The 72089-nt window shown below is 37.3% G+C and overlaps 5 protein-coding genes across 5 annotated transcripts; 4 read left to right on the top strand and 1 right to left on the bottom strand.

Annotated features, from left to right (window-relative positions):
- Window positions 1–8785: 8785 nt before the first annotated feature.
- Window positions 8786–9742, top strand: LOC132662518 (olfactory receptor 10AG1-like). Its single transcript, XM_060607974.2, has one exon. It carries the CDS (start codon window positions 8786–8788, stop codon window positions 9740–9742), a length of 957 nt encoding a protein of 318 aa, XP_060463957.2.
- Window positions 9743–16022: 6280 nt separating this feature from the next.
- Window positions 16023–17030, bottom strand: LOC132660687 (olfactory receptor 5T1-like). The gene has a single exon (XM_060604470.1). The coding sequence runs from the start codon at window positions 17013–17015 to the stop codon at window positions 16023–16025; it is 993 nt and encodes a 330-aa protein (XP_060460453.1). The 5' UTR covers window positions 17016–17030.
- Window positions 17031–32056: 15026 nt separating this feature from the next.
- Window positions 32057–32980, top strand: LOC132662516 (olfactory receptor 10AG1-like). The gene has a single exon (XM_060607973.3). It carries the CDS (start codon window positions 32087–32089, stop codon window positions 32978–32980), a length of 894 nt encoding a protein of 297 aa, XP_060463956.3. The 5' UTR covers window positions 32057–32086.
- An 8363-nt stretch (window positions 32981–41343) lies between these two features.
- On the top strand, window positions 41344–42312 carry LOC132662515 (olfactory receptor 10AG1-like). Its single transcript, XM_060607972.2, has one exon. It carries the CDS (start codon window positions 41362–41364, stop codon window positions 42310–42312), a length of 951 nt encoding a protein of 316 aa, XP_060463955.1. The 5' UTR covers window positions 41344–41361.
- A 13713-nt stretch (window positions 42313–56025) lies between these two features.
- On the top strand, window positions 56026–56994 carry LOC132662514 (olfactory receptor 10AG1-like). The gene has a single exon (XM_060607971.3). The coding sequence runs from the start codon at window positions 56044–56046 to the stop codon at window positions 56992–56994; it is 951 nt and encodes a 316-aa protein (XP_060463954.3). The 5' UTR covers window positions 56026–56043.
- The last annotated feature ends 15095 nt before the right edge of the window (window positions 56995–72089 follow it).

The raw sequence follows: 72089 nt of genomic DNA on the forward strand, positions 1-72089 counted from the left end.
GGAGCACATGCTAAAGATATTACCTATGGCTGATTGCAGGGACATAGTTTTATTCTCCAATGGCCGGGGTCAATACAGATGACAAACAGAGTTAAGACTGTGGCAACAGAGATCAGAAGCAGAGTGACAAGAAACAAGTTTTATCTTTAAATGGCTACTGCCAGTAACTTTTTTTTCTAAAATGTAAACAAAATTGCAAAATATACTGTTTTATTATTTCTTAATTTTTTAAAAAATTTTTCCCCTTTAAAAATTGCATGTGTTTTAAATTATCCCATGAGGATTGGCTGATAACCTCATACGAGACCCATATGAAGTCGGTATCTACTATTGATCTGTTTAGGTGAACAGATCGTGACAGATTTGAAGTGAAAAAAATCCCTAATTCCTACCATGATTCTTCAATGGAAAAAAAAATTAATATTTCACCATTTAAAAACCAATGTTTTAAACTGTCACCAAATAAACGAATAGAAAATCTTACATCCCAATAATACAAATATTGAGACATTTTTAGGGATGATTACTGAGTTGTCCATGCTTCAAAGCTATAAGGATCTATGTGATAATGAATGATATTAGTAAGGAATGTAGGGGTGTCTGGGTGGCCCAGTCAGTTAAGCATCCAGCTCTTGATTGCAGCTCAGGTCATGATCTAATGGTTTGTGAGTGTGATCCCTGTGTTGGGCTTTGTGGTGAGTGTGGAGCCTGTTTGGGATTTTCTCTCTCCATCTCTGTCTGTAATAAATAAACATTTAAAACTGTTTATTAAACACAAAAAAATGTCCTTCCCTCCCCCACTTGAGCTCTCTCTCTCTCTCTCTGTCTCAAAATAAACAAACACTTTAAAAAAATAAGTGATCAGGATTTGTTTTAATGAAAAAAATGAGAAATAGAAGAAATGTGAAGGACTTCTGTAATGGGAGGACCTCTATGAATCTGTCTTCAATAAATCAAGGTAAATACTTTGAAATGATTAAATCAACTTTTTTCAGAGCTCAGGATATCAACCAAAGGTTTGATACAATGTGAAGAGCATTTACTCAATAAGAATTGATGAATTTTGGTAAGAAAAACAGAATTTACGGTGTTGTAACTTGATCTAATCCAATCACAGTTCCCACAGCTATGCAGTAGCCATGAAAACCAGCAGCTTGACAACAATGTGAACCGTTGTGTAGACACTGGATTGTGTAGACTGAATTTGGACTCCTAAGGATGTCCCAACCTCAGATCAATCAATACATCCTATGAAGCATAAGGAAATACAGGCTTTTATATTGCATTATAATTAGATGAAAAGACATTACTAACAATGAAAAATCCCATCTATGTGGATATTAGAAAGTTATCAAAATAATGAACCCCCAATGACAAATTAAACTGTAAATACTGGATCATGCAACCTAAAAAACAAATAGATAAGAGAAACAAATACACAAATATATAAATAAATATTAAAAGTGATCTAATGGATGCAAAAGTCTTCATTCCTCTCCTGAAACCATTATTCCACTGTATAACTAACTTGGATTTAAATTTTAGTCCCTGCAAACAATTGGAGAGAACACTATCTATGGTTAGTGACTTGGGAAAGTTAAATGGTACAGGTGTGAAATCCTGAGTCCCTAAAAAGCCCCAGAGGGTTATATGCAGCTGGCTCCATACTTGGAGCTGGAGGTGTACCAGTGAGCAACACTAATTTCCTGAGTCAAGGAGCTACCGATAAGAAGAGAAGGTCAAATTATGGAATAAAAATTAAAGCATAACATCATAAGGGGCGAGCTAGAAGTTTATGGAGGAGGGATGTGAGAGCCTTACAGTAGAAATAGTTAACTTCACCTGCAGGAATAATGGGTCACTTGTCAAGGGATGTGAAACACCAGCTCGGTTCAACAGAGAAACCAATATATGCAGAACAATCTATAGAGTACAAAGTTTTCTGTGCCTCCTGTAGTATATAGCACAACACCTTATATAGTTAGATGCTTGTTGAATGCTTTAATAGAGAAAAGATGAATGCATTAATTAATTAATTATTTTGCAGAATTTACCAAAGATTTACAGCCGCAATAAAAATTCACTCTACCTTCCTCTCCTAATAGTGTTAAAGCCCTCATAATGCAATTTTCCCATCTTCAACTTCACAATGCAGAAAACTTGAAATTCAGTGTGCTCTATCTTCTTGTCCAAATTCTTTTTTGTTCCTTATGTAAGTGTGTGTAACTACAAAAACCCCAGTTGATGATGCATGAGCTCTAGATAGCTTCAAAATTGCATTGTTTGAGGCTAAGAAATGGTGTTTTAATACTTTCAAATTTGGTATCCTCTGCTTTCAGACATACATACAGAGCAAATTTAACACGGTGAATGTCCTAGCAGGGGAATTGTTCTATTCTCCAAAGATGGACAGAATGGGGAGAAAGGTAAAGAGGAGTAGCCAGGAGGCTCCCGTTCCTTGGACCATATTCCACAGGGAGAGAATCTTCAAGGCAGTGCTGATCCAACCAGAGACAGCCTTAGCTATTTTCTTAGTTACCACCTGGTAAACAGATGATTGAGTTTAAAAATGCCACATCACAGAGAGAAGATGCCCCTGCAAAGAATAAGGGGCTTTTTTTCAACCAAAGGCGCACTGATCAATATAAGAAAAGTACAAGTTTCACAGAAAAATAAGAATGGCTGGAATCTGCCTTGAGTAATTCAAAACCAAAATTTATATTACATAAGACCACAGTCTTTATAAAAGAGTGACCCACAGCGCTTTCTCCATAATATAAAAAGGTAAGCAGTAATTATTTTACCCTGCTTATTTTATGGCACTGTATATGTGTAATTTAAGATTCAAAAGTCATTGGGGCGCCTGGGTGGCTCGGTTGGTTAAGTGTCCGACTTTGGCTCAGGTCATGATCTAACGGTTGGTGGGTTCAAGCTTTGCATCGGGCTCTGTGCAGACAGCTCAGAGCCAGGAGCCTGATTCAGATTTTGTGTCTCTTTCCCTCTTTGTCTTACCCCACTCATGTTTTGTCTCTTTCTCTTTCTCAAAAATAAATAAACATTAAAAAATTTTTAAATAAAAAGAAAAGTCATAAAGCAAAACACTTTCTTCTAATCAGATCCCTTTATGAGATGAATCTTCTGAATTTGAAATATAATGACAAGAAGAAGAGTTCTAATTATGGAATAAAAATTAAAGCATAGTATCATAAGCGTCAAATTAGTTTATGTAGGAACTATACAATCTATAACTACAAGTAATCAATCCTTCATTTTCATAACAGAAAGTGAGATATAAAATGGACACAAAATCCTCTTGCCACTGTAAAAAGTTTTCTATTTCTTAGTTGTATTTATATTATTAGAATATTAAATTCAAAACTGTGTTTCCTAGAGAATGTTCTATGAAGCCCATTGAGGGCTTTTTTTCTTTTTTTGGGTATAGTTGCCATACAAATGCACAATGTTGCATTCGTTTCAAGTGTACAACATAGTGATTCAACAACTCTATACCTTATGCTCTGCTCACCACAAGTATAGCCACCATCTGTCACAAGACAATGCTGCAAAGCCCATTCGTTTTGATTAAGAGAATGGACTCTGGCATTATATGGGTGAATTTGAAGTCTGGTTGCATCCTGCCTTCCTGATATTGGGCAAGTTACTTAACCCCTCTATGCCTCTGCCTCTTTAAGCAACATGTGAACAGTAACAGTGCCTATTTCATTTAGAATGCAATAAAATGAGAGGCACCTGGGTGGCTCAGTCAGTTAAGCATCCCACTTTGACTTAGATCTCACCATTGGTAAGTTCGAGCCCTGCATCAGGATCTCTGCTGTCAGCTCAGAGTCTGCTTTGGATCCTCTGTCTCCCTCCCTCTCTCTCTGCTCCCCCCCAGCATTCTCATGCACTCACTTGCTCTCTCTCTCTCTCTCACAAAAATAATCATTAAAAAATTTATAGAATGCAATAAAATGAAATTACGTGGGGAAAGCCATTAACGGGGTGGTTCGCACATAATAAATGTTCCAAACTTGTTAACAGTAAAAAATAGTTTCAAATAATCAGGACTCTCCACTCTGCATAGCTATGCTCATCCCTGCTAAAATAGAAACATTGGTAAAGGAAGAACTGAACTTCCCATAATAAGACTGCAAAATACCATTACTTTTTTTTTTTTAATTTTTTGCTTTATTTATTTTTCAGAAGAGAGAGAGAGAGAGAGCATGAGCTGAAGTGGGTGGGGCAGTGCAGAGAAAGAGGGAGGCACATAATCGGAAGCAGACTCCAGGCTCTGAGCCATCAGCACAGAGTCCGACCAGGGCTGGAACTCACGAACTATAAGATCATGACCTGAGCTGAAGTGGGATACTTAACCGACTGAGCTACCCAGGCGCTCCTACCATTAATTGTTAATAAAGAGAATATATCAGTTTCAGAAAGGGAAATAATCAAAGGAAGTTATCTCTGAGGATGCTTTCATATATTAAATAGGATTTGAGTTAGACTTTCACATTTAATTTTTCTCCTGTATTTACATACACAAGTCTACTTCTCTTATTAGCTTAAAGTACAGAACCCTGGCACAGATGGGGGAAAAAAACTAAAAATGAAAGCCCATTAAATTAGAATGTTTTTTAAAAATTTTTCCGTAGGTTTTGCTTCTGGTTTAGATCTATACAGCAGGAAGAGTTCACTAATTTCAAACTCAGTTTTTCTGCCAGAACACTACCCTGTACATTCATTCTCTCCCCCATTAGATTAAGAAAAGATTATTTCAGGGCAGGACAGAAGATGAGCGAAGTTCAAAAGAAAAAAAAAAGATGTATGTTAAAATCATAATAATGAATACAATAAGTATGATCATTATCATAAAAATGCTTAATCAAACTATCACTTATTTTAAGTACAGTGATTAAACTATGTTACTTACTCCACAAACAACCCTTCAAGCTACATGATATCATTACAGCCTATATTTCCAACCAAGGAAAGTTGAGCTCTGATCCTTTAAATAAAAACATATCACCAGACTATATCAAATTTGAATTGTAGGTCACTCAATATCAAGTTCTTTTTTCAGTGAACTTGAATCTAGTTGATTACAGCTTGCTGAAATCAATGGGAAATCATTTTTGCCATTACCTGTGAGGAAGTATTTAAAAACCATTCACCCATGTAAGCCCTTGACTAGCTACTGGAATATGAAACTAAATAAGCACACGAGGGCATTTTGTTCCTAGAGTGTTTTATTTATTTTTTTCTTAAAAGTAAAAATAATGCAATGATTCTATGATACCTCAAAATCTGATGAGCTCTCACATTGGATGTCGCTTCCTTAAGAAATTGTTGGGGCACCTGGGTGGCTCAGTCGGTTAAGCATCCGACTTCAGCTCAGGTCATGATCTCACGGTTCGTGAGATCGAGCCCCGCATCAGGCTCTGTGCTGACAGCTCAGAGCCTGGAGCCTGCTTTGGATTCTGTGTCTCCCTCTCTCTCTGCCCCTCCCCTGCTCATGCTCTGTCTCTCTCTGTCTCAAAAATAAAAACATGGGCACCTGGGTGTCTTCAGTTGGCTGAGCGTCCAACTTCGGCTCAGGTCATGATCTCGCAGTTCGTGAAATCAAGCCCTGCATCAGTCTCTGGTGCTGACAGCTTGGGGCCTGGAGCCTGCTTCAGATTCTGTGTCCCTCTTTCTTTCTGCCCCACCCCTGCTTGTGCTCTGTCTCTCTCTGTCTTTCAAAAATGAATAAACATAATTTTTTTTATTTAAAAAATATAAATAAACAAAAACATTAAAAACATTTTTAAGAAATTGTCTTACACTCTCCTAACACCTCGTACTTCTCTCTACATAGATTGCACATTCCCAGGAACACCTGACTGCTGACTTCTGTAGGCTCTGTACAGACGGAAACTGAGCTCATGTTATTTACCATTAGTATCCTCAGTATACTTGTATACTTTGTATTGAATACACTCAGGATTTATTCATAATAAACCACACATACACACACACACACACACACACACTATATATATATATATATATATATATATATATATATATATATTTGTTCCTGTACATATTTGTTCCTGTATATATTTGTTCCTATATAATATATGTTCATCAAACATATCTGGGTCACTGAAAATTCAATTCTTTTTCCATTGCAATTTTTTCTGAGGAACTTCTGGAGAAAGAAATATATAGGAAAGATGATATAAAATCATGAAACTTTTGAGAAGATATAAAACGGGGGAGATAACTGCCAAAGTGTGAAAAGAGGAGAAAACAAAGAAAGATCAGCAAAACAAAGGTAGAGATGATGGCAAGAGAGGATGTGGGGAGCATGCGCTCAGTCCCAGTTTATAGAACATATTATTTGAACCTGAAACGTCCAGGACCTTGCCCCTCCTCTTGACCGCTCTGAGCCATAAACAGAGAGGAACCAAGAGAGGGCTTTTATCTTCAGGGTATGCAGTGAAAAATTAAAGTCAGAATAGAGGATTCACTGAACTAAGGAGGGAGGCACTGAGGACGTGTGAAAAGTCAGATAGGCCAAGTATAAATTGTAAATTGCTTCAGTCTTAATGGGATCTGTCCGAGGTGGAAGGAGCCGGCTCTTAAAAGAAGAAAGGGAGGTTGTATTGGAGGAAAAGGAAGGCAAATTTGGAGTCTGAGAAACTGAGGAAGAGACTCAAAACTCATGGCGATACGGGTTTCGGAGTCTGTGACCATCTACGTAAAAGGTCACAGTTTGGCATTAATGAAGGCTAGCTGAAAATCACAAAAAGTGATGCGGTGTCTTTGGATGCAGCGTGGTGGCAGAGAGAGCAAACTTAGGTGGTCTAAAAATGCTTACTTATTGAAGAAGCGGGGTAGAATCCATCCACAGTGCATTTAGTGCTGTGCCTCCCAGTGGTTAGTCAGCTGTAGATATTTAGAAGACAGCTGACCCTTGAATAACAGTTTGAACCGCACGGGTCCACTCGCTCACTGTATGTGGGGTTTTTTTTTTTTTGCAGTAGATGCTATAAATGTGTTTTCTTTTTCTTCTGATTTTATTTCTCTAGCTTACTTTATATTTTTTAAAATATTTATTTATTTTTGAGAGACAGACAGAGACGAGTATGCGCGAGGGGGAGAGGCAGAGAGACAGGGAGACAGACTATGATGCAGGCTCCAGGATCTGAGATGTCAGCACAGAGCCCGACGCAGGGCTTGAACTCACAAACCATGAAACCATGGCCTGAGCCAAAGTCAGACGCTCAACCAACTGAGCCACCCAGGCGTCCCTCTCTAGCTTACTTTATTGTATGACTACAGTATATAATACCTATAACATACAAAACATGAGCTAATTGACTGTTTATGTTAGTAACTAAGTTTTGAGGGAGTCAAAAGTTATACCCAGATTTTTGACCGCCTGGGATGGGCTTGGTGCATTTTTCAAGGGTCAACTGTATATATTCATAATACACAGTATTGATTCAAAGTAAGCTATAATATATATTAAAAATATGTATCGATGGATATGTTTATAATTTATATGAAAAGTATATTGTATATTAATTATATATTCAGAAATGGATACTTAGAGGTAAAAGTAAGGTATACAAAAACAGATTTCATATTTTGTCTGGCATTAGATGTGTCAACCCTAAGATCAAATTCCCTCACACCTTTTATTTTCCATTTTCCTTGTTTAATTACTCCATAAAAGCCCTAAACTTATCTGATTATTCCTAAAGTCCTAACATTTGGAATATAAACAGAATTATTAAGATTTTGGAGAGGGGCATGGTAGGGTTAAGGACGTATTACATCAAAATCTTATATAATTTATTTTACATTCCGAACATATGACTTACTATGTGTGGTACATGATTTCTAACACAACTGTATATGATATGTTAAATGAAGTCTTTTTCTCTGATGGAATCTGGGCAATATTCCCTATTTTCCTGATCAGATTCTAAGTCTCTTTCCCAGTTAGTGAGCAGCCAAGACTGACCTGAGGCAGGGCCTGGCTATGCAGTCCTACTGACCACCTTGCCCTGTGGTTATCTGAGATGGAGTTCACAGAGGAAACATCAAACCAAACATGAAAGAATCATACAAATTGATTGGAAATTAGAAGGTGCTAGGCATGAACACCTGGGTGGCTCAGTCGGTTAAGCATCCGACTACAGCTCAGGTCATGATTTCGTGGTTTACAGGTTCTAGCCCCACATTGGGCCCTCTGCTTTTAACATGGAGACCACTTCAGATTTTCTGTCCCCCTTGCTCTCTGTCCCTCCCCTGTTTATGTGTGTTCTCTCTCTCTCACTCTCTCTCTCTCAATGATAAACATTAAAAAAAGAAGGTGTTAGGCAGAAAAAAAAAGACAAATAATGTACTGTAGATACCAGATCAATCAGGAAAGAGACACATTCCTCATTAGAGAACGTCCTGTATTAATTAGTGCAGTTCTTATCCTAAGAATAGGCTACCTGATGCGTTTTGTTTTTATTTTATTGTTGTTTGTTTTGCTGTGTTATCCATTTATATATGTTATTAATAGCAGCAGGAAGATTAGTGTTTAAGATTACTTTCTGTTTTTGTGTACTGGAATTTGGAGATGTTGGATTTGAAATATATCACCAACAATAGAAAACAAAAAACAGAAAAACTGGATATCTATCCTGTGTCAGTGGATTTGAAATCATCTATTTAATATGTCCCATTCTGCAATGGGCCCAGCAGTTGAAGAGAATTCTAAGCCTTGAAATCATTTTCTTTGTAGATGGAATCTAAAGGACAATATCTTCCACGAGGGAATCACACTACATTAATGGATTTCATCCTGCTTGGCTTTTCTGATGTTCCTGACCTCCAAGAGTTTCTTTTTGGGGTGTTTTTGATAATTTATGTGATTATTCTGATGGGAAATAGCCTCATTATCATAATAACGCAGATTGATCCCTCCCTCCGGACTCCCATGTATTTTTTCCTTGGGAACTTTTCTTCCTTGGAAATATGTTATGTGTCAGTCACTGTCCCCAGATTATTAACAGATCTTTGTAGACAAAGTAGAAGTATTTCCTTTCTGGCCTGTGCTACACAAATGTATTTCTTTCTGGTCTTTGGAGCCACCGAGTGCTTTATTTTGACTGCAATGGCTTATGACAGGTATGTCGCCATTTGCAACCCCTTACTCTACCCTCTCATCATGAACAATAGGCTGTGTATCCAATTAGCAGCTGGCTGTTGGATCACTGGAATTCCAGTACACATAGGGTTCACCTACCTAATCTTCTCTCTACCCTTCTGTGGGTCCAATCAGTTGAATCACTTTTTCTGTGACATACCTCCAATACTTAAGCTTGCCTGTGGGGATACTTTTACGATTGAGATATTGGTTTATACAATTGCTGTTCTAGTTGTCACTATTCCTTTTATGTTGATTTTCGGATCTTATGTGAAAATAATCTCAACCATCCTGAAGCTGCCATCAGCTGCTGGGCGAGCCAAGGCATTCTCTACGTGTTCTTCCCACCTTGTGGTTGTGGCTTTATTCTTTGGATCAGGCATCATTTCGTATTTGAGACCAAAGTCCAGCCATTCAACAGGAATGGACAAATTGCTTTCTCTCTTTTACAGCATTGTGACACCAATGTTTAATCCCATAATATATTGTCTGAGAAACAAAGATGTTTTGGTGGCACTCAAAAAATTCTTACCAAAATGGATTGTAATATGACTCAAAAACATAGCTTTGTAAAATCTATTTTCTTATTTATCACAGTCTCCATCGATTCATGTTGGTTCGTCTCCAACTTTTCCAGGACTCTTAATTATTCTATTGAAGTGTTGCCATATTCTTATCTCATATTAAATAAACTCAGCAGTTATTTTTTAATGTTTATTTATTTATTTTGAGAGATAGAGATAGAGAGAGAGAGACAGCATGAGTGGTGGACAGGCAGAGAGAGAGAGAGAAAGAGAGAATCCCAAACAGGCTCTGTGCTGTCAGCCCCAGAGCCTGATGCTGGGTTCAAACTCATGAACCATGAGATCATGACTTGACCCAAAATCAAGAGTCTGACACTTAACCTACTGAGCCAGCTAGGTGCCCCACAGTTGTTATTTTTAAACAGTATATTAATACCACATTTAATCCAAAGTATTGAAATATTTAAAACAACACATAGGAGTTATTAAAGGTGCTGTTGCTGTTGCTTTTTGGTAAGATTCCAGAATATGGCCAACATTTTCTATTTCACAGAAAGATTATTCATTTTTCTGTCTCCAGTCTCAACATATTATATGAAAAATATTAGACATCTAGTTAACTTTGTTACATGGAAAGGATGACAAATAATAAAAGTTGAACTACTGATATTTTATCTGCTCATGATTAGTAATCACCTTCTAATCAGGTGAGGTCATGTAAAGAAAGGAAGGATTTGAATCCAATGGTACTAAGTACAGTTGACATGTTACAGATAATTCACATTCAATCTGTTTTTTATTGGTGAATCATCAGCTATTCCCTAAAGCTGAATTCACATATGGAAAAGGGGGCCACATTATTTCCTTTCCAGGATCCAGTCTTCCTCCAGAATGTTAACTAATTTACTTTACTTTTGTCATGTTAATTAGAAGACTTGATGGTAATTTGGACATATAGATTGTAAATGTATAGAAATGATGCAAATGTGGGGAGAAAGAGATAACAGTTTTGGGTAATTGAAATGAGTTTTATATAAAACTATCAAAATGTTAGCTCTGGTGGAGCACCTGGTGGCTCAGTTGGATAAGCGTTCAACTTCAGCTCTTGTCATGATCTCATGGCTCCAGAGTTCGACCCCCACGTTGGGCTCTGTGCTGACAGCTCAGAGCCTGGACCCTGCTTTGGATTCTGTGTCTCCCTCTCTCTCTGCCCCTCCCTCACTCGTGCTCTGTCTCTGTCTCTCAAAAATAAATAAAAGTTAAAAAAAATGTTAGTTCTGGGCTGTGTGAGTTACATTTCTTATCTCTTCCTCCCTTCTTAAAGTAGAAATCAGCAATTTCCCTTATTTCTTTTTTTAAAAGAAACTTTCCAGTGTCTTAATGACAAAGAAATAGCTGTGTGGGAAGACAGGAAAGAGTAAATCTGAACATTAAAGAAGCAAAATTTGATAAAACTCCTATTAGTCAATACTGTTCTTCCCATATCTCTTTCCTCCACACCATCCCGAATTCTGTAAACCTCTGGGCACCAACCATTCCAGGCCCTTGGGTATTCCCAGCAAGCCTTCCATAATATTCCTTTGAAAATACAGAGTACCTTCACTCCCCCCTTCACCTTCTCCATCACCATACTGCATTTATCACCAGAGTTCTTTAGAAGGAATAAGAGAGTGTATATAACACAACTTCCCTATGATTCTTCCCTGGCATAAAACTTCAACTTAAAGGAAAAAAAGAAAGAAAGAAAAGAAAAGAAAAACAAATGCTAAGAAACAATTATCAAGGTCATCATTGTATAATTTTAGCAAAGCTGGGTCACATTTTTGTAACTCTCACAATATTTCAACCTTTTTCATTATTATTACACTTGTTATGGTGATCTGTGGTCAGCAATCTTTGATGTCTTGGAGTTCCATGACTGCACTCATGTAAGAAGGCAAGTTTAACCAATGAATGTAGTGTGTGTTCTGAAAGCTCCACCGGCTGGTCGTTCACCTGTCTCTCTTCCTCTCCTCAGGCCTCCCTATTCCTTAAGACACAAGAATAGTGAAATTATGCCTGTTGATAATCCTACAATGGCCTCTAAGTGTTCAAGTGAAAAAAAAATCACACTTTAAATAGAAAGCTTAGAAATGATTCAGCTTAGTGAGGAAGGTGTGCTTAATGCCAAAAATAGGCTGACAGGCCTCTTGTACCAAACAGCCAAGTTTGTAAATGCAAAAGAGAAGTTCTTAAAGGAAATTAAAAGTGTTTCTCCATTGAACCCAGAAATGATAAGAAAGTGAAACAGCCTTATTGTTGACGTGGAGAAAGTTTTAGTTGTCTGGATAGAAGATCAAACCAGCCACGACATTCCCTTATCCCAAAGCTTATCCGAGAGCAAGGCTCTGACTCTCTCCAGTTCTATGAAGGCTGAGAGAGGTAAAACTAGAAAAAAAGTCCGAAGCTAGCAGAGGTTGGTTCATGAGGTTAAAGGAAAGAAAACGTGTCCATAACATCAAAGGGCAAGGTAAAGCAACAGAAGCTGATACAGAAGCTTCAGCAAGTTACCAACAAGATCTAGCTAAGATACTAATGAAGGTGGCCTCACTCAACAACAGATTTTTCACCAGAGATGAAACAGCTTTCTACTGGAAGAAGATGCCATCTAGGACTTTCACAGCGGGAGAGGAGAAGTCAATACCTGACTTCAAAACTTCAAAGGACAGGCTGACTCTATCTCATTAGGGGCTAATGCAGCTGCTCGCTTTAAGTTGAAACCAGTCCTCATTTACCATTCTGAAGGTCCTAAGGTCCTTAGGAATTATGCTAATTATGCTAAATCTACTCTGCCTGTGCCCTAGAAATGGGACAACACAGTCTGGATGACAGCACATCTGTTTCCAACGTGGTTTACTGACTATTTTACGCCTACAGTTGAGACCTACCACTCAAAAAAAAAAAAAAAAAAAAAAAAAGACTTCGTTCAAGCTACTACTGCCCATTGACCATGCATCTGATCATCTGAGAGTTTTGATGGAGATGGACAAGATTAGTGTGGTTTCCATGCCTGCTAAGACAATTTAGCAGCTCATGGATCAAGTAATAATTATAACTTCCAAGTTTTATTATCTAAGAAATGCATTTTGTGAAGTGATAGCTGCCATAGATAGGGATCCCTTTGATGGACCTGGGAAAAGTAAACTGAAAAACCTTCTGGAAAGGACTCACCATTCTGCCTTTAGTGGAGGAAGTAGTGGGATTCAAGACTTTAGTGTAGGGGGCCACCCAGATGGCTCAGTCGGTTGAGCGTCCAATTTCAGCTCAGGTCATGATCTCATGGTTCATGGGTTCGAGTCTTGATTCAAGCCCTCTGCTGTGAGTGCAGAACCCACTTTGGATCCTCTGTTCCCTCTCTCTCTGCCCCTACTCCATTCATACATGTTGCGTGCTCTCTCTTCTTCTGTCTCTCTCTCTCTTTCTCTCTCGCTCTCTCTCTCTCTAAAATAAATAAACACTTAAAAAAGAAAAATTTAGGGGCACCTGGGTGGCTCAGTCTGTTAAGCATCTGACTTCAGCTCAGGTCATGATCTCGTGGTTTGTGAGTTCTGGCCCCGTATGGGACTCTGTGCTGACAGCTCAGAGCCTGGAGCCTACTTCGCATTCTGTGTCTCCCTCTCTTTCTGCTCCTCCCCCGCTCATGTTCTGTCTCTCAAAAATAAATAAACTTTAAAAAAATTTTAAAAGAAGACTTTGATGAAGGAAGTAACTGCAGATGTGGAGGGAATAGCAAGAGAGCCAGAATGAGAGGAGGGGCCTGAACGGGTGACTAAATTGCTGCCATCTCATGATCAAACTAACGAATGAGGAGGTGTTCTTCATGGATGAATAAAGAATGTGTTTTGTTTTGTTTGAAATGGAAGCTACTCCTGGTGAAGCTTTAAAGATTGTTGGATTGACAACAAAAGATTTAGAACAGTACATAAACGTAGGTGATAAAGCTACAGCAGGTTTTGTGAGGATTGACTCCAATTTGGAAAGTGGGAAAGTGGGAAAGTGGGTAAATGCTAATGAACAGCATCACGTGTGACAGGGAGATCATTACTGAAAGAAAGAGTCTATCGATGCAGCAAATGTCATTGTTGTCTTAACTTAAGAAATTGCCACAGCCACCCCAGCCTTCAGCACAGCACCCTGATCAGTCAGAAGCCATGAACACTGAGACAAGAATCCACCAGCAAAAAGATTATGACTCATTGAAAGTTGAGATGATGGTTAGCATTTTTTAGCAATAAAGTATTTTTATTATTATTTTTTAATATTTAGTTTATTTTGCCTTATTGCAATATTCAATTCATTACTGTGGTCTGGAACTGCACCCACAATGTCTCTGAGGTGTCCCTATAACTAACTTTGAAGGAGATCTATCCTTGCAATGCAAATAAAGCCTGCTGAAAGCAGGGCTAAACAGGTGCATGGTAGAGACTCTCTTCTGTACCTTGGATCTTGGGCCCGGGCACTGAGAGGTGGCGGCATCTTCAAGGCCATCACAAGGTGGTAGGAAAACAGAGACAAAGCTGAGTCTGAACCAAGCCTCTAGGGAAACCTATTAGGATGGGTTGGGGCTTAGTGGTGTAAACAGCCAAATCTGCCAGCTGGCTGTATCTTATCCTGAATGGTGCCTGTCTTTTGTCATTCTTGAGTTTAGGTATAATTTTGATTAATGCTAGTGTCTGCTCTCCATGTTCTATAAGGAAGCAAAAGTAGATTTATGTCCATGCTCTGCATGACGTACTAAAAGGGGGAGAAATGCATCCTCACACACAGCATGGTAGTGCCACCAGGGATTTGAACACATTAGCTGTGGTCCTGGAATCATAGGCTGGGATTAGATTGCCACCAATGGACAGATTTAAGGTTAGATCAGTGTGCTTGATCTGGACTCAGATGCAAATGAATCCTTGAAAAGCAGATTGGGATTATGCGAGCCGTGGTTTTGCTATGAATAAGGCGGCATTTGCTCAAGCTTGTCAGACAGAAGTATAATGTTTGCTTATAACTAAAACTATGACAGATTATCCAATTTGCATTATAGGGAGAAGGAAGATAATATTATACAATTTAGTGTAAAGATACACATACATGGGATTCCATGAGTGTGCACGTGTATGTATGTGTGTAAATAAACCCAATATTTGTATGTTGAAATCTTTTCTCCTAATACTTCAGAAGGTAACTGTACATGGAGACAGGATCTTTGAGGAGGTAATTAACTTAAAATGACGTTGTATTGCCTATGACTGTTAATCTTACAGGAAGAGATTAAGACACTGACATGACAAAAAAAAATCACCGAGACAATGAATGAATGAAAACTGTCCACCTACAAATGTAGGAGGGAGGCTTCAGGAGAAGTCAACCCTGGCATCACCTTGACCTTAGGCTTCTCATGTCTGGAGCTGTGAGAAAATAATATATATATATATATTTTTTGTTTAAGCAACCTGTCTGTGGTACTTTGCTATGGCATCCCTAGCAAAACAATACAACCAATATGGCATATATACATGTGTTCACATGCACATATGTGTTTTCCTGTGGATATATCTGTTTAAACATAGTGTAATATATATATATATATATATATATATATATATATATATATATATATATGTACAATTTTATTAAGAAGTGCTAAACTTAAAAATAAAACAGTCAATTATTTTAGTTGCAAAATGGGTTTATTCAATGTAGCAGAGAATTGTACTTTGGGCCATGCAAGCTATGGTAAAAAAACATTGGCAAGTCCAGAGAAAAAGGAGAAGGACAACTCTTTTATAAAAGACAGAGAGAGTTGGGAAGGGCTCTTGTAAACAAAAGTCTTTAGGAGTACGTTGAGAGTTCAAGTATAGTGGTTTTGCACTGCGTGGGTTGTGACAGTCTTGGCTGGCTGGGCTGTAGTTAGGGGAGGAGGAAACCTTTCTTCCTCTTGCTGGGGTAGTAAAGTCTGGAATTCATCCTTTTGGGAATACAAGATATATCTCTTCCTTTTGGTTCTGTTGACCACAAGTGGAAGGACATAAGTGCTCTCCCTGCTGGCCTCTTGATTCCCATCTTAAATGAGTTCCCCTTTATTCAATTTCACAGAAGCAAATGGAAGACAGTTTCTGCTTGTGTAAAAACTGCTTTGGTGGTGAGTTGACTATGATCTTTATTTACAAATGTCCCAAAATAACAGAAATACACTAATTAATGAAAACAAATCACTTGAATCATAGCTTTTTGTCTGAAGACAGTTCCATTAATTTTCATTTCTTTCAATTTAACGTTTAGTGTGAAAAGTATACTTTATTGGCAAACCAGTTTTTACCAAACACTCTTTTCATTGCATCTTTCACATCTTTGTTCCTCAAACTATAGATGATGGGATTCAGCATAGGAATCACAATCGTGTAAAATACTGACACTATCATATCATGATCCAAAGCATAGCTGGAATTAGGTCTCACATACATGAAGAGAACCGTACCGTGAAAAATTGATACTCCAGTTAGGTGAGAGCCACACGTGGAAAAGACCTTCCGCCTCCCTTCAGCGGAATGCATCCTCAGAATGGCCAACAGAATAAAACCATAGGAGACCAGGACTATGAGGATAGTGGATATCTCAATAGATCCCGCAAAGTAAAAGACTAGCAGTTGGTTTATGTGAGTGTCAGAACAAGAAATAGCGAGGAGAGGAGGGATGTCGCAAAAGACATGTTTAATTTCATTGGATGCACAGAAGGATAGACTAAAAGTAGCCACGGTGTGTAAAGTAGCATGCAGAAAGCCACCAACATAGCAGGAAATTATGAGTGGCACGTAGACTCTGGGTGACATTCTAACTGAATACAGGAGAGGGTTGTAGATTGCTACATAGCGATCATAAGCCATTGCAGCTAAGATAAAACATTCCGTGGTTCCGAAAGTAACAAAGAGAAACATCTGTGCTGCACATCCAAGGAATGAGATGGCTTTATTCTCTGACAAGAAATTGACTAACATTTTTGGGGTGACAGCTGAAGAGTAGCAGGCATCCAGGAATGATAAGACACTCAGAAAATAGTACATAGGGTTGTGGAGCCGAGAATCCCCAATGACCAATACAACCATTCCCAAGTTTCCCATCATCGTAAAAAGATAGATTGCTAGAAATAGGAAAAACAGGAAAACTTGCAGCTTAAAATCATTTGTGAAGCCCATCAATATAAATGTCGTGACTTCAGTCACATTTTCCATCTGAATCCTGTATAAATCTAAATCTGATGGCACTGCTGACATTTCAGATTTTATTTATAGGTTTTAAAGACAATACATCTTTTTTTTTTCTTGGAAAATGCAATCTACTCAATCATAGCCTCATGTCTATTTCTTAGAAGGACATATTGATACCTTTGGCAGTCAAGGAATAGGCAGCAATGAAGCAGTTGGGTCCAAGTGGATGCATCACCCTGTTCAAACAAATTAAATAAATTATTTCATTTCATTGTTGGCTACACTTGCCATGTGAAAAATAGTGGCACTTCTTGTGGTTTGATTCCTAGTTTATTTTCTGCTAAATTTAATGCCCCTTAGTTTCATATTACATCATCTTAAAATTCAGAAAGATAAATAAATATAGGAATTTTGAATACAAAAAATATTATAAGACGAAGCACAGAGCTGAGTACTCTGAGTACTGATCCCAGATATTCTATGACATGCATGGAATGCCTTTCCTTAATGTGCACAGTTGGTAAAATGGGAGCAAATACACTTACATCACAAGATTGGATTGGGTTTGAATGACAAAACCAATGACAAAATGTTTCCAGATTACCAGAAAATGGGATAAGTTGGACTTATCCAATTTGTTAGATGAGGCAGCCTTTTCCAAATAACTATTTGATATTCTGTTTTCTAACTGTTATCTCATTTCATTAGTATTTCTAGAACAGTAGTGAACAGAATGGAAGATCTAATGGAGCTACATGCACTTTGTTTGCAAACAAAACCAGAGTCATGTTGTTGTTGTTGTTTCCTTGTTTGTTTACAGTTTTGTTTCTTGAAACACCTGACGGGAAGTTGCCCAGGTTTGGCTTCCATAGTTTATTTTACTGTTATTGTTTTTCAAATTTTAACTTAATATCAATTCAAGACTTTTCTCGACACGTATAGTTATTATCCCTGCAAAGTCCTGGAGTTGTGTTTTGAGACACATTCCTATGAAAACTAATTCATGGCCATTCCTTTACCATGTTATAGTTGCTTACCTGGAGTCTCTATATTTACTCTAAAATAAATATCAACTGATAATAGATAATAAAATTGTTTATTGAAGCTATTGCTAAGAGAATACAATCACCATGTAAGCCAAAATCTTGTGTTTTATTCCTGCTCTATTTTTCTATGCTGTCAAACTGTTTCTCATTCAGTGAAGTATGAAGAAAGGAAAGTGTAGAACAAACAAAATGTTGAAGAGTCATCAGTATCTGGACTGAAAACCTCCATCACTGAAGCAAAATGAAATAGTGCATCTACCATATTTAGGAGCAAGATTTCAGGATGGTGACTGTTGTTTTTCCTCAGCAAAATTGATAAAGGAGTGAAAAATCTGTGGTGCAAAGGACTAGGTTGAATTCAGTGACCTACAAATGATCTATATTCCTAACATAAAACACACTATATTTTTGTTATGTTGAGACTATATTATATATGATTATATATTATATCAAGAATATATACTGTATAGTATATACAATATACTATATTATATCAAGTAGAGAATGATAAAATTAAAAGTATCATCAGAAGGAAAAGAAATCTAGATTTCTTTATTTTCCCTAAAGAAATTCCTCCCAGATTCATGTGGAAAAATTGCTTAGTACATAGAATGAACAGCTTTTTAAGTGTGGAATTACCAGGGCTGCCTGGGTGGTTCAGTTGATTAAGCATCCGACTTCGGCTCAGGTCATGATCTCATGGTTCATGGGTTCAAGCCCCACATCAGGTTCTGTGCTGACAGCTCAGAGTCTGGAGCCTGCTTCAGATTCTGTGTCTACTCTCTCTGCCCCTCCCCTGTTCATGCTCTGTCTCTCTCTCAAAACTAAATATTAAAAAAAATTAATAAATGTGGGTTTACCAGACCAAATATATATACACACACATATATATACACATATATATGCATATATATACATATATATATGTATGTATATATATGCATATATATATATATATGTACTTGATCCTTAGAGAAATAAAGAGCAAAACAATGTAATTAAGTTAAATATTGACTTCTGTGTTAATTCATACAACTCATATATTACTCATGAAAAAACACATATGTAGGAATTAAGCAGATAGAAGCATGGTGAAAAGAAATTAAAATACGCAACCAAATTTAGAAAAATGTACGAATAGGTGGTCTAGTAAAAGAATCTATTAAAAAATACATGTTGACCTGACGTACATATGGGAAATTCCAACTTTACTACAATTCTAACCTTTACCTATGTGTCTGAAATACCACACTTATGGAAGGTAGAGAACATTATATTTGCTTGGACTCTAAAACCCTGAATTAAAATCTCAGATTTAACACCTAGTAAGACCTTAGACAAGTAACTTTATCCTCCTGACCGAAGAATAACTAAGATTGACCAAAATTTCTGTGGCTGTCTTGTTCAACTACATGAACATGATGTGATTGCAGAGTACTTATGTATAAGATGCACTAAGATATATTTTATTAAATGCAAGTGTTTGTTATATGTGAGAGATGCATACATATGAAATATGACTTCTAAATTTTATTTAACTACAGAAAAATAGAGTTATAAAACCATTTTTTTTTACATTTATTTAGTTTTGAGAAACAAAGTGAGACAAAGCGTGAGTGGGGGAGGGAGAGAGAGAGAGAGAGAGTAGAGACACAGAATCTGAAGCAGGCTCCAGGCTCCGAGCTGTCAGCATAGAGCCCGAAGTGGGGCTCGAACTCACAGACCGTGAGATCATGACCTGAGCCAAAGTTGGACGCTCAACCGACTGAGCCACCCAAGTGCCCCTATAAAATCATTTTTTATCAAAGCATTGAGCAATGAAAGGATCCTGAGTATTTCTTCTTTTCTTAGGCATATATGTGTTATATGACACTTACATATTAAAATACCATCTCAGGGACGCCTGGGTGGCTCAGTCGGTTGAGTGTCTGACTTCGGCTCAGGTCATGATCTCACAGTTTGCGGGTTCGAGCACCGTGTCAGGCTCTGTGCTGACAGCTCAGAGACTGGAGCCTGCTTCAGATTCTGTGTCTTCTCCTCTCTCTGTCCCTCCCATGCTCATGCTCTATCTCTCTCTGTCTCTCAATAATAAATAAACGTTCAGAAAAAAAAATTAAATACCATTCTCATAAGTCTAACCCCAATGAATGCCAATATTCTATGGTATCAGACATCTTAAAATGCATCTCTGCCACTACATTGTTTTTGTTTGTTTGTTTCTTTTAAAGTTTATTTATTTTTGAGAGACAGAGAGCACAAGCAGGGGAAGGGCAGAGAGAGAGAGGGAGACACAGAATCTGAAGCAGGCTCCCCACTCAGAGCTGTCAGCACAGAGCTCCACATGGGGCTCAAATCCATGAAGCATAAGATCATGACCTGAGCCTAAGTCAGACACTTAACCAACTGAGCCACCCGGGTGCCACTCTGCCACTGCATTCTGACTTTGAGCATATCAGCAAGATAATTGTATGCTGACAATAAATCCCCCTCCTAATTTTGTCCATAATAATTTTCCATAACTCTTGATATCTGATCACATGTGTAGGACAAGTAGGTAGTTTATGAATGAAGTTATATTTTACTCCAAATAATGCTCCATTAGAGCAATTATGTACTTCACCGAAGGGAGCTGGAAGAATGATGGGCAAAAAAATACGAGGTGCATTTACTTCATCCAAGATGGCTCTTCATCAAACAGGCCTTCTGTCAACTATTATTTAAGGAAATAAGAACTGATTGTTTTTACATTTAGCCGATTTCACTTTGAGAGATAGAAGCTTAAAAGACGAAAATATTGGTCCCAAATTAAAAAAAAAAAAAAGTCAATCTGGGAAACTAAAATCATGCCATGATCTCACTGTTCATGAGATAGAGCCTCAGGTCCAGCTCTGCACGAACAGCACAGAGCTTGCTTGGGATTCTCTCTCTCCCTCTCCCTCCACCACTCCCCTGCTCATGCTCTCCCTCAATCTTGCTCTCTCAAAGTGAATAAATAAACTTAAAAATTGTAGAATCTGGTTTGAGATTTGAGTTCATACCTTCTAAAATATTTTGCAAGTGACGAAAAACTTTTCCTCTTACCTGAGCCGCTCACACAGTTAAGGTATACTATAAATATTAAGCCTTTGGATTTGTATACCTGGTTCTTGAACCTTTCTTGAAGTCCACGGTGATGCCCTAAGGACAAAACACACTAATTCTCTTCTGGGACAGAAAAGTAACAAGATGACTTAATTTTTTTCCATAATGAACAAGTGAATACTTTTGGAGTAATTAACTACATGAGAAAGATGATTATATGAATGCACTTTGGCCTCTGGTAAACATCATCCTCAGTGGGAAAAAAAAAAATATGCCTAGAACTGGAAAGGAAATCAAATACTACAGGATGTAATCCTGGCTCTGATACTAAATAGCTATGTGCCATTGCGTGGATGACTTACATTCTCTGAATTCCAGTTTCCTTTTTCGGGGAATAACACCTATTTATTTCTCTCAAAATTCTGTAATATGTGCACCATGAACTGATAGGAAGGCACAACCTATAAGAGACTTCGAAATCATTTAATAAAGCTTACTATACTTATTTAATTTTAAATGGTACACTTTTAAGTGGTACGAGAGATATACATGAATAGAAAGTAATTACAAAACATATGGTGGAGTGTGCAGACAGACATCATCTTTTACACAGTATAACATTAGAATATTAGAGATCTGACAGAGATACATGTCGAATTTCTTGCGTTGTTTAATATAATGGTCTTGCATTGTATTGGGGATCCCATATACTAATCTATATATTAGGACCTAGTTCTTTACTTAAAATTTTCTAATTGTAAACAATATATGGATGCCTGAACTGCACACTCAGAGGTTCTAAATTAGTAGTTAATGAATGTTGGCCATGGAATCTGGGTGAGAGAAGGAAAGAAAGAAAGAAGAAAAGAGAAAGAAAGAAAGAAAGAAAGAAAGAAAGAAAGAAAGGGAAAGATGAAGAAAGAAAAGAAGGGAGGGAGTGAGGAAGGAAGGGGGGGAGGAAGGAGGAAGAATTTGTAGGCATTCCAATTGAAAAGATGGTATTTGTAGCCAACCCAGTTATGAACAAAGGATCTATTAAGTAAATGCAATTCCAAAATATCCACACATTCAATGTAACTCTAATTAAAATGAAAAAGGCATTTTTGCAGAAATGTACAGGGTAATTCTACAATTTACACAAAAAGCCCAAGGAAATCAGGTAGTCAAAACAATTTTGAAAAAGAACAATAGTGTTGGATAGATCAAGATTTATCAAGAAGCCAAACTAATAGACTGTGGCGCTGGTGAAAAGAGAGACATACCCTTGTCTCAAAATAGATCTTAGACCTTAATCTAAAATCTAATACAACATTTGTAGAGAGAGCATAAGACATTTGTGTGACCTGTGTTAGTCACCAATCTGTATATAAAACACGAAATTCATGAACTGTAAGAATGAAAAATGATAAACCGTTCATTACAATTAAATTTTCTGCTTAGTGGAAGACACTGTTGAGGGAATGAACCAGCCACAGACGTGTACAAAATATTCGTTAGACAGCTACCCAAGAAAGGATGTATATCCAGAATATGTAAAGAAGCCTAAAAAACCAATAATTTGAAAACAAAAGAAAAATAAACAATAAAAAAGGATATAAACTTAAACACATCATCATAGAAGATATATAGATGTCAACTGAGTGTATGAAAAACTGTTCAACAGCATTTGAGATTAGGGAAATATAATTTAAAACCACAATGTCATCTCATACACCTACTAAAATGACTCTAAATTTTTAGAATGATTAGAATTTTTAAAGTGTCAAAAGAAATGACAAGGGCAAGTACTTACAAGGATACAGAGAAAGTGGAGCTCTTATCCATTGTTAGTAAGAAACAAAATGCAAACAATCTTACAATTTCCAATGAAGTGAAATATACACTTATCATATACCCTGGAAGTCTCACTCTGTTATTCACCCAAGACCAAAGAAAACATATGGACACACAAAGCCTTATTGCAATATTTATAACAGCTTTATTCACTCTATTCCAATAGTAGAAATAATCCAAATGGCCATCAGCTAGTGAATGGATAAACTGTGTACATCCATTATCCTTACTCATTTCTGAGTTTCTTGTTTTATGCTGGACTTTCTGATATATCCACAGTGGTTCTGTTGTCAATAACAAATGATTTTTTTATCAAATCTCATATTTAGTGAACTAGTCTACTTCCCCCAACAAATTCACTGGTGCGTAGGGACTGTTGTACTGAACAATAAAGTCTCTCTTGTTTGATAGTTAAGCTCCCCATACTATTTCCCTAAAAAATTCTTGTGAATATCCATGTTCCTTTCCTCCTTTACTTAGCTATCATGTACTTTTTATTCGTTTCAAAAAGACATCAGCTATTAAAGAATATTGTATGGTAAGCCTTTGGAGAATAACCTCTGAATGATTCTAGCTTATATTTTTACAAGTTCTACCATTCCGTAAATGGATGTTGCCTCTTTCTGCAGTCAAATGCTGTCTCCCTGAACTATACCCCCAGGAAGATGTTACCTCTTTTTGATTTAAAATTTAACTTGTAATTAATCTAAGAATAGATTAACAATAGAATCTTCACAAAAAGATATTGTAGAGGTTTTTCAGTGTGGTGATGTATCTTTTAAGTTTTCCACCCCCTAAGACTTTAAAGTAGCTGAGATGGATGGCCCATTGGAAAAATTGGAACTAGTTACCTGAGCAAGTTCAGGATTTTTTTTTTTTTTTGCATCTCTTTCTTCTGTTTCTGCTTCTCTTTAGCCTTGTTTTCTGTTTATAGAAATGGTTTGACTATACGGCTGAGTCATATTAGTGACATCCCCAGAGATTTATACCTTATTCTGTACTAATGCAAAAAAATATGGGTGCATCCTTGCTTTTGCAGATAAATAATATGAAGAGAATTTAGTTATATTGCTCAAATATGGAATCACCTGTTCTCTAAGATTTCTTGACTTAACTATTAATTCTTTTGGTGCAGGATATTAATAGAAATTAAAATGAATGTGCTAGAAACTTTCATTGCCTTCATTTTGCCAGCTCTTCCGGGTTAAGAAAGATGATACTTGAAAAAAGAATCGTTATGGTGTCTAAGCAAATAGCAAGACGTTACGGTTAAGAAAACCAAGTTTAGTTTATTTCTTTGACTGATTGTATTCCTTCAAATGTTTCCCAGTAAATACCGGCTACTCATTTTGATCCATTTTCAATAGTACTGGATTAAGTGATGAGTACTTATTTGAACTAGTTATTTTTGACACACCTTAATTTATCCATCTGGGTCTTTTAAAATCTAAATAGGTATGATTCTAGAAATACCATCTTACAAAAACAACATAAATGAGTGAAGACAATAATTTAAGAGCTCAGAATGTTAAAAGATAGTAACTGATTGTCAAATGTCTATACATGGTGCCAACCTAGAGAAATAATGGAAGAAAAGCTACCAAGAAAGTGGGTTGGGCGTCCAGCTCTTTATTTCTGCTCAGGTCGATTTCAGAGTCCTCAGATCGAGCCCCACACCTGGCTCCATGCTGAGCATGGGAGTACTTGGGATTCTCTCTCTCTCTTTCTCTCTCTCTCTCTCTCTCTCTCTCTGCCCCTCTCTTGCTCATGCACTCTCATGCATGTACATTATCTCTTCTCTTAAAATAAATAAACTTAAAAAAAAGAAAGTGTTCCAGTATTCCAGTGCTACATAAAAAATTACTCCAGACCTTTTAACTTGGAATAACATAACTTTATGGTTTCTCGTAAATGTATTGAGTCAAGAATTCAGGTAGGTCCTATCTAGGTGATTATTTTGTCTCATGACGTATTGACTGTGGCCACTCAGGGGTATTCAGAGGGTGATAAGCCTAACCTAGAATGCATAAAATGACTTGACAAAAATCCAGCTTTGTGTAGCTTTTATTCTATTGTGGAAAAAAAGTTAAAATTAGAAAAACACATTTGTTAAGATCATTTAAGATAAAGTCATGAAATAAATCAAATGCAATCATGTGTGCAAGATTGTACTTGCAATATTGGGCTGGTCTTTAATTGGATAATCAGAGGTTAAAAAAATATTTTTCATCAGAACTGGCACTTTGCATGTCATTTATCTCACCAATGAAACTTTTACCTAGAGAACAGAATTTTACATGTAACTACATTTTTAAAAAGGAAAAGAAATAAAAAAGATAATTAAAAGAGGGGAAGCAACATTCTATTTTTGACATGAGAAATTGATCCCAAACCAGGATTTTTTTTTTTTGAGAGAGAGAGAGAGAGTGAGTGAGTGGTAGAAAGAGAGGGAGAGAAAGAAAATCCCAAAGTGGGGCTCAAGTTCATCTGATGTGGGGCTTGAAGTCACCAACCGTGAGACCACGACCAGAGCCAAAGTCAGATGCTTAACCAATTGAGTCACCCACGCACACCTCAAGCCAGGATTCTTAAACGACCTCAGTTTTGGAAACCATTGTCTTTTCCAGAATGAAAGCCTAAAAGACACCAACTCTCTTCCTGGCATCTTTCCCACTCCCTCAGTTAGAAAATTTAAATAATTTATTATCCTACCACATGTTTGGTAGTGTTCCCACTTAAAAGTGGGTTCAGGGGCACCTGGGTGGTGCAGTCGGTTAAGGGTCCGACTTCAGCCTGGTCACGATCTCGCGGTCCGTGAGTTCGAGCCCCGCGTCAGGCTCTGGGCTGATGGCTCGGAGCCTGGAGCCTGTTTCCGATTCTGTGTCTCCCTCTCTATCTGCCCCTCCCCCATTCATGCTCTGTCTCTCTCTGTCCCAAAAATAAATAAAAAACATTGAAAAAAAAATTAAAAAAAAAAAAAAAGTGGGTTCACACTTGAAAAGGAATTAGGGAAAGATGTCAAAATGTTGTACTAAAAAGATATTCCCCCTATCAATACTCATATTGGTTCCAAAATTAATTTTTTAAACCAGGTGTAATACAGCCAACATCTAGCTCTCAGCCTGCCTTGGTGCTCATGAAAAAAAGTCAATAAATTATCAGTGTTATATGTTAAAATATTATTTGTCATCAGGACATTTATGATTATTACATAGGCAGAACACTGAATATAGATGAAAGGATCTACTACAGCCAAGAGTCTTAAAAAATGGTTCAAAAAAAAGTGATGGGAGCTAGTTTAATAGAAACAGAAGCTCAGTATGGAGTGTTCCTAGTAGAGTAGGAGTTGGCTGTGTGTCAATTTTGGATGATCCCAAATGATATTGCTCAGCACCGTGTTCATAGGTAAGAAATAAGATTTGTTACACACTCTATTCCATAGAGAGGCTGAAGAGAAAGTGTTTTGGGTAGAGTGAGAGTTTTTGGAAAAAATAAATGTAGTAAATCACAGAATGCCAAAGTGATGCTTTTAACTAAAACTTTAAGCATGTCTGCTTGGAGAGATCCAACAGGGTAAACACAACTTTTATTTAAGGAGCATTTTATTTCAGAAAGAACAGAACAATTGAAAGGTAGTTGAATGTTTTTGATGGAATAAGTGATTTCACCTAAAGTAATATAAATATTGAAAACCCTCTTCAGTGAGAAAAAAAATCAGCATCATCCTAAATGAGAAAGGTAAATATGTGCTATTTCTTTTTTTTTTTAAATATGCGCTATTTCATATTTTTATAAGTTTTAGCTCATAATATGCTCAAATTTAAAACCTAATATTTAATATATGATAGCAAATGTGTCATATTAAAACAACTATTATATAGATTATATAGTTCTGATATTAAATATAATTTACAGTTGAATAATAATATTAAATAGTAATATTAAAACTTTTTGAAATACTGAAAACTTCAATAACTAATATATAAGTATGGTAAATAAATAATAGAGAAAACTTCATTTTGAACCAAGAGCTAGTAAGGAGTACACATTTATTCTTTAAGTTTGGTCTTGGGAATATTTTAATAAGACTTAAAATAAAACAATCCAAGGGCATCTGGGTAGCTAAGTCAATTTCCATACTGACAGCATGGAGCCTGCTTGGGATTCTCTCTCTCCTTCTCTCTCTCTCTGCCCTTCCCCTACTTATGCACACATTCTCTCAACCCCACAAAATAAAATAACCATTTAAAATAAATAAATAAATTGGGGAATCCAGGTCACTCAGTCGGTTAAGCGTCTGACTTCGGTTCAAGTCATGATCTCGCGGTTCATGAGTTCGAGCCCCGCATCGGGCTCTGTGTTGACAGCCCGGAGCCTGGAGCCTGCTTCGGATTCTGTGTCTCCCTCTCCCTCTGCCACACTGAGCTTGAGCTCTGTCTCCGTCTCTCAAAAATGAATAAATGTTAAAAAAAAATTAAATAAATAAATAAGTAAAACAATGCAGTTAATAAAATTACAACTTTAGAGGAATCCAATGAATATTTTACTCTTTAAAATAAAGAAACATAAATGTTTTTAAAATTAATTACAAGGTTTAAGCTGCTAATTAATATTAAATATATAAACATAACTTAAGAAGGTATGCAAATTTTGATATGACCAATATCAAACTGATTTAGAATAATATCACCCAGTCTCTCAATCATTTGGATTTTTGCAGGGAACAGAGGCTTGAGTTTTTAAAAAAATAGCTGTATTAGAACATTAAGTTTTATTTTTCTTGTGTAAATACTTAAATATTTACAAGAAAGAAGAATAATATAGATAATTTTGTGAGAGCACACAGAGTGAAAATTTGCTCTTTCTACTTTGTTCCTTTATGAGAATAACATGAGCAAATCCTACATGTTTCATCTTTTACCTTGATGACTGTCAAAAAGTTGGGTTTGTTCAACTAGAAATTATGTTTGATTCAGCACTGGAGGGTGTGACCTTAAAGTCATTAGAGTGAAATTATTTAAACTAAATACTGTCATTCTTCAAAGTGATGCATAAACCTTAGACTCTTTTGGTCTTTCTTGTACTAATTCTCCCTACCGCCCCCCCCCCCCACCTTTAAAACTGATTGTTCTATTTAGTATCAGTTCATTGTCGAATCAAATGATGAGACCTATGTTAGGTATATTGTATTTTTGTTAGATCGATATGGATCCCAAGTAAGAAAATAATTACAGCCCTTACTGCTCACATAATTTAGTGTCAGTGAAGGAAAGAAAACGAAAGGAATTTAGCAAATTACATAAGAGAGACATTAAGTCTTGAACAGCGATGTGTCCTGTAGGTAAAAATAACAGCACAAAAAAATATATATTGGCAGAGAATTCACGGAGCATTTACAACTTGAGTGTTGAATGGTTTGGGATTTTTATAATATTTGATGACTGCTTTAAAATCTCATCGTGTTTGTATAATAATTGTGTGATAACAGAGAAGGTATTCACAAGGTATTTCTTCAAGTTGTGCAGAACTCGGAGTAAAATTCAGTAGAATAAAACTTCGTTTTTAATTATAAAAATCATCACTAGCACTTGTGTAAACTTGTATAAATGCCAAAAACTTGTATAAATGTATAAATGTGTAAACTTGTATAAAACTGCTTAAAGTTTTTACATATATGAAATGATTTAATTCGCATAACCTGAAGCATTGGGACAGCAACCGCTTCACTTTTAGCTGAGAGAACTGAGAAACTGGCCTGAGGTCACACAAGTAACTTCAATCCCTTCCATCTGCGGAGGGCTGTACTCCTTACCTACATCACTGCCCTGATGCTAAATTTGGTAGGTAATGTCCAGTCCCATTAGGATGGAGACATGAGAACGGGCTGGGTGGGACTTGTGGTGAGCCAACGGACATGGGGGTACGATATCCAAGGAGACATTCACATGAGATATATCTATACAAGCTCAGGGTCATACCTGAGTATGATGGATCCCCTCTTAAATTCACTCTCTAGAGCCTCCTTCTCTTCACTAGTCCTGGCTCCAATGAAAGAGAAGAATGGACAAAAGTGATCACCAACAAAGGGACACAATAACGCTATTACACATCATTTTGCTAGGCAATGCACTATAAGCCCTGGAGAGTACAAAGAACAAAATATAATCATAATTGTAATCATTTAATCCTAGCTAATAAGTGATCAGTGTGAGTTGATAGGTAATAACGTTATCAATATTGTCCCATTCATTTCTTTAAAAATGAAGCAGCAAATATTAGAAAGTTTAAATAATTGTTTAACATCACGCAGATAATAAGTCATGGAGGGCACCTGGGTGGCTCAGTTGGTTAAGCATCTGACTCTTGATTTGTGCTCCAGTCAAGATCTCAGTCCCTGAGATGAAGCCCCATGTCAGGCTCTGGACTGAAAGCATGCATCCTGCTTGGGATTCTCTCTCTCTCTCTCTCTCTCTCTCTCTCTCTCTCCTGCTCTCAAATAAATAAACTTTAAAAATTTTCATGAAAATAGCATTCAGACATAAAAAAAATTGCTAGCTTGCAATCACAAACATTTGTGCAATTGGTCAACTATCTACCTTTTCTGAGATTTGATAGCCTTATCGTTAAAGAATGGTGAGTTTAAAAACAGTGATTGAAGAGTATGTTTTGGAGGAACAACAAAGAGAGTGGAGGGTAAAACTAGACAGCCAACATCTTTTCTCTCTGCGCCCACACACCTTGCATACTACAAGTAACGAACACACTCTTGGTTGTCCCAATTTCCCAGAGTCAACCTGCTTTAAAGTTTTGTTTTGTTTTGTTTTGTTAATCTGAGTCAATGTTTTCAAGTTAATTTTTCTGAATAAAATCCTCTCACGTTTTCCACATAGTAGCCTTCTAAAGGTTATTCTTATGGGCACGATAACAATTCTAACATATCTTTAAAAACCATTTAGTGATTTTGGACTGAATAATAAGGACATTTATGCTCAAAATCAGCAAATAAGGACAGAGGAGTGAAAACCTGAAATAGGTAGCTGAAAATATATGTGAAAAGACGCTTTAAGATAAAGTGCTACTGCATGGAGAATTCATGGAATATACAATAGGGTTGTGAAGAAGTGCAGTTAAGTAGAAAACCAAATGTCAAAGTAATAGGTCTGTCCTCAGTGTAGTCAATGTTCCAGAGCCTGTGCTGAGTGGGGTATAATTTTTTTATCCCGGGCTGTGTTCATGGAATGGCCCTGAAGCAAATTTCAAGGGAGTTTGACAGTGATACCACAGGATCTAAACTGGAAGAATGGGACACATATAAATGGTAGCATCCTTAAATTGATAACAACGGCAATGATCATGAAAGCCTATCTGGACATTTTGAGTCAGTCTAAAGAACAAGCAATGTCAAGGCAGGTACAGTAAAAAGCACAGGCTAGATTTCTCCTTCCACAGGTGAAACACCAGGAAAAATGCCCAGACCAAAAATCTAACCAAATTAATGGAATGTGTTCTCTTGGATTTTGCAGCTATCCCCATCTCCAGTGGTTTCTATTTGGATTGTACTTGGTTGTCTATATCATTATGCTGATGGGCAATGTCACCTTAGTTCTGACAGAATTGGACCCTGATCTCAACTCCCATGTAGCCTTATATTTGCTTGGCAGTTTTTCCTTCTTGGAAATCTGCTACACAGTGTTATCTATTACCTTCCCCGAATGCTTATGAATCTTAGGACCCAAATAGAACTTTTTTTTTATAGTTTAGTCATGCAAATCTTTGATCCTAAGTACCTCCATCTATAATATACCATGAAGAAATCAACACTCAATTCAAGAAGATTATTTTAGACTAAATGAGAAATCTTATTGCAAGCACTTGATCAACACAATGATAATTTAGTTAAAATCATTTTTGTCTTTTGTTTTTCCAGACATTATGTAATGGTATAATTGTCTTTTTTTGTTTAAATTTCTATATTGTCCACCTATATCTCAATACATGAATAGATAATTGAGTCTCTGTAGGTCTCATTAATTCCTCATGATCACAATGTACTTGCTCACTTCTCTGCCTTTGATGTTTCTGGAAACTGTCTCACAATGATATTTCATAATAATCTATAGTGTTCTATTATGATTTTTGTTTTTCAGTTCCGACATATTATTAAAATGAGAATTTTTCAATGAAAGTGACCAATGGCAGTGAGCAAGTCATTTGAGGATAAATTTGCTAGGCAGAATTTCAGAAATCATATTATCCATGTAATTCCTTCAATATTGCCATTATTAATAAGGAATAGTTCAGAAAGCATTTATCAAATATCTACTACATGTTTGGACAAGATAAAGAAAAGATCTTGCATTATAACATCTGATGACCATGTTGTTTATTTTATATTGATAAATAAATGAAACCAGAATGGTTTCAAATAAAGTGCATACACAAACAGTAAGAGCTACAGCTGTGAGGTATGGAATGGAAAGCAAGCTTGTACTTATAAAAAGCCACATGGGGGCATCTAAGTGGCTCAGTTAGTTAAGCGACTTACTCTTGACTTTGCCTCTGGTCATGATCTCACAGCCTTGAGATAGAGCCCTGCCTGGGTCTCCACGTTGGGGCATGGAGCCCACTTAAGATTCTCTTTCTCTTTCCCTTGGCCCCTCCCTACTCATGCTCTTTCTCTCTCTCTCCCTCTCTCTCTCTCTCTCTCTCTCTCTCTCTCTAAAAAAAAAAAAAAGGCTTCCTGGAAGAATTGAGAAGTAACAAAAAAATATATCTCAAAATTTGGTGGTAACATACCACAAGGAAAAAGTGATATAAAGGTTTCTGTCTCAGGATTCTGTTTGTCAACATATAAGGGATAAAATGGATTAATTTGCTCTGCACACAAACATACAAAAATTGAAAATTAACGATTCTACAACACATCACTGTCAGTCAAATTCTAACCTTGTATTACATATTAACTATGTTGATATATTTCGAATTTCTCCATTAGTTGTGCTCTTTATGCCCAGGATATAAAAAGCTGGAAATTATTAAACAATAGAAATTTTATGTACTAATTTCCCCTAAGTTCCTTTGGTCCATAAAATTAGAAAACAGCCCCCAAAAGATAACTAATTTCACTATTTTCACAGATGGAGAAAAAAAACAGCAGAAGTAAATCTCACTTCAGTGATGGAATTTGTTCTTTTGGGATTTTCTGATATTCCCAATCTTCAAATGTTTCTTTTTGTAATATTTTTCTTTGTCTATGTGATAATTCTGATGGGAAATGGCATCATTGTTCTCATAGCCAGGGTTGACCAGGCTCTTCAGACGCCCATGTATTTTTTCCTTAGTAATTTTTCCTTCTTGGAAATCTGTTTTGTATCTGTCACTCTCCCCAGAATGCTCACAAACCTTTGGACTCAGAAAAGAAATATTTCTTTGTTTGCCTGTGCAACACAAATGAGTTTTGTCCTTACGCTTGGAAACATAGAGTGCCTCCTTCTGACAGTGATGGCCTATGACCGCTACGTGGCCATTTGTAACCCGCTGCACTATCCTTTAGTTATGAACCACAAGGTCTGTGTCCAGATGGTAGTGGCCTGCTGGATCACTGGAGTTCCAGTGGAGACAGGGCAGACATACCAAATTTTCTCTCTGCCATTTTGTGGGTCTAACCAAATCAATCACTTCTTCTGTGACATCCCTCCACTACTCAAGTTGGCCTGTGGGGACACATTCCTGAATGAGATGTTAGTCTTTACAGTCGCTGTGCTGTTTGTTACGATCCCCTTTCTGTTGATACTTGGATCCTACATCAAAATCATCTCCACCATTCTGAGGTTGCCATCAGCAACAGGACGAACCAAAGCTTTCTCCACCTGCTCCTCTCATATCACAGTTGTGGCGATGTTCTTTGGATCTGCAATCATCACATATTTACGGCCCAAATCTAAACATTCTTCCAGAGCAGACAAGTTTCTCTCTCTTTTCTATACCATTGTCACCCCAATGTTTAATCCTATGATATACACTCTGAGAAATAAGGATGCCATGATGGCCTTGAGAAAATTGTTACCTTAATGTTTAATGTATTAGCTTCCGATTTGAGCTCATTTTCTGTTTTCTTATTTAAGTCTGCCATATTGTAATCGAAAATTAATGTTCAGTTTGCTTTCCTACATTACTATACATTGATTATGTTTACTCATTGCTGAGTTTGTTTTATGCTGGACTCTGTGATATCGGGATTGTATCCACATGGTTGCCCTGCTGATAAGAAATTAAGAAGCTAAGTATCCATCCAGCCAATCCCACCAGGCACCACTTTACTTCTCCCCCAAAGTTACTAGTGATAGCACTTTATATTTTTCTATAGCTGACTTGAGCAGTAGTTATAGGATGTTTGCTTTGTAAAGACTCACATGGCTGATAATCTATAAATTTTTCTGCAGGCATAAGATTTAAATCAAACACAACTATGTTTAAAAAGATGGAAGAAATACATCAAAATGTTCACACATGAGAGACAGTTTTGTTGTTTTAGTTTTTTTCCTCTTTTGTCTAAATTTTCTTTAGTGAACACATTTTGCTGGTAATGAAAGCAAAAAAAAAAAAAAAATACTGCTCTTTATTCTTTTAATGTCATCCTTCTGTTTTAACCTGAAACCAAGCCAGTGAAATCAATCGCCCTTTGCTTCAAAAAATCATAATTGACCAAAAATCGTGTGATCCAACACTGGCGATACCACTGAATTGTTTTGGATAAATGACTCAAACAAGTATAATGGACATACTTAAAACACAGTCACATATGATTTCCAACATTTAAAACAAATAAAAAATAATCTCCATTTCTGTTGATAATGTACATGGTCACAGCAAACCCATTTTCCTGATGAAACCACTAAAAAAATTTGGGTAAACTGTAAAAGTCCTCTTTGGAATGCATCAGATAGCTGTGGAAGGAAAAAAGAATAGATGACAATATCAAAATGAAGGCTCACTAAGTCAGAGTGAGATAACCCACATGATCCCATTTAGTTGGCTTTCTTTTGCAAGTACAATGGTGTTATCAAATTAAAAACTGCCTAAACTCAGGGCACCTGGGTGGCTCAGTCAGTTAGGTGTCTGCCTTGTCCAAGTTTATGATCTCAGAGTTGGTGGGTTTGAGCCCCACATTGGGCTCTGTGCAGAAAGCTGGAAGCCTGCCTGGGATTCTCTGTCTCTCTGTCTCTGTCTCTCTCTCTCTCTCTGCCCCTCCCCTGCTTGCACTCTGTCTCTCTCTGTCTCTCTCTCTCAAAACTAAAATAAACATTATTTTTTTTTAAACTGTATAAGCTCATACACATGCAAGCTGGTTTGATTCACCATGAACACAACTGAGTTAGGGGTCAATGGCTGGTTCCTGTCCACAGGACTTGTGCATTTCACCTGTACAATCAGTGTAAATAATGTGTTGTCCTAATTGCATAAAACTGTCAAAAAATTTTTTTAATAAACTGAATCTCCACAGTTTAGTTTTTTTTTCCTTTTTCATAAACAAATTTGACCACCTTCTTATACGGTTAGAAGACGTTTCTTCATCTAGTTGGCCCATTTTTTCTTTTCTGCTGTTTTTTTGTTTTTTTTTTTTTTCACTTCTTGATATTTGAAATACTGAAAACTTGAATACTTGATGAATTTTTGTCAAATAGTAAATAACGAAAGAGGAAAACTTCATTCGGAGCCAAGATTGTAACAAATAAGCATGATATTTATTCATTTTCCTCTTAATGATATTTCAAGAAGAGACCTAAAATAAAACAATCCAGGGGTGTCTCGGTGGCTCAGTCAGTCTGGCTCTTGGTTTTGACTCAGATCATAATCCCAGGGTCATGGGCTCGAGCCCCATGATGGACTCTGCACTAAGCATGGAGTCTGCTTAAGATTCTCTCTCTCCCTCTGCCCCTCTCCTTTGCTTGGGACCTATCTCTGTCTCTCTCTAAAGTAAAAAATAAATTAATCAAAATAAAATAAAACAATCCAGCTAATAAAATCACCAACTCTTAAGAAATCCAAGAAGCATTTATAAAAATAAAATAAAATATTTTATGAAGTTAAAGTTGTGTAAAATAGCAAAAGTGAGTTTTCAGTGTAATATTGGTTTTGAAATAAACTCCGAGGTTTCAGTAGCTAATTTATATTAAGTATACATCTTCATGGCTGAAGATTAGGTCCAGATGTGGATAGTGACTAGTATCTAACTGATTTAGAATATTGTTACACATTCTGTTAATTATTTGAGTTTTCCCAGTAATTGATGCTTGAATTTAAAATAGAAATATTAGCTTACTAAATTTTATTTTCCTAGATTAATAAGGACTTCAACATTCAAAAGAAAGAATAGTAATATAGAAAACTTTGTGGCAGCACTCAGGATAAGTTTGCTTTTTCTACCTCATCTTCATGTGGAGAAAAAAATACACAAATCTTATGTATTTCATGTCATACATTAATAATTTGATTACCAAAAGCTGGATACAATTACATTTCATTTAAAGATTTTTTTCTCTCTCTCTTAGAGAGAGTGAGAGAGAGAGCAAGCAGGCAGAGGGAGAGGGGGAGATAGACTCTCAAGCAGGCTTCATGCTATCACCAGAGCCCAAAGTGGGGCTCAATCCCACGAACCGTGAGATCATGACCTGAGCTGAAATTAAGAGCCAGATGGTTAGCTGACTAAGCCACCCAGACACCCCATAATTACATATTATTTAGCATCAAGCACTATTTTATTTAATTAATGAGTGAAACTATTTACCTTAAATGCTACCATTCCTAAACGTGATCCATCAAGATGATTTTTTCTTTTGAATATTAATTTTTTCCCTTTTAAGAACCAGGATTATCAATTTAAGAGACTTTTATTTTAACTCACTTCAGAATCAACCTGAGCATTGTATTAGGTGAAAACATTCACCATATGTACTTTTGACAAGGACTTTGTATCCATAATACGTAAAGAATACTTGCTATCCAATAATACTGACAACCAAGGAGCGGGGAGAAGAGCAAATGGACTGAATGAGCACTTCATCAAAGAAAACCTACAAACAGTCAATAAGAACATAAAAATAGGCACATACTTAGTCACAAGAGAAATGCAAATCAAAACCATAACGAAAGACCACAACCCATCCATTAGTATGGCAAAAAGTGAAAACTTTAATGATGCCAAATGTTGGGGAAGGTCAAGCTATTATCCTTCCCCCACACTGCTGGTGGAAGTGCAAAATGTTGTAACCATTTTGGAAAATATTTTTACAGTTTCTTAAAAGACAACATCACACCTACAACCCAACCCAACAATTTCACTCCTATTTATCCCAAATGGAAATATATGCCCTACTCCAAACTTGTTCAGAAATATGCACAATTCTCTATGCGATAGAAGCAACTAAAATCCCATCCCCAGATGAATGGATGAACACACTGAAGTGTATTTACCCAAGGGGAATTCAATTCTTCAGTGAAAATCAATGTGGTATATACAACACAGATGAATTGAATCTTAAAGTTTTACACTAAGCAGACTCCAGTAAAAAACAGAGGACATTCTAATTGATTATGAATGATATAAAGCTACAGAAATCTGATCAGTGGTTCCCTGGAGTTGGAGGTGGAAGGAAAACAGATTGTGAAGCTGCACAATGGAATGTTTCAAGATGATGTGAATGTTCTGTATCTTGATTGTGGTAAGAGTTTCACAAGAGTATATGCTCATCAGATTTCATCAAATTTCAAATTTCATTGAATGTATTTTAGAAGTTGTACTTTATTTTATGTAAACTATGCCCCAATAATGTTGCTAATTTAAGAATAAAGTTGGGGTGCTGGGGTAGATCAGTTGATTAAGCATCCGACTTATGATTTCGGCTCTGATCATGATCCCATGGTTCCTGAGATTGAACATTGAGTCTGTTTGGGATTCTTTCCCTCCCTCTTCCTGTAACCCTCTTCCACACTTTCTCTCTCTTTCTCTGACTCACTCATTATCAAAATAAATGAATAAATGTTGGAAACAAAGAATAAAATAATATTATATTGGATTAGACATAAAATATATCTTTTTAAAAAGGTAAAATATAGATATGTACCATCAATAATTACTGTTGTGTAAATGTCATGCTAGAACTTCAGTCTAAAGGCTTACATATGGAGGTATCTGGGTGGTTCAGTTGGTTAAGCATCAGACTCTTGATTTTTAGCTCATGTCATGATCTCAGGGTTGTGAGATCAAGCCACACTTTGGGCTCCACACTGAGTGTGGAACCTGTTTAAAATTCTGTCCCTCTCCCTGTGCCTCTCGCCCCTGACTTGCATGTGTGCACTCTCTCTCTCTCCCTAAAATGAAAAAAAAAAAAAAAAAAAGATTAAAGGTTTACAAGTTATAGCATGATACAGCACATTGTTAGTGTGAACACTGTGGCAGAGCCTGGCTTATTGCTTTCCAAATATATTCCCATTTCTTTGATATATGATAAACAGTATTCCCTAGCCCTCTCATATCTACATTAGACCATGTGATTACTTTCTACAATAGCACAAGGAGAGAAGTGATGCGATTATTCTGTGTTGAGACTCTTAAGAGTTTATTTGTTTCCTTATTTTCTGTATATCTTTAATTCTCAGCTGTGTGAATACTGAAGATCCAATAGGGAACTCCAAAGATAAACAAATTAGGGGGAAATGGGATTCTTAGATAAAAGGAACCAGCTTCTTCTTTTTATTTTAAGTGTATTTATTTTGAGGGAGAGAGAGAGAGAGAGAGAGAGAGAGAGAGCAAGTGCATGAACAGGGGAGAGGCAGAGAGAGAGGGAGACAGAAAATCTCAAGCAGACTCCATGCTGTCAGTACAGAGCCCAATGTGGGGCTCAACCTCAGGAACCATGAGATCATGACATGAGCTGAAATCAAGAATCACATGATTAACCAACTGAACCACCCAGGTGCCCTGAGGAACCAGAGTTCCTTAATTCCTGACCACAAAATTGTACTGTGGTAAGAGTGGAAGATGCTTCTTTATTTTTTATAAGCCACTGACATATCTAAGGCATTGTATCAGTTTCAAATTAATTTTTTTGTGTGTGTGATGATGGTATTTAGTTGAATAAAGAAGCCCTCAATTCTCTGTCTTAAGAATAAGACAGGATAGGGATTAAACTGGTCTACTCCAATAGGAGACACAGATTCAATTTGTCCCAGCCTATAAGTAACTGACATCTTATTTGAGGCAAATCATGAATGGACGTCCTATTTGTATATAAACATGAAGTCCCTCAGCTATACCAAATCAGTTACAATAATAGGTACAGAGATCTTAGCATGTATAAGAAGCATGCCATAGTGAAGATAAGCAGGCTTAAAATACAGAAACAAAATGCAGTTTTGGAAACGTACTATTTTGACAAATAGAAAAGCACTATTTTGACACGTAGTCAAAAAGCTCTGAAAAGGAAGAAACAAACATAATTGCAAGTACCAGTAGATATTGGATTTGCAACTTTATGCACGATAATTTTATTGTCATACCTACCTAGAAGAAGGTGAAATAAGAAAAAGATTTTGACAGGAAATTTTGATTTGTTTCTCTTTCTTTCCTAAATAATTTTGTTGAAAATGATTATTTTTGAGGTGGATCCCATTTGGAAGTAGCTAGATACTTTCCCTGATGTCTGAGTGGACACCTTAATATGAATCGAACCATCTAGATTTTTGTCAGCAGACAGGACACGCTTCAGTTTCCACAAAACTTAATCCAGGAACCGAGCTCTCCACTCCTGAGAAGGGATCGCACCACGTAATGTATTTAAGAACCAAGCACACCATGGTCACGTGATAAAATATATGACAGATTTTTCTAAGGCTGTGGATGATCCAGGTTTGAGTGAGTTATGGGAATAAAGGTAAGAAAAGCAAATCCACACCAATTATGAAGGATCTGAAATGCAATAGATAGAAAGATTTTTTAACTTTTTTTTTTCCTGAAAGTAATACTAAACAAGTAAGTGGAATTTTTCCACCAGGGGACTCCCCCTTAGCGAGGGAGCTTTGTGCCAAGAAGGGTTATCTACAGAGAAGGAAAGAGAAGAAAGGGTTATCTACAGAGAAAGTTAAAAAAAAAAAAAAGAACTATAATGACCGCAAAGCAGAAGCAGTCTCCTAGAAATCAAAATGATACACGAGAGATGTCCCCCAGGACAAGCATGACTGCTTCCTATTTAAAAGCACCTAATGTTGGAAGGTAGCAAGAGTACTGGAGAATTACAGCCACTTTCTAGCACAAAAGAAGAGCTGAAAACATTTACGGTTTACAAAACACCTAGAGTCACATAAATAGCCTCATGAAAATCCATAAAGGTAAGCTATAATTGTGCTACTAGACTCTTTTATTTAAGGATACTTCTATTTTTTTTGACAATTATTTATTATTGAGAGACAGAGTGTGAGCAGGGGAGGGGCTGAGAGAGAGGAAGACACAGAATGTGAAGCAGGCTCCAGGCTCTGAGCTGTCAGCACAGAGCCAATGTGGGGCTCGAACTCACAAACCACGAGATCATGACCTGAAGGAAGTGGGAGGCTTAACTGACTGAGCCACCCAGATGCCCCATTAAGGATCTTTCTAAAGTTGAGGCTCAAGATACAAAGAAAAAAAATAGAAAAGCATAAAATTCTGAGATTTTTATCTGAAAATCAGCTAACTGCTCTTGGAGAGGAAATATCTTCTGTACCCTTCAAGATTCTCCTGGCTGGTCTAAGCATTAAATTAACACGACACAGATTGAGAGAAGAAAATGAAGTTTAATTATGTGTGCACAGAGGCCCGATAAAAAAAATTAAGACTCAAAAAAAAAAAAAATATATAGTCACGTTACTTTTATACATTTTTAAAAATGTTTTACTTTTATTTATTTTAAGAGAGAGAGTGCACACAAGTTGGGGAGGGAGAGAGAGAAAGAGAGGGAGAGAGAGAATCCAAAGCAGGCTCCATGCTATCAATGTGGAGCTGGATACGGGTCTTGATCCCACAAAGTATGAGATCATGATCGGAGCTATAATCAAGAGTCAGTCACTTAACAAACTGAGCCACTCAGTTGCCCCATTTTTATACATTTTAGACAAAGGAATTCCAAACAGTATTTGGGCTGGGGTAGTGAATTGCCAAGTGTAACAAGGTTTGTTCAGATAGATTCACTGCGCCCTGAATTTCCTATTTCTGAAGACAGGAATGTCTCTCTAACTTTTTGTGCAAGGAGGGTAGCTTTCACATCAGAAATGTATTTCCTGATGTCTAGAGACAAAAATAGGGGATTTCAGCCAAACTATTAAGGCAAAACATCAGCCAACAAGGATATAAGATGGAGATGGGAGTAGTAGATTTGATGAAGTAGGAAAACACATCATATTTGTTTTCAAAAGTTGGAGAACAAATATCAATATGTAACACAATTGTTAAGCAATGTTGACTGCCTGATGTTAGATGACATATTAAGTGAAGTAAGGCTATGTGTGCATATGTGGGGTGTGTGTGTGTGTGTGTGTGTCCCATTATTGTACTCTAGCCATTTGCATGCCCTGAATAAAAAATAATTAGGTTTAACCAAGGTTGCACTTTAATATGTAAAATTAAGAAAATAATATAAAGAAAGGGAATTGCAATTGGCTGCAATGAAATTAATGACAGTGGATCATAGACTCTTACTTAGATAAAAAGGAATATATGGAAAATACTGTGAGGAATGGGGGTTACTTCTCTTGATTGATTTAAAGGTTAAGTGATACTTATCATGCATTGCATAGGATGTCTTAATATGGAAAGTTATGGATGGGATGCGATTAATGCTTTCAGTATTTAGCAGTATTTAATGGGAAAGGTACATAAAGGAGAACAATAACATCACATATATTTGTTCCCACAGGAACAAAGGATTGGTTTAACTAATTGATTCTCATTAGAATAAAAATGGGAAGACTTAACACTCATTTTGAATAAGAATTAAACAACCTTTTAAGGGGAAAGGCTTGAACTGAAAGAAGATGGAACAACCCAACCAACACAGGGAAAAAAAAATGAATCCAGTCAAAAACAATAGAAAAAGCCTGTATCATAATTCCACTCATAATAGGGGTGCAATAATACATATTATTTCTGCATGATATACTAAAGAATCAATGAATATTTCTCATTATATCTATTATTACATGCAAGTATAAAACATATACATTAGGATTTTCCTTCTTGAATTGATTTTAAGTGCACATCAATTCATTTTTGAGATTTCACATCTCATTTTCTGGAAACAGAGTCAAGAAATAATTTAAGAGATTACATAAATACATTAATGCATCTACTGCAGTTAACGGGAAGGAAAATGTGGTTGGAAAATGTTAATGGACTAACCCTCTTTAATTTACTATGTCTATAGATGGAGAATCGATTAAAAACAGGAATTTCAAATGTTACTACACTGGTGGAATTTGTTCTCTTGGGGTTTTCTGATATTCCCAATCTCCACTGGACTCTTTTTGGGATATTTTTAGTCATCTACCTAACTATCCTGATGTGCAATAGCATCATAATATTGGTAACAAGAATTGACTCTGCTCTCCAGACCCCCATGTATTTTTTTCTTGGCAATCTCTCCTTCTTAGAAATCTGTTATGTAACAGTCACTATCCCCAGAATGCTCATGGACTTATTGACTCAGAAAGGAAATATTTCTTTCTTTGCCTGTGCTGCACAAATGTGTTTTGTCCTTATGTTTGGAGGCTCAGAGTGTCTTCTCCTGACAGTGATGGCCTATGACCGCTACGTGGCCATTTGTAACCCTCTGCACTATCCTCTAATCATGAACCACAAGGTCTGTGTCCAACTGGTGACTGTCTCCTGGATCAGTGGAGTCCCAGTTGTAATTGGGCAAACATGCCAGATTTTCTCTCTGCCCTTTTGTGGGTCTAACACAATTAATCATTTCTTCTGTGACCTCCCCCCAGTACTCCAGCTAGCTTGTGGGGACACATTTGTGAATGAGATAGCAGTCTACGTAGTTGCAGTGATATTTGTCATGGCTCCATTTCTGTTGATTGTTGTCTCCTATGGCAAAATTATCTCCAGCATTCTGAAATTGTCGTCAGCCAAAGGGAGGGCTAAAGCCTTCTCCACCTGTTCTTCTCACCTGATAGTTGTCGTCTTATTCTATGGAACGGCTACCATCACGTACTTACAACCCAAACCAAATCAATCTGAAGGAGTTGGGAAATTGATCTCTCTTTTCTACACCGTTTTGATCCCAACTTTGAATCCCATTATATATACTCTGAGGAACAAAGACATCACGGTGGCACTGAGAAAATTACTAACGAAGATTTTAATATGACTCAAACACTTGAAATTGTGGAAAGAACTTGCTTATATACTTGTCATGCAGAGACAACAGAAACATGTCTTCTAGTTTTATTCCTCAATAATGTTCATTAATAACATCAATGCAACCTCACACTATGTTAAGGAATCTTAGTTTCATAGGATTAACTTAAGGACTTTTGTACAAAGTACAAATTATTCCAACTGCAGCACTCCAATCTGAAGATCCATCTTTCCTCTACTGTGAACTAGTGAGTTAGGAGATTGCCTGAGCAATACGATGATAGTTAACTCAGTGTATCTTATAAACAGGGATTAGAGCCATGTGCTGCGATCAGTTTTTTTACCTTCCCATTTCTCCAGATATATTTGCCGCCCTTCTTTGTACCTATGTTTGAATTTAGCCAATGACAAACACTAACAGCAGGCAAGATGGTGGAAGCAGGAGTATCTTCATGTTTTCTTTGCATTACTGTTTCTTTCTATCATTTGTCACTGGTCATGCTGCTTTAAGACTACAAGTCCTGAGAATCTTCCCTTTACCATCCCAGTACCCACTGTTTTCTGGTGACATCATTCCCTCCCTCCCCTGGTAGCTTCAGGTTTTGCTCTGTTAATATCCATTCAGCATTACATTTGTCTGGAATTTTCACTGTAAACTATCAACATTAATGTGTAGCAGGTTGAACGTGGGTCCATCTAAAACATATGGCCGTTTAGAATCTGCAAATGTGTCTTCTTTGGAAAAAAAAAAGACTTTGTAGATGTAATTAAATTAAGGAAATGAGATCATCCTGGTGTAATGTGGGCACTGTATCCTCTGAGCAGTGTCCTTATGAGACAGAATGCTAAGAGGACGTTTAAAAAATAGATAAAGACACTGAAAACAATATCTTTTAAAGGTGGAGACAGAGGGGCGCCTGGGTGGCTCAGTCAGTTGAGCTTCCGACTTCGGCTCAGGTCATGATCTCACTGTCTGTGAGTTCGAGCCCCGCATCGGGCTCTGTGCTGACAGCTCAGAGCCTGGAGCCTGTTTCAGATACTGTGTCTCCCTCTCTCTCTGACCCTCTCCTGTTCATGCTCTGTCTCTCTCTGTCTCAAAAATAAATAAACATTTAAAAAAAAAAGGTGGAGACAGAGACAGGAATGATACAACCAAGAACAAAGAAAGGTCAAGAGCCATTCAACACTGGAAGAAGCAAAGAATGATTCTCAGAGGCCGGAGTGAAGAGAGGCTGACAACATTGTGACTTTAGACTCTGGATTCTAGAGCTGCGAGAGATTCCGTTTCTGTTGTTTTAAGCCACTCAACTTGTGCTATTTTGTCACAGCTGATCGAGGAGGATAATGCACCACGTAAATAGTCTTTTCATTGAAGTGCTTCTATTTGAATCCTCTGGAAGAAATTGTCCTTCTCAGGCAGTAAAATGGGAAGGCGCTGTCAGTTGGAACATATTAAGACAACGGAACGCATCAACACCATATAATGCAGCACAGCCTCTCTAGACCATGTTTTAGAGCCCCTTCACTGACGAAATTCCAAGCTCTCCAGACATGTGAGAGAGAAAGTAAATCTATGTATAAAATGTAGCTAGGCTTAGAAAAGAAATTTTGGCTTCCTGACGGTGTTAGGATTTCAAATGATTTCAGATTTTTAATTATTTTTTTGTAGTTTGGATTTATTACAAAAAGAATGTATCACGTAAATTACAAGAAATAATAACTTCTTAGGCAGAAAACATAAATGTTCCCAGTAAAGAACATTCTTGAATCACTCCCTTTCTTATTGTTACCGGATGTCAAACAGAATATGTATCAGCCAGCAGAGAAAGTTCAATATCTGCCAAATCATCTTTTATTTTTGATATGTACGTGATGCATCGCTAAATTCTATTGCTGAAACTAATAGTACACTGTACGTTAACTAACTGGAATTTAAATGAAACATGAAACAAAAAAGAAAAGAAAGAAAGAAAGAAAGAAAGAAAGAAAGAAAGAAAGAAAGAAAGAATAGATTTTTTGCTATGAAATAAAAGGAATCGGGAGGGGCGCTTGGGTGGGTCAATTGTTTGAAGGTCTGACTTGGGCTCAGGTCATGATCTCAGTGCTCCTGGGTTTGGGGTCTGTGCTCACAGCTCAGATCCTTTGGCGTGCTTAGGATTGTGTCTTCATCTCTCTCTACCCCTCCCCCTGCTCATGGTCTGTCTCTCTCTACCTCAAAATTAAATAAACATTAAAAAGAATAAAAATAAAAGGATTCAGGATATATAATATTTAGAGTAATTTCTTTATAAAACTAACTAAAAGGCCTTGGGACACCTGGGTGGATCACTGGGTTGTTTCCGATTCTAGATTTTGGCTCGGGTCAGGATCTCATGGTTTCTGAGTTTGAGCCCCATGTTGGTCTCCATGCTGATAGTGTGGAGCCTGCTTGGGAGTGTATCTCTCTCTCTCTCTCTCTCTCTCTCTCACCCTCCCCCGGTGTCTCTTTTTCTCAAAGTAAGTAAATACACTTTTAAAAAAAAAAACTTATTAAAAATAACTAAAAGGCCTTCAACAATAGACACAAAAATGGATAAATTTAAGATTATAAAAGTGGACATAGTTAAAATGAATGCCTGTCAGTGATTATTGAATGATGATAATCTTCAAAAGCAAAAAGGAAGGAAAGAGAAAAATGTCAATGAGTGTAGAATTAATGAATGGATTCTAGGATTTGACAATTCAGAAAGATAATATAGAATATAAAAAATATGCAAATATTGATGAATAGGATTTTTTTTGGATCTTTACAAATTCAATTAAAAAAGGAATATGCATGATTATCAGATTTATGTAAATGGTAAATTTATAAATTGGGCATGTCTCTCTTTCAATTCCAAAAAAATATGTATAAAGGTGCTTTTACTTACTTGCTGACAATACTAATCTACAAATTAAAAAATAACAGAATAAAAAAGCAAAAATTTAAATACTTTAAAAACACAGAAATTTAAAAACACAGAAAATGTTGGAAATTAAATCCCATTAAGTAAGGCTTACATGAAATAAATGAAGATAAATCCAAAGTTAACTGTACTAAAATAAATATGTTAATATTTGAAATTTCACCATATTGATCCAATTATGAAAATATATATGTCTGAATAGGCCAAATCATTAATCAGATATTTTCTACCTATTAAAAATGTTATTATTGACCCTAAAAGAAAATAAACACATTTGCATTGTTTTCTCCAGTTTCATTTTGGAAAAATTGATCAGACGCCACAGAATGTGCTTCCACAAGGATTTTATTTAAGGCAACTTAACACAAGTTTATTATTTCACAGTCTCTATTTTTTTGTTTATTTATTTTTGAGAGACAGAGAGAGAGAGAGAGAGAGTTGAGGAGGGGAAGAGAGAGAGGGAGAGACAAAAAATACCAAGTGGGCTCCACACTGTCAGCATGGAGCCCATCATGGGGCTCAAACTCACAAACCCTGAGATCATGACCTGAGCTGAAATCAAGAGTCAGAAGCTTAACCGACTAAGCCACCCAGGCGCCCCTATCTCCCAGTTTCTCTAGGTCAGAAACCCAGCATGGTGTGGCTTGTTTTCTCTGCTGAGAGTCTCAGAGGCTGAAATTCAGGTACGACCTGGGTGACATTCTTGTCTGGAGCCTCCAGAGAAAAATATTTGATTCTAAACTCTATTAGGTTACTGGAAAAATCCAGCTTTGGACATTGTGAGTCTCAGGTCCATCTCTCCTTACTGCGTGTCAGCTAGGAACAACTGTCGGTTCCCAGAAGCCAAAGGCAGTCCACACTCTCTTCCTTCTTCCACTTCACTCACCTCGAATCTCTGATATTTTTTTCTGTCTCTGGCTGCTCTACATACTTGTATATGTACATGATTTATGTCATTAGGTCAGGCCCAGCTGAGCAACCTCCCTAATTTAAGGTCAAGTAATATTCAACCCCTAATTATATCTGCAAAATGCCTTTACAGTTATTTTAGGGTCTTGATTAGTTTCTTGCAATAATAACACAAAGAAATAGGCAAAAGATTTTATTGAAAAATATTGAAAGTCGGTTGAAACTGTATCTTGCTTTCATTTCAAATCTTAGAAACTAGGGGTGCCCGAGTGGCTCAGTCCGTTAAGCGACCGTCTTCGGCTCAGGTCATGATCTCAGGGTTTGTGAGTTTGAGCCCTGTGTCGGGCTCTGTGCTGACAGCTCGGAGCCTGGAGCCTGCTTTGTATTCTGTGTCTCTCTCTCTCTCTTGCCCCTCCCTGCTCACACTCTATCCCTGTCCCTCAATAACAAATAAACGTTAAAAAAACATATTAAAGTCTTAGAAACTGAGGCAAGCCTGGGGAGTTAGCGAGAGAGTGAGCAATGGGGAAAAAAAAAAAAAGAAAAGGATCAGTGAACCAAACATTTCATTGCAAATCAGTGTGATACAGGGGTAAGTTTGCACATCTCAGTTATAGCTACCAAACAATTTTCACAGGGATTAGGGAAGTAGACTGGAAACAATAGCAGGCACTGTAGGGTTTTCTAATTCCAGTCTGATATATTTTCCTTGTAAAATATTTATTTTGAACATAGATTTGAGGTATTACTTGTAATCGATCCCATTTTGTCTGATGGCAATTAAAAAATTAATTAATATTCCTTTCAGGATTGTGTTAGTGTTAAAAATTAAAAAAAAAAAAAAAGGAAAATAAGCAGATCACAATAAAGAAAGCCTGCACGTGTAATGATGATAGAAGTCTAGGGTTGCTACATTCAAAGTCCCAGGTGGAAGATAGGAGAGAAATCTTAAGGAAAGTGGACATAGGAAAGGGTCCCACGTGCACTATTTTCTGTTTGGATTTTCTCCAGTAACATTGGTAGACAACGATTGCTGCTTTCTCAAGTGCATTCTTGCTTCCTGTCCAGATCTGATGTGGGAGGGGGGTGAGGTGGATGACCAGGGGACTTGAATTCCATAGGGTGATTGTCCTCAAAGATGTTCCAGAATGTCTGGAAAAACACATAAGAATGAGTGGCAAACAGAAGCATAAAGTTGAGGTGATACATGGAAAAGAAAACCAGTAGAATCAGGGGGATATTTTCATTTGAAGGGAGCTTGCTATTTTTAAAGCATATATTTTGAAATAAATATGACTTTCCATTATGAAAAAATATCAACTTATTTTCTTTTCTCAATGTTTATTTATTCTCAGAGAGAGAGAGAGAGAGAGAGACAGAACATGAGTGGGGGAGGGGCAGAAAGAGAGGGAGACACAGAATTGGAAACAGGTTACAGGCTCTAAGCTGTCAGCACAGAGCCCAACGTGGGGCTCGAACCCACGAACATGAGATCATGACTGGAGCCGAAGTCGGATGTTTAATCGACCTGAGCCACCCAGCCCCTCAATCTCTTATTAAAACAATAGTTTCTTGCACATATGATTATATAATCATTGTATATAGAAATATATGCATATTTATTGTACATAAGCACTTGTACTTACACTGTTCTACTGAGGGAGGAAAAACAGCTATAACACAACCCAGAAGAGAACGCATGAATTATTTTATGTTAATATGATTTTGTGTTAATATTCTTCACTTATTTTAGAACACTGTAAAATTCTCAGAACCAAGATTTGAGCAATAGTCAACATGTACTGAAGAATTTTTTAAGCACAAAATTTGCACTCCTGTCAAAGCCTAGAATTTGTATTTGTCACTTTCATTATGATAGAGAAAATTGAAGCAAAATTGATAGTAAAATACTTTGGAGATCACAGAACACTACATAAGTACAGCATGCTTATGATAATAATCCATGAGATAAATAACTGAAGTATATTGAAAATAAACCCTTTTTAATAAGCAAAGTACTGGTTTATCTTAATATATATGCTTCTATGACTCACTGTAGAAAAAGATGTATGCTCTGTTAAGGGAGATTAAATTTATAATTTTTCCTTAAAGCATATAATTTCTTAGAACTGATTTTCTCATTAAGAATGGTAGAATTAAAATAATAATCTTCAAACATGAGACTTCCCACGTTGAGTTATTAAAAAAATATTTTTCTCCTCATAAGATGGTTCTTTACATCTTAAAAGGAGAACTAAAACTATTTTTTTTTTAATTTTTATTATTTATTTATTTTTGAGAGCGAGACCTCTCTGACCTGAACTGGGGCAGGTCAGAGAAAGGGACAGAGGATCCCAAGTGTGCTCTGTGCTAACAGCAGAGACCCTGATGCAGGGCTGGAACTCACGAACCGTGAGATCATGACCTGAGCAGAAGTCAGACACTCAACCAGCTGAGCCACCCAGGCAGCCCAGAGAACTAACAACTTTAAGCTAAAACCTCACCATCTGCTGTTTTGGGTCAGTGTCTAGTAGTTATATTTTACAATAATTTAGGCTATGAAATTTCCATAAGCTTCATTCCAGATATATTATTAAAATAAGAATTTTTAAATGAGAACAACAAATCACAAATCACAGATAGCAAGACACTTTGAGTTATATGAGGTAGACAGAGTTCCAGAGAGCATATTATCTATACAATTTATTTCATAAAGACATCTTTAATTAACCAACCAATGGTTTGGAAAACATGAATCATGTATCTGTTGTATGGTGGGTTATGGTAAATGAAAGATCTTGAAAGATCTGGTAATAATGATTTTGCTTTTGATAGATCAATTAAACAGGAATAAATTTCAAAGCAATGGAACACACATACACGTACTCAACCAGAAGCAAATTTCACTTCAATGATGAAATTGAAAGTTTCAGAATGTTCTCATATTTCCAATATCTGAATGGTTTTTTTGTGTGATATTTCTCTTGTCTGTGATAGTCTTTACTGGAAATGTCATCATTGCTCTCATAACTAGAATTGAACAGGCTCTTCAGACACCCATGTGTTTTTTCCTTAGTAATTTTTCCTTCCTGAAAATCTGTTATGTATTTGTATTCTTTCTAGCATACTCCTAAACTTTTGGACTCAGAAAAGAAACATTCATTCTTCTACCTGTGCTACAAAAATATTTCTTTCTCTTTATGCTTGCAAACAGAGACGATTTTCTCCTGACAGTGATGGCCTATGATCACCACATGGCCATTTGTCATGTTCTGCATTGTCCTCTAGTTATGATACTTGGATCCTACAGTAAAATTGTCTCCGCCATCTTGAAGTTGCCATTGGCAACAGGACCAGCCAAAGCTGTATCCACCTGCTCATCTCACATCATAGTTGAAGCTTGATTCTGCAGATCCAAAATCATTACATATTTTTCACCCAAATCCAAACATACTTTTCAGAACAAATTTATTTCTCTTCCTTTACCAGTGTCATTCTGATGTTTAACCCCATGGTATACAATCTGAAGAATAAGGATATCATGATGGTCTTGAGAAACTGGCTACCTGAAAGTTTACTGCATTAGCCACTGATTTGAACTCATCTCTTTTTCCACTTAATTCTGCTGTTGTCTAATCTGAGGTTGTTTTGCAGTTTACTTTCCTGCTTGAATATGAGTTGATTATCTTTACTTATTCATTAACTTGCCATTTTATGCTGGACTTTCTGGTATCAGGATTATATCCTGAGTGACTGTATTTAAAACAAGAGAGTGGAGTACCTGAGTGGCTCAATCAGTTGAGCATCAAACTCTTGATTTCAACTCAGGTCATGATCTCAGTGTTTGCAATATTGAGCACAGAGTTTACTTCAGATCCTCTCCCACTCTCTCTGCCCCTCCCCACCTCTCTGAATAAATAAATAAAATTTTTAAACACACAAAAAACAATAAAATAATATATTCCACCAGACATAAATGTATATTTTTAAAAAAGCTAAAATATAGACATGTACCACAAATAATTACTGTTATGTAAATGTCATGCTACATCTCCAGTCTAAAGGTTTACATGTTGGGGCATCTGGGTGGTTCAGTCCTTTAGTGTCAGGCTCTTGATTTTGTCTCAGATCATGACATCAGGGTCATGAGATCAAGCCCCAAGTTGGGCTCCACATGGGCATGTGGCCTGTTTAAGATTCTCTCTCTCTCTCTCTCTCTCTCTCTCTCTCTCTTCCTCTGAAATCAAAAAGAAGATAAAGATTTACATGTTATAGCATGCTATAAAACACTCTAGTGACTGAAAATGAGCTCTGTGGCAGAGTCTGGCTAGTTGCTCTCTGAATATATTTCTATTTCTTAGACATATGGTAAACAAAATTCGCTAGCACTCTCATATCCACATTAAACCATGTGATTAGTTTCTACAATAGCACAAGGATAGAAGTGATGTGCCTGTTCTGTGTTGAGGCTCTTAAGATTGATTTTTTCCCCTTATTTTCTATCTCTAATTCTCAGCTGTCTGAATACTGAAGGTCTGATAGGGAACTAGAAAGATGAACAAACTAGGGGAAAATGGAATTCTTAGATGAAAGGAACCAGTTTCTTCTTCTTTTTCTTTAAGTTTATTTTCAGAGAAAGAGAGAGAGAGCATGAGCAGGGGAGGGGAAGAGAGAAGGGGAGAAAAGAAATCCCAAGAAGGCTCCATGCTGTCAGTGCAGAGCCCATTGTGGGGCTCAGTCTCAGGAACTGTGAGATCATGACCTGAGCTGAAATCAAGAGTTAGATGGTAAACCAACTGAGCCACCCAGGTGCCCTGAGGAACCAGAGTTCCTTAATTCCTGACCACAAAATCGTACTGTAGTAAGAGTTGAAGATGCTTCTTTATTTTGTTAAGCCACTTATATATCTAGAGCATTGTTTCATTTTAAAATTAAATTTGTCTGGGGGGAGGGGGCACCTGGTGGCCCAGTCAGTTAATTGTCAGACTTCAGCTCAGGTCATGATCTCACAGTTTGTGGATTCGAGCCCTGAGATGGGCTCTGTACTGACAGCTCAGAGCCTGAAGCTTGCTTCGAATTCTGTGTAGCCGTCTCTCTCTGCCCCTACCCCACTTGTGCTCTCTCTCTCTCGCTCTCTCTCTCTCTCTCTCTCTGACTCCAAAAATAAATAAATGTAAAAAAAATTTAATTAAATTTGGTTTGGTGATGGTGATATTTAATTAAATAAAGAAGCACTCAATTCTCTGAATTAGGGAGAGGATAGGGTTTCAATCAGTCTACTCCAACGGGAGGTGGACATTCAATTTGTCCCAACCTATAAGTAACCAACATCTTATTTGAGGCAAATCATGAGTAAAGTTCCCATTTGTATATAAACATGAAGGAAGACCCTCAGCAATACCAAATCAGTTACAATAATGATTAGAGGGCCAATTTATAAGAAGCATGCTATAGTGAAGATAAGCAGCCTTAAAATACAGAAATGAAATGCAGTTTTGGACACATACTACTTTGACAAATAGAAAAGCACTATTCTGACAAATGGTCAAAGAACTCCAAAGAGAAAGAAGCAAATGTAATTTTAAGTACAAGTAGATACTGGGTTGGCAACTTTATGCCTGATAATTTTATTGCCATACCTACCTAGCAGTAGTTGAAATAGGAAAAAGGATTTCGACAGGAAACCTTCCTTTTCCTTTCTTTCCTAAATAATTTTGTGGCAAATGCTTATTGCTCGAAGTGGTTTACATTTGGAATCAGCTCGATACTTGCCTTGATGCCTGAGTGGACACCATAACATGAACAAAACCGTCTAGATACTTGTCAGCACACAGGACATGCTTCAGTTTCCACAAAATTTAATCTAGGAACCCAGCTCTCCACTTCTGAAAAGGGATCTCACCACCTAATGGTTAAGAACAAAGCATACATGTTCTTGTGATAAAATATATGGCAGATTTTTCTAAGGCTGAGGATGATCTAGATTTGAGTGAGGTATGAGAATAAAAATAAGAAAAGCAAATTGACGCTAATTATGAAGGATCGGGAATGCAATAGAAAGATTTTTTTTTAACTTTTTTTTTCCTGGAAGTAATACAGAACAATTAAGTGTGATTTCTCCACCAGAGGACACCCTTCCACCCCAAGTGCCAAGAAGGGTCTAAAGAGAGGGAACGTTTATCTACAGAGAAAGTTTTTGAAAAAAAGAACTGTAATGACTGCAAAGCAGAAGCAGTCTCTTAGAAATCAAAATGATGCACGAGAGATGTCCCCCAGGACAAGCATGACTACTTCCTATTTAAAAGCACCTAATGTTGGAAGCTAGCAAGAGTACTGGAGAATTACAGCCACTTACTGGCACAGAAGAAGAGCTTAAAACATTTACAGTTTACAAAACATCTACAGTCCCATAAATAGCCTCAGGCAAATCCATAAAGGTAAGCTATAATTGTGCTACCAGACTCTTTTATGTAAGGATACTGTAAATTTGGGGCTCAAGATACAAAGGACAAAATAGAAAAGCATAGAATTCTGAGATCTTTATCTCAAAACCCCTTAACTATTCTTGGAGAGGAAATATTTTTCTCTACCCTTCAAGATTCTTCTGGCTGGTCTAAGCATTAAATTAACATGAGACAGACTAAGGTAGAAAATGAAGTTTAATTTTATGTGCACAGAGGTCTGATGAAAAAAAAAAACAAATTTGAGACTCAAAGAAAACATGGTCATGTTGCTTTTATATATTTTTTAATTGTTTTATTTTTGTATATTTTGAAAGGGAGAGAGTGAGAGAGAGGGAGCACACACACACAAGAATCAGAGGGATCAAACAGAGAGAGAGAGAGAGAAAGAGAGAGAATCCCAAGCAGGCTCCACACGGAAAGAAGTTCACAACAAAACATGAGATCATGACCTGAGCTGAAACCAAGAGCTGGTTGCTTAACCAACTGAGCAACACAGGCACCCTGCTTTTACACATTTTGGACAGAGGAATTCCAAATAGAATTTGGGCTGGGGTAGTAAAATAGCAAAAGGTACAAGGTTTGTTCAAACAGGTTTATTCCACCCCGAATTCTCTATTTCTGAAGATAAGAATGTCTCTCTATCTTCTGGTACAGGGAGGGTCACTTTCACACTGGTAATTTGTTTCCTGTTCCTGGAGACAAAAGGAGGAAGTGTCAGAGGGTTCTTCTTGCACTGGCTGGTTCTTTTTTTTTTTTTTTAATATAACTTATTGTTAAGTTGGCAAACATACAGTGTACACAGGGTGCTCTTGGTTTTGGGGGAGATTCCTGCAATTCATCGCGTAAATGCAATACCCAAAGCTCATCCCAACAAGTGCCTTCCTCAATACCCATCACCCATTTTACCGTCTCCCCCGTCCCACCCCCACCACCATCAAGCTTAAGTTCCTTCTCTGCACTGAATAGTCTTTTATGGTTTGCCTCCTTCCCTCTCTGTTTATAACTATTTTTCCCCTTCCCTCCCCTTCCCGTGGTCTTTCTGTTAAGTTTCTCAAGTTGCACATATGAGTGAAAATATATGATATCTTTCTCTGACTGACTTATTTCATTTAGCATAATACCCTCCAGTCCCGTGCACGTTGCTGCAAATGGCAAGATTTCATTCTTTCTCATAGCCAATTAGTATTCCGTTGTATATATAAACCACATCTTCTTTATCCATTCATCAGTTGATGGACATTTAGGTTCTTTCCGTGATTTGGCTATTGTTGAAAGCACTGCTGTAAACATTGGGATACATGTGCCCCTACGTGTCAACACTCCTGTGGCCTTTGGATAAATTCCTAGTAGTGCTATTGCTGGGTCGTAGGGTAGTTCTATTTTTAGTTTTTGAGGAAGCTCTACACTGTTTTCCAGAGTGGCTGCATCAGTTTGCATTCCCACTGATAGTGCAAAAGAGTTCCTGTTTTTCTACATCCTCACCAACATCTGTTGTTTCCTGAGTTGTTAATTTTAACTACTCTGACCAGTGTGAGGTGGTATCTCAATGTGGTTTTGATTTGTATTTCCTTAACGATGAGTGATATTGAGCATCTTTTCATGTGTCTGTTGGCCATCTGGATGTCTTCTTTGGAAACGTGGCTATTCATGCCTTCTGCCCATTTCTTCACTGGATTATTTGTTTTTCATGTGTTGAGTTTGGTAAGTTCTTTATAGATTTTGGATACTAACCTGTATCCAATATATCATTTGCAAATATCTTTTCCCATTCCATCAGTTGAACTTTAGTTTTGTCGATTGTTTCTTTTGCAGTGCAGAAGCTTTGTATTTTCATGCAGTCCCAACAGTTCATTTTTGCTTTTATTTCCCTTGCCTTTGGAGAAGTGTCGAGTAAGAAGTTGCTGTGGCTGAGGTCAAAGAGTTGTTACCTGTTTTCTCCTCAAGGTTTTTGATGGTTTTCTGTCTCACATTTAAGTCTTTCAACCATTTTGAGTTTATTTTTATGTATGGTTTAAGAAAGTAGTCCAGTTTCATTCTTCTGCATGTTGCTGTCCAGTTCTCCCATTTGCTAAAGAGACTGTCTTTTTTCCATTGGAGACTCTTTCTTGCTTTGTCAAAGATTAGTTGGCCATAAATTTTTGGGTCTAATTCTGGGTTCTCTATTCTATCCCATTGGTCTGTTTGTCTGTTTCTGTGCCAATACCATACTGTCTTGATGACTATAGCTTTGTAGTAGAGGCTAAAGTCTGGGGTTGTGATGCCTCCCACTTTGGTTTTCTTTTTCAACATTACTTTGGCTATTCCAGGTCTTTTGTGGTTCCATACAAATCATTCTTTAGGAACTTTAACACAAAATCATCATTTTACCATTGTGGCATGTTTTGAGGCAGCCTGCCCTGAACCCTTGCCCTACTGAACATAATCCATATAGTTCTTGCCTTTCTTAATGATAAAGTAAAGTAAAATTAGACATACGTCAAATAACAATAATATTGATACTTATAATAAAATGATTCACTTAATGTCATTTTGAAAACTATTTCTATTATTAGATTTGATGAAGTAGGAAAACATAATATTTTGGGGGGAAATCTGGAGACCAAACATACATAAAGTATAGTAGAATTGTTAAGCATTGTTAACTGCCTGATGTTAGACAACAATATTAAATTATATGACAGTGGATCATAAAATCTTACATAGATAAAAAGGATTATATGGAAAGCAGTGTGATGAATGGTTTATTTTTCTAGATTGAATTAAAGGTTAATTGATATTTATCATGCATTGCATAGGATGTGTTAATAGGGAAGGTTATGGATGGGATAGGATTAATGCTTTCAGTATTTAGCAGGAGTGATGGGAGAGGTACATAAAGTCGAATAATAATAATAATACATATATTTATTCCCACAGGAACAAAGGGTTGGTTTAAGTAATTGATTCTCATTGAAATATAAATGGGAAGACTTAAAACTCATCTGAATGAGAATTAGACAACATCTTAAAGGAAAAGATTTGATTTGAAACAAGATGGAATACACACACACACAAATGAACCCAGACAGAAACAATAGAAAAAAGCCTGTATCATAATTCACTCATAAGAGGGGTGCAATAACTACATATTGTTCCTGCACAATATGCTATAAGTCTCAATGCATACTTCTCATTGTCTCTAGGATTCGTACATGCAAGTATAAAATATGTATGTTTGGATTTTCTTTCTTGAATTGATTTTAAGAGATTATATGTTCATTTTTGAGATTTCACATATCATCTCCTAGAAACAGAGCAAAGCAATGGCAGAAATAACTTAAGAGATTACATAAATACATTAATGCATCTACTGAAATTAACAGGAGGAGAATGTGGTTGGAAAATGTTAATGGACTAACCCTCTTTCATTTACTATGTCTGCAGATGGAGAATCAATTAAAAACAGGAATTTCAAATATTACTACACTGATGGAATTTGTTCTCTTGGGGTTTTCTGATATTCCCAATCTCCACTGGACTCTTTTTGGGATATTTTTAGTCATCTACCTAACTATTCTGATGTGCAATAGCATCATAATATTGGTAACAAGAATTGACTCTGCTCTCCAGACCCCCATGTATTTTTTTCTTGGCAATCTCTCCTTCTTAGAAATCTGTTATGTAACAGTCACAATGCCCAGAATGCTCATGGACCTATTGACCCAGAAAGGAAGTATTTCTTTCTTTGCCTGTGCTGCACAAATGTTTTTTTTCCTCACATTTGGAAGCTCAGAGTGTCTTCTCCTGACAGTGATGGCCTATGACCGCTACATGGCCATTTGTGACCCTCTGCACTACCCTCTAATCATGAACCACAAGGTCTGTGTCCAGCTGGTGACTGTCTCCTGGATCAGTGTATTTCCATTTGTAATTGGGCAAACATGCCAGATTTTCTCTCTGCCCTTTTGTGGGTCTAACACAATTAACCATTTCTTCTGTGACATCCCCCCAGTACTCCAGCTAGCTTGTGGGGACACACTTGTGAATGAATTTGTGGTCTATGTAATTGCAGTGGCAATTGTCATGGTTCCATTTCTGTTGATTGTTGTCTCCTATGGCAAAATTATCTCCAGCATTCTGAAATTGTCATCAGCCAAAGGGAGGGCTAAAGCCTTCTCCACCTGTTCTTCTCACCTGATAGTTGTCGTCTTATTCTATGGAACGGCTACTATCAATTATACACAACTGAAATCAAATCAATCTGAAAGAGTTGGGAAATTGATCTCTCTTTTCTTCACCGTTTTGATCCCAACTTTGAATCCCATTATATATACTCTGAGGAACAAAGACATCACGGTAGCACTAAGAAAACTACTAACGAAGATTTTAATATGATTCAAATACTTGCAACTGCAGAAAGAATTTGCTTATATGCTTGTCATGTAGAGACAACAGAGAAAAGTGTCTCCTAATTTTATTCCCTAATAATGTTCATTAATATCATCATAGCAACCTCACATCGTCTCAAGTAAACTTCATTTCCAATGATTAAGTTGAGAGCTTCTGACAAATCGAAGCGCAAATTATTTCAATTGCGACAATCTCATTTATAATATTAATCTAATTTGTAATTTATAATCTGATACCTGTGTTTGTTTACGAATTTTGAGAAAACAGGTTTCTTCAGACGTGTTTCTTAAAGGTTTCTTCACAGTGCAAAAGAAAGCAGGAAGCAATGGGAAGGCGCTGTCAGTCAACACCATACAATACAACACAGCCTCTCTAGACCATGTTTTAGAGCCCCTTCACTGAAGAAATTCCAAGCTTTCCTGACATGTGAGAGAGAAAGTAAATGTATGTATAAAATATAACTATTTTTGAAAAACAGAGAAGGTAAGCATTTCGTAACGTCATACAACAGTTTGCATGTGCCAGTGGTAGTGATTGTGATGCCCATTAGCCCACTTAGTATCCAGGAGGCTGTGGAACAGAAGAAAATATTGGCTTCCTGACAGTGTTAGGATTTCAAATGATTCCTGAGTCTTAATCATTTTTTTGCAGTTTGGATTTATTACAAAGAGAATGTATCATGTAACTTACAAAAAAAATAATAACTTTGTAGGCAGAAAACATAAAAGTTCACACAAAGAAAATTCTTGCATTACTCCCTTTCTTATTGTTACCGAATGTCTGATAGAATCCAGCAGAGAAATTTCAATATCTGCCAAATCATCTTTTATTTTTGATATGTAAGTGAGGCATCACTAAATTCTATTGTTGAAATTAATAGTACACTGTACGTTAACTGACTGGAATTTAAATGAAACATGAAACAAAAAGGAAAAGAAAGAAAGAACAGATTTTTCTTATGAACCAAAAGGAGTCAGGAGGGGTGCCTGGGTGGCTCAATTGTTTGAATGTCTGACTTGGGCTCAGGTCATGATCTCAATGCTCCTGGGTTTGGCATCTGTGCTCACAGCTCAGAGCCTTTGGCCTGCTTAGGATTATGTCTCCTTCTCTACCCCTCCCCTTGCTCAAGGTCTGTCTCTCTCTATCTCAAAATTAAATAAAAATTAAAAAATTAAAAATAGAAGGATTCGGGATATATAATATTTATAGTAATTTCTTATAAAACTAATTCAAAGGCCTTGGGGCACCTGGGTGGCTCACTGGGTTACTTCCGATTCTAGATTTTGGCTCAGGTCAGGATCTCATGGTTTCTGAGTTTGAGCCCCACGTTGGTCTCCATGCTGATAGTGTGGAGCCTGCTTGGGAGTGTTTCTCTCTCTCTCTCTCACCCTCCCCTGCTGTCTCTTTCTCTCAAAGTAAATACACTTAAAAAAAAAACTTATTAAAAAGGCCTTCAACAATAGACACAAAAATGGATAAATTTAAGATTGTAAAAGTGAACAACGTTAAAAAAATTTGCCTGTCAGTGATTATTGCATGATGATATCTTCAAAAACAAAACCTGTGTTGGTAGTCAGAGGCAGAGATCAATATGTATTTCTTATTCATATCATAATATCACAATGATACACTCATCAAAAAGACAAAAAAAAAAAAAGACTAATCCTATCCCATGTGTAAAATATCTGGAGCCATGGGACCTGTCACCCGACGCTCAGATGCGAATGGGTACACTATTTTGGCAGACAGCTAAAGAATCCTTCTTGGAGAATTGTACCCCTAGGTGTGTACCAGCAAAACTCCAACCGTATGTGTGCCAGGGAACATCTCCAAGAATGCTCATCTTTGGGGTGCCTGAGTGGCTCAGTCGGTTAAATGTCTGACTTTGGGGCAGGTCATGACGTCACGGTTTGTGGGTTTGAACCCCGCATCAGTGCCTTTAGCAACAGCGTCTGTGCTGTTGGCAAGGAGCCTGGAGCCTGCTTCAGAGTCTGTGTCTCCACCTTCCTCTGCCCCTCCTCCACGTGTGCTCTCACCTTCTCTCTCTCAAAAATAAATAAACTTAAAAAAAAAAAGATGCCCATCTTTGCATCATTCATAGTAGCAAATTCTTATCAAATTAAATTGAGAAGTGATTCTGATTCTTAACACAGAGGTAAACTAGAAAGAGATACAAATGAATAAAACACAATTATACACAATACTGATGAAGGATATTGCGTAAAACCGGTCATAATCATATTCTACACAACGTTTTAGTTAAGGTTAAAAGACAGTATTTAGGAAGCCCATCATTGTTTTTAATGTTTTTTTTAAAGTTTATTTATTTGTTTATTTATTTTTAAATGCAATTTATTGTCAATTTAGCTATCATAAAGGGTATACTGTGTGGGCTTGGTTTTGGTGGTACATCCCCGTGATTCATCGCTTACATACAATACCCAGACAACAAGTGCCCTCTTCAGGGCCCATCACCATTTTCCCCTCTCCTACACCCCCCCCATCAACCCTCAGTTTGTTCTCTGTGTTAAGAGCCTCTCATGCTTTGACTCCCTCTCTGTTTGTAACTAATTTTCCCCTTTCCTTCCCCCATCATTGTCTGTTAAGTTTCTCAAGTTCCACATATGAATGAAAGCATATGATATCTGTCTTTCTTTGACTGACTTATTTCACATGGCATAATACCCTCCAGTTCCATTCACATTGTTGCAAATGGCAAGATTTCCTTCTTTCTCATTGCCAGGTGGTATTCCATTGTATATATAAGTCACATCTTTATCCATTCATCTGTTGATAAACATTTGGGCTCTCTCCATGAGTGGCTATTGTTGAAAGCACTGCCGTAAACATTGGGGTACACTTTCCCTTATGAATCAGAATTCCTCTGTCATTTGGATAAATTCCTACTAGTGCTATTGCTGGGTCATAGGGTAGTTCCATTTTTAATTTTTCAGGAACCCCCACACTGTTTTCCATAGTGGCTCTAACACTGTGCATTGCCACCAACAGTGCAAGGGGTTCCCGTTTCTCCACATCCTCACCAACATCTGTTGTTTCCTGAGTTGTTAATTTTAACCACTCTGACCAGTGTGAGGTGGTATCTCGATGTGGTTTTGATTTGTATTTCTCGGATGATGAGTGATGTTGAGCATCTTTTAATGTTTCTGTTGGCCATCTGGATGTCTTCTTTGGAAACGTGTCTATTCATGCCTTCTGCCGATTTCTTCACTGGATTATTTGTTTTTCATGTGTTGAGTTTGGTAAGTTCTTTATAGATTTTGTATACTAACCCTGTATCCTATATGTCATTTGCAAATATCTTTTCCTATTTGTCAGTTGGCTTTTAGTTTTGTCGATTGTTTCCTTTGTTGTGCAGAAGGTTTCTATCTTAATAAGTCCTCAATAGTTCATTTTTGCTTTTATTTCCCTTGCCTTCGGAGATGTGTTGAGTAGAAAGTTGGTGAAGCTAAGGTCAAAGAGATTGTTGCCTGTTTTCTTCTCTAGGGTTTTGATGGTTTCCTGTCTCACATTTAGGTCTTTCAATCATTTTGAGTTTATTTTGTGTATGGTTTAAGAAAGTAGTCCAGTTTCATTCTTCTGCATGTTGCTGCCCAGTTCTCCCAGCACCATTTGCTAAAGAGACTGTCTTTTTTCCATTGGAGACTCTTTTCTGCTTTGTCAAAGATTAGTTGGCCATAACATTTGTGGGTCTAATTCTGGGTTCTCCATTCTAGTCCATTGGTCTGTGTGTCTGTTTTTGTGCCAATACCATACTGTCTTGATGATTACAGCTTTGTAGTAGAGGCTAAAGTCTGGGATTGTGATGCCTCCCACTTTGGTTTTCTTTTTCAACATTACTTTGGCTATTCCAGGTCTTTTGTGGTTCCATACAAATTGTAGTATTGTTTGTTCTAGCTCTGCGAAGAATGCGGACGCAATTTTCATTGGGATTTCATTGCATGCGTAGATCGCTTTGAATAAAGTATTTGTTCTTCCAATCCATGAGCATGGAAAGTTTTTCCATTTTTTTGTGTCTTCTTCAATTTCTTTCATAAGGTTTTTTTATATAAATTTAAGCACACAAATCTTTTACGTCTTTTGTTATGCATATTTCCTGGTATTTTATGGGTATTGGTGCAATTGTAAATGGGATAGATTTCTTGATTTCTCTTTCTGTTGCTTCATCTTGGTGTATAGAAATGCAACCGATTTCTGTACATTGAATTTATATCCTGTGACTTTGCTGAATTCATGTAGCAGTTCTCACAGGTTTTTGGTGGAATCTTTTGGGTTTTCTATGTTGAGTATCATGTCCTCTGCAAAAAGTGAAAGTTTGCCTTCTTTGTCTATTTGGATGCCTTTTATTTCATTTTGTTGTCTGATTGCTGAGGCTAGGATTTCCATCGCTAAGTTAAACAACAGTGGTGATAGTGGACATCCCTGTTGTGTTCCTGATCACAGGGAAAGCTCTCAGTCTTTCCCCATTGAGGATGATATTAGCTGTGGGCCTTTCATATATAATTTTTATGATGGTAAGATATGTTCCTTCTATCCCGACTGTCTTGACAGTTTTTATTAAGAAAGGAGGCTGTATTTGGCCAAATGCTTCATCTACATCTATTGACAGGATCATGTGGTTCTTTTCCTATCTTCTATCAATGTGATGTATCACATTGATTGATTTGTGAATATTGAACCAGCCCTGTAGCCTAGGAACTAAGAAATAGTCACGAGTAATTAAGAAATAATGTAAATGAGATGCAAAATAAAATGAGGTGCAGTGACATCAAGGATGGAGGAAGCAGAGGGGAGAATAAGTGAAATAGAAGATAAAATTATGGAAAATGATGAAATAGAGATAAGAAAATAGAGAAGAAAGAAGAAGAAGAAAAATAGAGATAAGAAAATACTAGAACACGAGGGAAGAATTAAAGAACTAAGTGATTCAATAAAACATAATATTCATAGGGGCGCCTGGGTGGCGCAGTCGGTTAAGCGTCCGACTTCAGCCAGGTCACGATCTCGCGGTCCGTGAGTTCGAGCCCCGCGTCAGGCTCTGGGCTGATGGCTCGGAGCTTGGAGCCTGTTTCCGATTCTGTGTCTCCCTCTCTCTCTGACCCTCCCCCGTTCATGCTCTGTCTCTCTCTGTCCCAAAAATAAATAAAAAACAATAAATATTAAAAAAAAAACATAATATTCATATAATAGGAATGCCAATAGAAGAGAGTGAGAAAAGGACAGAAGTTTTACCTGAACAAATTATAACTGTGAACTTCCCTAATCTGAGGAAGAAGCAGACATCCAAATCCCCAAGCCACAGAGAACTCTATTCAGAATCAACAAGAATAGGTCTCCGCAGTATCTCATAGTGAAACTGGCAAAATACAAAGATAAAGAGAGAATTCTGAAAGCAGCTAGGGAAACAAGGGCCTTAAACTACAAGGGTAGACACATAAGGGTAGTAGCAGAACTATCTACTGAAACTTGGAAGCCAGAAGGGAGTGACAGGAAATAGTCTATATGCTGAATAGGAAAAATATGCAGCCCAGAATCCTTTATCCAGCAAGGCTGTCATTCAGAATAGAAGGAGAGATAAAGGCTTTCCCAGACAAACAAAAACTGAAGGAGTTCATGACCACTCATCCAGCCCTGTAGATCCTAAAGTGGCTCTGTGGGTGGAATGCTGCAAAGACTGGAAAAGCCTAGAGGTATCACCACAACCTCTATACCTACAGATAACACAATGACATTAAGTCTGTATCTTTCAAGAATCACTCTGAATGTAAAAGGACTAAGTGTCCCAGTAAAAAGTCATAGAGTATCAGAATGGATAAAAAAAACAAACAAACAAGATCCGGGGCACCTGGGTGGCTTGGTCAGTTGAGCATCTGACTTCAGCTCAGGTCATGACCTTGTAGTGTCCATGAGCCTGCTTCAAACTCTGTGTCTCCCTCTCTCTCTGCCTGCCTCCCCCCCAGCTTGTGCTATGTCTCTCTCTGTCTCAAAAATAAGTAAATATTAAAAAAACCCAAGATCCAAGTATATGCTGTCTGCAAAAGACTCATTTTAGACCTGAGAATACCTTCAAATTGAAAGTGAGAGGGTGGAGAACCACCTATCATGCCACTTGAAGTCAAAGAAAGGTAGAGTAGCCATACTTATATCAGACAAATGAGATTTTAAACTGAAGATTGTAACAAGAGATGAAGAAGAACATTATATCATAATTAAAGCATATATCCATCAAGTAGAGCTAACAACTGTAAATGTTATATATTTAGGGAGCACCCAAATATATAAATCAAGTAATCATATCATACACATACAATGACCATGGTAATTGTAGGTGACTTACAATTACTCCACTTACAGTGGAATGACTTACTCCACTTACAACAATGAACAGATCATCTGTGCAGAAAATCATAAAGAAACAGTGGCCTTGAATGATACACTGGACCAGACGGACTTGACAGATATATTCACAATTTTTCATCCAAAAGCAGCAGAATACACATTCCTCTCTAGTGCACATGGAACATTCTCCAAGATAGATCACATACCGGGTCACAAAAAAGTCCTCAATAAATATAAAAGAATTGAGATCATACCATGCATATTTTCAGATCCCAATGCTATGAACCTTGAAAACAACCACAAGGAAAAAACTTTGGAAAGTCTCCAAATGCATGGAGGTTAAAGAACATCCTACTAAAGAATGATTGGGTCACCCAGGAAATTAATGAAGAAATTTTAAGATATACAGAAGCAAATGAAAATGAAAGCACAACAGTCCAAAGCCTTTGGGATGCAGAAAAGGCAGTCCTAAGAGGAAAATACGTTGCAATCCAGGACTATCTAAAGAAACAAGAAAAATCCCAAATACAAAACCTAACCTCACACCTAAAGGAACTAGAAGCACACCAGCAAAGAAACTGCAAAAACAGCAGGAGAAAATTGTGAACATTAGAGCAGAAGTAAATAATATAGAATCCAAAAGAACAGTAGAACAGGTCAATGAATCAAAGAGCTTATTTTTAAAAATTTTTTTTTTGGGGGGTTCCGGAAGATGGCGGCGTAGGAGGACGCGGGGCTCACAGCGCGTCCTGCCGATCACTTAGATTCCACCTACACCTGCCTAAAGAACCCAGAAAACCGCCAGAGGATTAGCAGATGGGAGTCTCCGGAGTCAAGCGCAGACCAGAGGCCCACGGAAGAGGGTAGGAAGGGCGGCGAGGCGGTGCGCGCTCCACGGACTGGCGGGAGGGAGCCGGGGCGGAGGGGCGGCTCGCCGGCCAAGCAGAGCCCCCGAGTCTGGCTGGCAAAAGCGGAGGGGCCGGACGGACTGTGTTCCGACAGCAAGCGCGACTTAGCGTCTGGGAGGTCATAAGTGAACAGCTCTGCTCGGAAAGCGGGAAGGCTGGAGGACAAAGGGAGGGAGAGCTGCTGAGCCCCCGGGCGGCAGAGCTCAGCTTGGCGGGGAACAAAGGCGCCAGCGCCATCTCCCCCGCCCATCCCCCAGCCAAAATCCCAAAGGAAACCAGTTCCTGCCAGGGAACTTGCTCGCTCTGCGCAAACACCCAACTCTGTGCTTCTGCGGAGCCAAACCTCCGGCAGCGGATCTGACTCCCTCCCGCTGCCACAGGGCCCCTCCTGAAGTGGATCACCTAAGGAGAAGCGAGCTAAGCCTGCCCCTCCAGCCCCCGTGCACCTTGCCTACCCACCCCAGCTAATACGCCAGATCCCCAGCAACACAAGCCTGGCAGTGTGCAAGTAGCCCAGACGGGACACGCCACCCCACAGTGAATCCCGCCCCTAGGAGAGGGGAAGAGAAGGCACACACCAGTCTGACTGTGGCCCCAGCAGTGGGCTGGGGGCAGACATCGGGTCGGACTGCGGCCCCGCCCACTAACTCCAGTTATACACCACAGCACAGGGGAAGTGCCCTGCAGGTCCTCACCACGCCAGGGACTCTCCAAAATGACCAAACGGAAGAATTCCCCTCAGAAGAATCTCCAGGAAATAACAACAGCTAATGAACTGATCAAAAAGGATTTAAATAATATAACAGAAAGTGAATTTAGAATAATAGTCATAAAATTAATCGCTGGGCTTGAAAACAGTATACAGGACAGCAGAGAATCTCTTGCCACAAAGATCGAGGGACTAAGGAACAGTCACGAGGAGTTGAAAAACGCTTTAAACGAATTGCAAAACAAAATGGAATCCACGATGGCTCGGCTTGAAGAGGCAGAGGAGAGAATAGGTGAACTAGAAGATAAAGTTATGGAGAAAGAGGAAGCTGAAAGAAAGAGAGATAAAAAAATCCAGGAGTATGAGGGGAAAATTAGAGAACTAAGTGATACACTAAAAAGAAATAATATACGCATAATTGGTATCCCAGAGGAGGAAGAGAGAGGGAAGGGTGCTGAAGGGGTACTTGAACAAATTATAGCTGAGAACTTCCCTGAACTGGGGAAGGAAAAAGGCATTGAAATCCAAGAGGCACAGAGAACTCCCTTCAGACGTAACTTGAATCGATCTTCTGCACGACATATCATAGTGAAACTGGCAAAATACAAGGATAAAGAGAAAATTCTGAAAGCAGCAAGGGATAAACGTGCCCTCACATATAAAGGGAGACCTCTAAGACTCGTGACTGATCTCTCCTTTGAAACTTGGCAGGCCAGAAAGGCTTGGCACGATATCTACAGTGTGCTAAACAGAAAAAATATGCAGCCGAGAATCCTTTATCCAGCAAGTCTGTCATTTAGAATAGAAGGAGAGATAAAGGTCTTCCCAAACAAACAAAAACTGAAGGAATTTGTCACCACGAAACCAGCCCTACAAGAGATCCTAAGGGGGATCCTGTGAGACAAAGTACCAGAGACATCACTACAAGCATAAAACATACAGACATCACAATGACTCTAAACCCATATCTTTCTATAATAACACTGAATGTAAATGGATTAAATGCGCCAACTAAAAGACATAGGGTATCAGAATGGATAAAAAAACAAGACCCATCTATTTGCTGTCTACAAGAGACTCATTTTAGATCTGAGGACACCTTTAGATTGAGAGTGAGGGGATGGAGAACTATTTATCATGCTCCTGGAAGCCAAAAGAAAGCTGGAGTAGCCATACTTATATCAGACAAACTAGACTTTAAATTAAAGGCTGTAACAAGAGATGAAGAAGGGCATTATATAATAATCACAGGGTCTATCCACCAGGAAGAGCTAACTATTATAAATGTCTATGCGCCAAATACCCGAGCCCCCAGATATATAAAAATTTTTTTTAACGTTTATTTATTTTTGAGACAGAGAGAGACAGAGCATGAACAGGGGAGGGGCAGAGAGAGAGGGAGACACACAATCTGAAACAGGCTCCAGGCTCTGAGCTGTCAGCACAGAGCCCAAGGCGGGGCTTGAACTCATGGACCGTGAGATCATGACCTGAGCCGAAGCCGGATGCCTAACCGACTGAGCCACCCAGGTGCCCCCAAAGAGCTTATTTTTTAAAAGAATAACAAAATTGATAAGCCCCTAGCCAGACTTCTCAAAAAGAGAAAAGAGAGACCCAAATAGATAAAATCACGAATGAAAGAGGGGAGATCACAACCAACACCACAGAAATACAAACAATTATCAGAGAATACTGTGAGAAATTATATGCCAACAAACTGGACAACCTGGAAAATGTGGACAAATTCCTAGACACCCACACACTACCAAAACTCAAATGGGAAGAAATAGAAAATTTGTAGAGAGCCATACCAGTGAGTACATCGAATCAGTTATCAAAAATCCCCCCAAAAATAAGAGTCCTGGGCCAGATGGCTTCCCAGGGGAATTCTACCAGACATTTAAAGCAGAGTTAATATATATTCTTCTTGAGCTGTTCCAAAAAATAGAAATGGGAGGAAAGCTTCTGGACTCATTCTATAAAGCCAGCATTACCTTGATTCCCAAACCAGCCAGAGACCCCACTAAAAAGGAGAACTACAGGCAAATACCTCCAATGAACAGGAATGCAAAACTTCTCAACTACATAATGTCAAATTGAATTCAATAGTATATTAAAAGAATTATTCACCATGATTGAGTGGGATTCATTCCTCAGTCAACACTTCTATAAATAGAAAACCAAGCCACGTATAGTTTCAAATGCCGAAATCAAATAAATAATTTCCATTCCTGTTTAAGATGTGTTGGGTCACAGCAGGCCAGTCTTGTTGCAAGCCCTGGAAAAAAATGGATACATTATAAAATTCGTATTTTAGATGCATCATAGAGTTGTGAGAGAAAAAACTAGAGGAAAATATCAAAATTAAGTCTCCTTAAACAGAGGATAATAACTCAGAGAATTATTCACACCTAGGTGGCTTACAGTCTTTTGCAAGTACACAATTGTTGCAATATCATGCTATTGTGTGACTCCATGTATGTACATATATTGTTGATTGATACAAAAAAGAAACACAGTCATGTTGTGGGTCCATGGTGCCCATTTCCTCTCCATAGATCAATGCATAGGGAGATGTCTCTAATTTTTTAAACTAAATCATTATTTAAATTAATTTTTTTCATAAATGAATATATATCCTTGCTTAAGGCATGTTTTTTTTTCCTTTCTTTATTACTTCATCTGTTTAGTATAGTTTTCTAATTGTATTTTGGACTTTTTTTATTGATATTTAAGAACAAAACAAGAGTACTTCATTTGAGACATCATGTGTAATTATTTTTCTCATTGTATAAATTCTATCTGACTTTGGGCTCTTGTTTCTTTTATCATGCAGAGTTATTTATTTTGATAGAGGATTTTTTCTATTTTTGTGTCCTGCATTTTAAAGTTTGAGTCGTGAACTTTCCATTACTCCAAAACATAAGACCTTCTTCTCAGAATGCTCACCTCACTTCACTCTCTTAAGTACTTGAACCTGGGATAGCATTGGGAGTTTTCCTGCTGTAATGCGCTTTTGACAAAAGTTAAACTTTTTTTTTCCTCTATGGCTGCCCAACTGTTCCAAGAGCATTTATATGTCCATATTTGGCCAATTTGGTAGACTATCTTTACTGAAAGACAAATTATCATTTGCATTTGAGTATTTTTTTTCCTCAAGATTCTACTTAATGGCATCAGATCTCTACCCATGCCTAGTACTCCACCTTACTGATGAGGAGGCTTTGAAGTCCTCAGCAGATGCTTCTTGGATGCACATCCTCAGAAACTCCAGCCTGGACCACCTCTCACTCCCTTGCTGAGCTCTGTCACATCTGGCTCCCCTATACATTCTCTTCCATGACCTTGGGCACCTGCTCCTGATATATCGTAATTATCTTTCCTAATCACTCCCTGTTATCACATTGCTGTAGGAGTTTCTTATCTCAGAAATATTTTGTCTTCCTAATCATCAACCCCTAGTAATCACTATTTGCTAAATAACTGGAAGCAATATCCTCTTTTTGACATAAGAAATTGATCCCAAGCCAAGACTCTTAAACAGTCCTTTGGGGATGGGAGAATGCCTTTCCCAAAATTGGAGCCTAGAATTCACAGGCCATTTGCTCAGAGTCTTTCCCATTATCTCAGCTGAACTTATTTCAGATTCTTATTTTATCCTAAGTAAAGCTTGAAAATATTCACACTTTGAAAATGTGACATGAAATTGGGAAAAGACAGTGAGGGATATGCTGCAAAAGAAACAGTTCCCCCAGTTCAGATTAACCTTGGGCTAAAATTTTAATTTTTGAACCATGTGTAATGCATTCAACTGCTAAATCTCAGGTTGCAAAGGTGGCCATGAAGAAGCCAATAGTATAGTAGTTTTGTATGTAATTATAACACTTGTCATCAGAACACTTAATACAATGGTCACATAGGCCAGCCTCTAAGTAGTGACCAAGGAACTTATTCTACAGGAGAACACAAGATAAACAGTTCAAGATCTCAATCTAATAGGAACAGAGGCTCCATACAGAGCATTTATAATAGATCAAGTGAGAATTGGATATGTGTCGATTTTGGGTGGTCTCAGGTGTAATGCTCAGCACCCTGTTCATGTCTAAGAAATCAGATGTGCTATGCACACTGTTCCAAGGAGCTGTTGAAAAGAATGTATTCTGGGTAGACTAAGAGCTTTGTGGAAAAAAATAAACATAACAAATCAGAGAATGCCAAAGTGATGCTTCTAATTAGAAATGTAAGTTTTCCAGGTGGAAGAGATCCCTGGGGTAGAGATAACTACTTTTATTTAAAGAGAGTTTGCATTTAGAAAGCACAGAATATTATAAAGGTGGCTTGAGTATCTTTGATGAAACAAGTGATTTTCAACCACAGCAATCGAGTTGAATCATTAAACCCTCTACAGTGAGAAAAGTCAACATCCCAAATAAGAAAGGTAAATGTAAACTAATTTATACTGATATTAGGCTTTAGAACCTACTTTTAAATGTAAAATTAGTATTAAAGTAGCAAATATGTCATTTTATTAGAGTGACTCTTCTATATTTCTAATTCTATTAAATAAAATTTATAATGAAATGATGATAATAAATAATGGTATTCAGTCACTTTGACATACTGAAAACTGTAATAATTGAAGTATTTTCTAGGTACAGATAATATTATAGGAAAATTCATTTTGAGCAAACACATTGTAACAAATAATTTTCACATTTACATATTCAACCTGATATTGTAATCAGAAATGTGAAGCAAAACAATCTATGAAACAATGTTATGACCACTGGGGAATCCAAAGAACATTTATTTTAAGGAAAAAAAATGATAAAATTAAGGATTAGTAAAATAATGAAAAAGAGTTTTAAATTCAATATTGTTTTTAAATTAATTTAAGGTTTAAGTTGCTAATTTATATCGAATACATAAATATAGCTGAGACTTGGTCAGCTCCCAATATTTAAATGACCTAGAATGTTGTTATACATTTCTTTAATCATTTGGAGTTTTTCAGAGAGTAGAGGCTTGGATTTAAATAAAACCATATAACTACATTAAGTTGTATTTTCCCTTTATCAATAATAATGTAAACATTTACAAGAAAGGAAGTATATAATTTTATGAGAACACCCAGAGCAAATCTCTGCTTTTTCTACCTTGTTCCACTCTTGAGAAATACATACACAAATCTTACTATTTCATGTTATGCATAGATTATATCATCACCAAAATGCTGGGTTTGAACAATTAGAAATTGTATTTTACTTAGCACTGAAAGTAATTTTATTCTAATAAGAATCATGGGAAAAAAGAATCATGAAATAATTTCTTTTAAATATATGCCATTTGTAAAAAGTGACACATGAAGATTGGAATTTTTTCTCTAGTATATTAATCTGTTTCTCCCCTTTAAGAGTAAAGACTTTATCTGAAACATGTTTGCTACCTTAGTTAATTTCAGAATCAAATACTCAGCACCACCATAGGTATACAAGCATTTTGTAAGATTTATATTGATCCTAACTGGGAAAATAGTCACAGTCCTTACTTCTCAAGTCAAGAGTATTAATGAAAGAAAATGCATATGAAAGATATTTAGCCAAACTGTGATGCTTTTGGTTGAATGCTGATATGCATTCTTGGCATTAGGTTCACAGAGCAGAGGTAATAATGTAAACATAAATATTGGCAGAGAATTCATGGAGAATTCACACCTTAAGTGCGTGACATTTTTATTACATTCTGTTGATTGCTTTAAGATCTCATTCCATTTCCACATTAGTCATGTGATACATAGAGAAAGTAAATTAGAGAATTTTTTACATGCCACATAAAACAGAGTACAACTTAGAAGAATACATTTTAATTTTCTTTTTTTTTTTAACTTTTTTTAACGTTTATTCATGTTTGAGAGACAGAGACAGAGCATGAGTTGGAGAGGGGCAGAGAGAGAGAAAGAGAGAGAGAGAGACAGAATCTGAAGCAGGCTCCGGGCCCTGAGCTGTCAGCCCTATGGTGAGGCTCAAACCCACAAACTGTGAGATCGTGACCTGACCTGAGTGGAAGTTGGACACGTAACTGACTGAGCCTCCCAGGCATCCCATAGAAGAAATAATTTCAGTGTTTAATAACAGTAATAACTTCAGCCTTTAAAGAGACTTTTACGAGTTCCAGAACTTCAAGTTGTTTGACAGATACGAGATCAATTAATTAATATAAAAATTCTAAGTGTTGGTGCGGTATTTAGCCAATCACAGAGTTGACTGAGCCACAGCGCAAGGAGATTAAGCATCCTCTCATGAGGCCACATGGCTCGCAGGTGCTGGAGCCGTAATTTAAATCTGGCCCATCTTGGCAGGACTGTATTTTTTATCCATGACACTATATTACGCTGTGTTTGGTGGACAAAGTCTAGACCCACCAGAATGGAGAGGCGAAAGGCAGGGCTGGGACCCATCTTGAGCCAAGAAGTTCCAAGGGCGCAATATCGAAGGAGGCATTCACTTTCTGGATTATGCAGCACAGAATCACCCCTGAGAGTGAGTGAATGCCTCTTAAATTTTGTACCTGAGGAGTCTCACTCACCTTACCTTAGTAGTCCTGACCCTGATGAAAGGAAAGAATGAAAACATAGCAGCGATCACCCACAAGTAACTCAATAATTCTAATGAATACCATTTCTCTAAACAACGTGGTACAGTCCTGGGGACTGAAGACTTAAGAACATAATATCATATCCATAGCATTTTCATGATTATAGTTATAAAACCATAACTAATAAACAATCCGAATAAAATTGTTAGGTAATTTTACCAATATTATTTAATTATGACGAATAAGGAAGCAAACCCTAAAAATTTTGAACAGTTGCTTAGTGTCACACAGATAATAAATCACGCAGTCAGGATTCAAACGTAAGCCCAGTAAAAAAAATAGGCAATGACTTGTAATCACAAAACCTATGTGCACATGATCAAATTATCAATCGCTGGTAAGTTGCGATGTTCTTGCCTTCAAGAGAAGTGAGTTTAGAAACTGTTGCTTGAAGTGTTTTGTGAGGAACAATAGAGACAGTGGAAATACAAGTAGCACACAGAATCGTTTCT

This window comes from Panthera onca, chromosome D1, assembly GCF_046562875.1.
Source record: "Panthera onca isolate mPanOnc1 chromosome D1, mPanOnc1 haplotype 2, whole genome shotgun sequence".
Taxonomy (NCBI): Eukaryota; Metazoa; Chordata; class Mammalia; order Carnivora; family Felidae; genus Panthera; species Panthera onca.

Excerpts from the sequence above, each read along its gene's own strand:
- LOC132662516 (XM_060607973.3), top strand. The coding sequence starts at position 32,087 with ATGGAATTTGTTCTTTTGGGATTTTCTGATATTCCCAATCTTCAAATG.
- LOC132662515 (XM_060607972.2), top strand. The coding sequence starts at position 41,362 with ATGGAGAATCGATTAAAAACAGGAATTTCAAATGTTACTACACTGGTG.
- LOC132662514 (XM_060607971.3), top strand. The coding sequence starts at position 56,044 with ATGGAGAATCAATTAAAAACAGGAATTTCAAATATTACTACACTGATG.
- LOC132660687 (XM_060604470.1), bottom strand. The coding sequence starts at position 17,015 with ATGTCAGCAGTGCCATCAGATTTAGATTTATACAGGATTCAGATGGAA.
- LOC132662518 (XM_060607974.2), top strand. The coding sequence starts at position 8,786 with ATGGAATCTAAAGGACAATATCTTCCACGAGGGAATCACACTACATTA.